General features: G+C 34.2%; 8 protein-coding genes and 1 non-coding gene across 12 annotated transcripts; 4 read left to right on the top strand and 5 right to left on the bottom strand.

Moving 5' to 3' along the window:
* Nucleotides 84-2327, top strand: LOC18609788 (WUSCHEL-related homeobox 6). Of its 2 annotated transcripts, XM_018114755.1 has the most exons (5): nt 84-559; nt 689-985; nt 1204-1280; nt 1663-2090; nt 2189-2327. In XM_018114755.1, exons 1-4 carry the CDS (start codon nt 361-363, stop codon nt 2080-2082), a joined length of 993 nt encoding a protein of 330 aa, XP_017970244.1. In that variant the 5' UTR covers nt 84-360; the 3' UTR covers nt 2083-2090; nt 2189-2327. The 2 variants fall into 2 exon arrangements, with proteins under 2 accessions (XP_017970244.1, XP_007045158.1); XM_007045096.2 differs by having other exon boundaries at nt 1663-2327.
* On the bottom strand, nt 4879-9046 carry LOC18609786 (phytanoyl-CoA dioxygenase). Its single transcript, XM_007045091.2, has 9 exons — nt 8846-9046; nt 8599-8723; nt 8442-8502; nt 7928-7996; nt 7653-7771; nt 6410-6557; nt 6180-6324; nt 6001-6087; nt 4879-5181 (listed from the first exon to the last, which is right to left on the bottom strand). Exons 1-9 carry the CDS (start codon nt 8898-8900, stop codon nt 5139-5141), a joined length of 852 nt encoding a protein of 283 aa, XP_007045153.2. The 5' UTR covers nt 8901-9046; the 3' UTR covers nt 4879-5138.
* Nucleotides 10040-18932, bottom strand: LOC18609785 (uncharacterized protein At1g04910). Its single transcript, XM_007045090.2, has 10 exons — nt 18262-18932; nt 17201-17270; nt 16023-16090; nt 15808-15896; nt 13725-13922; nt 13311-13515; nt 12980-13147; nt 11570-11737; nt 11266-11456; nt 10040-10783 (listed from the first exon to the last, which is right to left on the bottom strand). Exons 1-10 carry the CDS (start codon nt 18625-18627, stop codon nt 10621-10623), a joined length of 1686 nt encoding a protein of 561 aa, XP_007045152.1. The 5' UTR covers nt 18628-18932; the 3' UTR covers nt 10040-10620.
* LOC18609784 (10 kDa chaperonin) lies at nt 20941-21893 on the bottom strand. Its single transcript, XM_007045089.2, has 3 exons — nt 21562-21893; nt 21322-21461; nt 20941-21218 (listed from the first exon to the last, which is right to left on the bottom strand). Exons 1-3 carry the CDS (start codon nt 21664-21666, stop codon nt 21170-21172), a joined length of 294 nt encoding a protein of 97 aa, XP_007045151.2. The 5' UTR covers nt 21667-21893; the 3' UTR covers nt 20941-21169.
* Nucleotides 26350-26431, top strand: TRNAS-AGA. Its single transcript has one exon. It is a non-coding gene; the product is annotated as a tRNA-Ser (tRNA).
* On the top strand, nt 30078-35375 carry LOC18609783 (probable sulfate transporter 3.3). Its single transcript, XM_007045088.2, has 13 exons — nt 30078-30508; nt 30602-30650; nt 30753-30960; nt 31054-31225; nt 31484-31549; nt 32432-32545; nt 32640-32756; nt 33671-33797; nt 33884-34170; nt 34286-34476; nt 34583-34668; nt 34765-34841; nt 34945-35375. The coding sequence occupies exons 1-13, from the start codon at nt 30206-30208 to the stop codon at nt 35104-35106; spliced, it is 1959 nt and encodes a 652-aa protein (XP_007045150.1). The 5' UTR covers nt 30078-30205; the 3' UTR covers nt 35107-35375.
* On the bottom strand, nt 35702-38562 carry LOC18609782 (F-box/FBD/LRR-repeat protein At4g26340). Of its 2 annotated transcripts, none has more exons than XM_018115321.1 (4): nt 38346-38562; nt 36764-37648; nt 36540-36683; nt 35702-36191 (listed from the first exon to the last, which is right to left on the bottom strand). In XM_018115321.1, the coding sequence occupies exons 1-4, from the start codon at nt 38538-38540 to the stop codon at nt 35883-35885; spliced, it is 1533 nt and encodes a 510-aa protein (XP_017970810.1). In that variant the 5' UTR covers nt 38541-38562; the 3' UTR covers nt 35702-35882. The 2 variants fall into 2 exon arrangements, with proteins under 2 accessions (XP_017970810.1, XP_007045149.2); XM_007045087.2 differs by having other exon boundaries at nt 38293-38484.
* LOC18609781 (SEC12-like protein 2) lies at nt 39636-44660 on the top strand. The gene is made up of 10 exons (XM_007045086.2): nt 39636-40010; nt 40244-40338; nt 41282-41432; nt 42071-42162; nt 42324-42420; nt 42801-42876; nt 42980-43100; nt 43513-43629; nt 43746-43813; nt 44279-44660. The coding sequence occupies exons 1-10, from the start codon at nt 39720-39722 to the stop codon at nt 44362-44364; spliced, it is 1194 nt and encodes a 397-aa protein (XP_007045148.2). The 5' UTR covers nt 39636-39719; the 3' UTR covers nt 44365-44660.
* LOC18609780 lies at nt 44801-60356 on the bottom strand. Of its 2 annotated transcripts, none has more exons than XM_018115319.1 (26): nt 59941-60356; nt 58635-58747; nt 58331-58457; nt 57480-57578; nt 57337-57405; nt 57096-57230; nt 56935-57003; nt 55648-55703; nt 55367-55526; nt 54700-54864; nt 52647-52731; nt 52340-52570; nt 52132-52232; nt 51984-52026; nt 51153-51310; nt 49564-49674; nt 49171-49239; nt 48912-49055; nt 48571-48645; nt 48310-48486; nt 48113-48198; nt 47283-47337; nt 46222-46347; nt 46005-46118; nt 45524-45640; nt 44801-45274 (listed from the first exon to the last, which is right to left on the bottom strand). In XM_018115319.1, exons 1-26 carry the CDS (start codon nt 60055-60057, stop codon nt 45209-45211), a joined length of 2868 nt encoding a protein of 955 aa, XP_017970808.1. In that variant the 5' UTR covers nt 60058-60356; the 3' UTR covers nt 44801-45208. The 2 variants fall into 2 exon arrangements, with proteins under 2 accessions (XP_017970808.1, XP_017970809.1); XM_018115320.1 differs by having other exon boundaries at nt 52132-52226.

The raw sequence follows: 69605 nt of genomic DNA, 5'->3' as shown, positions 1-69605 counted from the left end.
TTGAATAAGAACACAAATTAAGACGAAATATTCAGGCATGCATATATATTTGTGCGTAGATGTTATAGCATATTAGCAACACAGACACAGTCAACATGCCGTTTGTCTTCCTCAGTTTCCTCTCACTCTGCTTTATCTTTTCACTTTGTTGCTGCTGCCCCTTTTGAAAGTAGAAACCATATCTACTTTTTATTCACATTTTTCTTCTTCTCTGATGCGACTATGTGCGCGCGCTAGGGAAGCAAAAGAGATGATATTTGGGAAGTAGCCTTTCTATTTAAACCCAATGCTTGCTTTTTCTCTCCCACCCTTTACCAACTTTGAGTTTTAAACTCCTCTCTTTAATCTTATCGTGTGTGTATGTATATATATCATCGTATATTCTTTGCAAATAGCCTGCTTCGTTGCTTCTTCAACATGGGATATCCCCATAATACTGACCTCAACTTGTCTCATCATTCATTCAACAATGCAAAGCCTTCACCCTTGATTCCAAAGCCTAACCCTGCCTGCCCCAGAAACACTACTATTATCTCTTCTGCACCCTCTCCTTGCCATGGTGATTTGGCTACTTTTTGTTTTTTTTTTTTTTGCACTTTACTCTGCCTTACTCTTCACTCATCTTTCTTCATTTAGTTTAATAACTGATCTCTTTTCAACACTGATATTTTCTTCTTGTCGGTAGCAGCTATAAGAAAGGCAGAACTGAGTGAGCATCCCTTAGGGACTTCACGTTGGAATCCAACGCCAGAGCAGTTACTGGCCCTGGAGGAACTCTATCGACGTGGGACACGAACGCCTTCGGCTGCACAAATCCAACAAATAGCTACGCGGCTTCGGAGGTTTGGTAAGATTGAAGGGAAGAATGTCTTTTACTGGTTCCAAAACCATAAGGCAAGAGAACGTCAAAAACGCCGCCGCGAACTGGAGACTGAACAAGAACTAAAACAATGTGACACTGAGAGGTTTGAAAAGAAGGAACCAGGTAAGCTATATAGAATTTGAGTGTCAACCTCCAACACCATTTTCCTTAAATCCTTCATATTTTGAGTACAGTTACAACTTCTGCCAAGCCATGTTTTAAAAGAGAGTGATGAGAGAGAAGCTTCATTTTCTTTTCCTTTTTTTTTTCTTTGATTGTTTTAGATGCAAGACAAACAAAAAAGAAAGTTGTTTGATTTGTTTTGTCTTCATTGCCAACAGGGTCTGCAACCACGGGCTGTGAAATTGAACAGACAAAGAACAAGGGTCCTCCTTCAAACTTCAGTAAACGTTCAGAGGTCTGTATATCAGCGTTTTTTCTTTGTTCATGGAATAATGCTCTTTAACGGGGATTAGCTAAGCAGAGCCAAAGACTCAGAAGAAAATTAGAAGGCATATATAATAATAGGGGCTAATTATTATTAGATGGAAAAGGTCAAAGGTTCAAAAGAAAGTCAAGAAAAAAAGAAGCAAAAAGACAATTGAGCAAGCTACGAAAAAGCTGTTGTTAATATGTTGGGAAAAGAAGAGGTGCAAAAGCTGCATTGCCTTACTTTCTGTTGGGGCTGTTGTAATGAAAGGGCTCAGAATTTTTTCGGACTTGGTGTGAGCTTGTGTGCTCAGCTTTAATTCATTTCTATTTTACCTCAAACTAATTATAACTCTTGTCTATTTTCGTAGGAGCTCATTTTAACGCATGGAGTAGCAGCAGCAGAGAGTGGACCAAATAAGTGGATGCAAATTCAGGAGAAGGAATTGCAACAGACAAAGAGTACAGCTGGGAGAGTTTCAACGTGGCAAGCTATGGAATTGTCCTGTTCACCAATTTACCTCATAAACAGCATGACCGCAACTTCATTGGCCACTGCGAGGGCTTCCAACACTCAAAATTTATGCTCACTCAAACCCCACCAAGAAAATATTACCACTCTTGAAGATGAAAACAGAGAAGATAAGACCCTTGAGCTGTTTCCCCTTGGAAGCAACGATCGCAACGGCATTAATATCAGCAAGAAAGACACCACCCAAGTGCCCATCACAGCCTTAAATACAACCTTCACCCCAAACCAGTATTTTGAGTTTCTTCCTCTGAAGAACTGAAGAAGAAGGTAGCTTTAGCATGTGGCTACAAATTAATGCTGCAATTAGATACTAGTTTGCTATTTAAGTAAAGATAGATAAGCTGTATTAGTTTGTTTTTTTGTAGGAAACTAGGACTGTTTCATCTGTGTCTGTCACGCATGGAGCAACTGTAAGATAAGGACATGTAGTTATTTTGGGTTGCCTTAAACCGCATTTGGACCATGTTGGCTAAACCAAGGTAGAGCTCCTTCATTTTCTTTAAACGATGCAATTGCAGAATTTTCTTTGTTTTGCCCATTTCCTACAACTCATTGAACGGTACAAAAGGAAAGACAGAAGGGAAGGCAAGGGAGACATAGAACAGGAGAAGGTCGTGAAAGAGTTTGATGTTGAAGTGACCTAAAATTTGGACTGGACATATCTGGGGTTTTCAGGTATATGTCAGTAAAATTTTGTTTTTCTCATGCATGTTCAATTCCATATATTCCTAGGGAAGTAAATTTGTACTACTGGATAACGGTACAGTAGTGCAATATGATTATCTCCTTTCCTCTGGAGACAAAATGCATTGGAACTAATTAATAAAATGAAGAAGATCAAAAGCACATCAAAGGTTCCAAGTGCGAATATATACATTGTGCCAAAACATCCAGCAAATCCTGCTTGGATTCAACGAAATGGTAAATGAGAAACCCAGTACTCCATTTATCGAAAATGCAATGCATGGTACAAACAGAAAAATGCATATATTTAATCATTCGTTTCAGGATTAAAAAGAATAAATAAAAAGAAACATCTTTCAATGACGTTTTGTACTTTGGTTAATAATTCATATGGTTTAAACGTCGAGGAATTCACATGATTTCAGGGAAATCTGGGGCATTTAGGCCTATGTCCATAAAGCATGATTGGATTTCTAGCTGCCAAACTCAAAAGAATACTCTTCCATGAGTGTTTCCTGAATCCCTGTCAAACAACAAGAACCAGATAAACAAAGGGTACAGAAATGTCATAGCTAGGGAACTCGGGGTTGGAAGAAGACTTGCATTCATGTATCAAATTCAAAGGAAAAAACTTAGTACGTTAATTAAATTCGAAGGAAATTCTTGTCAGCTTTTCAACATTAAGCTCTTGAATATTCCCACCAGTTGTTAACTTTAATCAGAAGAAAAGGACATTGCTCGATTGTCAATGGTTGCTCAACAACATTGATAATTTTCACTGAACGACAGAATGATCTATAAGATTGAATAAGTAAATGTTCTTCTCATGTGTGCAATGTTATATCCATTGGATGTTACTAGACGGTAATTATGTTCTCTTCTCAACTATATATATTCTGGCAATGTTACCTTAATGCATACACATATATATTAGAACAATGCTTATTAACTATACGCTTTCCACAAATATTTAGTCTTTCATACATATGGCAGTGTGGTAGAGTTGTAGAGGATTTAATTAACCCTATGGTCTAAGTTTCTTGCATAATCTAACTTGGCAGTGGTTGTACATGTGCAACATCTGTAATTATAGCTCATTACTGTTCTTTTACCCATAAAAGGTCAAAAACAGCTAAAAGCCTTAAACCCCTTTCACCCAGGGTTGACGCCACCTGTTTGAATCTTGTCCTTTCACCTCTTCAAAAAAGCCAGACATCCACCATAAAAAAAGCATTTATAATTAGCGCATGAAAAATGTAAAACATTTGCCTGTGATAATAAATATAATGCATAAAAACCAAAGCCATGCAATATTACCAGAACTTTCACAATGAGGGGAAGAGAGAGAGAGATGAGGAAGATGCCTCTCAGTTGTCACTGAAACTTTTGCAGGGCTTTCATCACTGAATGTCTGGTGCATAATGAAAAAGCAGGCAGCAGAGAGAGAAAGGGCGAGAAACAGTGTTGGAATTAAAAGTGATGAAGAAATGAACAAAATACAAAGAAAGCGCGTATTGCCAAGAAAACCGACCGTGATCTAGTGAAAATCCAACTCCTAGTCTGGAAGCAGCCAGCATTAATTGCCTTTGGCCAAAAATAGAGAGGCTGGGGATTGTCCTTGCTTTCCTTTTACCCTGTATCCTGCTCTGCCTCAATAAAGACAAATATGGTCTCACAGCTGAAACCACAAATAACGTAGTAACAGTTGGTTCCTTCAAATCTCTTTGCTGTACGACATGCGACACTGTAGCCCCATCCTTCAATAAAGAAACACACCTCCCTCCAATGTTTCAAAAATTCAAGCCAATAGCTCAAACCATAGCCTGTGTTCTTTGTTATCGTAAAGTCCATACACTCTTCACAATTATTAGTCTTGTTGCGTCTAACATTCAAAAGAAATTATGCCATGTTCACGTGCAGTTATATTACTTTTCCATAACACTGAAATCAAGTTTCTGTCATATTGCACCTGCACACCACGCTTTCAATTTCACTTCCCTCCCTTTTGCATTCTTCATGGCTCCTTTCCTTCCCTTTCACCTTCCCAACCACACAACAGGGAACAAGAGTCGACTAACAGAAGAAATGATTATTCCCACAAATCTTGGTTGCCGGGTATCTCATCCATATCCACGCGTCATATGGCAGGAAAAAGTCTTAGTAAATTTTCTATGCAGAAGATCACACATCCCATAAGTGAATTCTATCTTTTGATACATGTGAAATGCCATTGATGTTTTATTTTAACTTGGTAACACGATAAGATCGTTTGCTGGAAATGATTTGTAAATGGCCAATCAACTCTTCACAGCAAGAAAAAGCCTTTCATCTAATAAAGAATACATAAGGCCTATAGCATCATGCAAAACCAAACACCAAAAAGCATTCAAGCTAGGCTTCTGGCTATTTAATTTTTGTGAAGTGTATTATTATTTTGTCGAGATGTCAATAAACATCGAAATGTAGCTGAAGGAACATTAAAAGGGCCCGGCCATTTTGGTTTTTCAGTAGCAAGTGTGTGGCGAGCACGATCTTATAATACACAAACTGGAACTTAGTATAAACAATTTTGCTTAGAGACATGCATTAACGCCCCACGCAACAACCAGAGATAAAAACTCTCGAGTCTGATCAAGATGCGTAGAGGGGCTCTGGCTCCACTTTTCTTTTGATCCTGCAAAGGAGGAAATATCAAATTCAAAAATGATCTCTATATAGACCAAAGCCAGATAGAGGGCTCAAAGCCCAGGAATTAAGTCAATCAGAGAAACAATCTACCCGTTGATATCTACAGCAGATTTCTACTGCAACAGTAACAGATCAACTCATGCCTATCTCCTTTCAATAACTGAAGATTACCGATTAGATCTTCACTTAACTATGTTAAAGAATAAATTAAGGGCATTTCCATCATTATGCATCAATGGCATCACAATTATTGCCAATATAACAAAAATAGTGCAAAATTTCAACGATTACTAGAAATTACGGGTTTCTTAACCATTAGACCAAAACATTAATGAATCCTTTCTGCATCTCCCCCATGCATGTCAGATGGTAACAAGTGTATTTTTATAGACTTTTTTGGAAAGGAAAATCATAGATTCTCCACCAACAGGAGGTGACTAATTCAATTTCCATTTGTAAATCGAAATATTGATTCCATGTGAGGTTATAAACTCTATATAAATACCAAGCAAAAGGTCTTTATAGGTTCCCATAGCATGTCAATATGACAAGGGAAATATTGTTGCTGATGGTAGCAGAAGAATTCAGGTAACAATGAGACATTAGAATTGCCTGTTGACCACACATCATACATATAAAATGGGATTCATAAACAAAAAAAAAAAAGTCCATTATCAACAAGTTCAAGATAATATAGTACTAATATGTTGTCCTATGAAGAATAAAAGAAGGAAATTGTGTAGCACAAAAAGATGTACCATCTCATCATTAAGGAGAAGATACACGTAAATGCTCATGTACTTACCAATTATCTTCTGCCCACTTGCAGCCATCAGTATCTACCACATGCAAGCTGTATGCATGCCTTGATTTTGGAGATTGATTTTCAAAACTACAGTACCAGCATAAGAAATGAAACAAATAAATAGTTGGTTATCAGACCATTGAACTAAATGAGCTCTGAATAAAATTCTTTAAACTAACCTTTGATGAATAAGATCACCATGAATTACAACCAAAGACCCAGCTTTCACTTCAATAGGCACAAAATCCTTCTGGTCATAGGAAGGGGAAGGCTGATCAAAGTACACTCCATCTTCACCCCTAATGAACCTTCTAACAAGGCCATCTGGATAAAAACAGAGCAACATCAAATTAAGCCATCATCTATCTATTTTAAAAGTTCACAGATGGGAAAAAAGTACAAAAGCTACTTTTTTGAGATTCAGGAATGGCCCAAAGGCAGCCGTTTACAATTGTTGCATCTTCTAGAGCAAGCCACAGCCCGGTGCAACTTTTAGGTTCAGTATAAAGAAAAGAGTTATCCTGGTGTGGAGTTACTTCACCTCCTATACCTGGTTGCTGTCAAAATGACTCACATTTTAGCAGAACGAAGAGAAGTTAAATATTCAACAAAATCCAAATCAGCTTCTTTCTAATTTCCTCTTTCCCTCTTCTCTTGTCTAAGGCAATGTGAGGGGGAATACATCTCCCATACCGCACAAATTATCAAAAAGATAGAAAGAAAGAAAGCAAGTCCTTCTAAAGGCAGGACAAAGGATTTGAACTCCACTACAAATTACATTGGGTTCAAATCTTCATTTGTGAACAGGATTCATAATGTGTGTGTTTCTGTTTTGGAGGAGAAACAAAGTGTTTGCTCCCTTTTTAGAGAAAAAACAGAAGTATTGAAACAATTTGCCATCACATCCTATGAAGTAGGGTATAATTCAGACCAACTGTTAATAATTCAGACTAACTATTATAATCCCAGAACCTCATTACTCTAAATTTCAGATAAATAAATCATTCACATGAAATAGAAAATTTTCATACCATCCTAAATGTTACCAAAAGTGCAGCAATAGCAAGGTCTAGTAGGGTACACACTCAGGGTAGCAGGAGAAACGAAAAACCTGAATACTTAAGCATGAACATAGCATGTAACTAGAAACAAATCAAGAGACACTAGAGAAAAAATCAAGAAACTCCAGGGTTATAAAAAGGTGCAATTCAATCAGCATTCATCTCACTCTTAATGCTTTGTATGTACAATCTTCCACACCTTGAAAGGGCCAGTTAGTTGTATGGTGAGATATGAGCTAATATTACAAGCCAAATGAAATTTCCTTTACAAGGAAACATTAATGCAAAATGTCCACAGGCTTAAAAAAAAGATATAACCCAAACACCAAGCAATAACATTGCAAATCTTACACAATCACTCTCACAACACCACAACCAACCCCCCGCTCCCCCCCAAGAAAAAAAAAAAAGAGTATCAACCTTAGCACATATTACAAAATGCACCATTTCCTTCTACTGTAACATGTTCAAGTTACTGAAATCAGAATCTCTCAAAAACTTGGACTGGAAATTCTCAGAATTTGTAGCAAAGGATGCTGTACTAGAGAAACAAAGCCTACAATATAAGGGGCAAAAAAAAAAGTTTAATACCTTAAAAATATACATTGACTGAATGATCACTGGCCTCTTGTAACCTAAGGAGAATAGCAAACTAGAAACTTTTTGTGAGCAAGAGATTTCTTTGAACACTGGGTCAATCTCATGTAATGCTGCACCAACAAATTCATTGAAGGATTAGCTTCGGTAAATTGTAAACTTAGAAATTTTTATCATAGTATTCACAAACCTATTTCTAACCTATTTACAAGAGCATGTTGAAATAATAAGAAAACAATAAACCATGCAATGCCTTTGAAATTGCATACCATGCCCAACTTTATTAATAGAAAGTTCCTTGGATTGCTTTAAGTTTCCATCATCATCAAATGCTTTTTCTGCCAAAAGAAAAAACAGAAAGAAAGTACCTACATTAGCAAAGAAAACTAACACCATCCTCTAGAAGGCACCTAAGTGATCAAAAGCAAACAGAAAAGTTAAATACAAAAAGAAAATAGTTGACTCTCCTGCGTAATCCGCATTAATAAACATTTTTAGCAAAATGCTAGTTTTTTTTATACAATAGCCAACATATAAAAGCAAGGAAAAAAAATCAAGCTTTAAAATGTAAAAAGGTAGATAAATTTAACTTATTCAACAACTTTAGTAAACAGTTCATTAACATTCAAACCTTTCAATTTCAATCGTAACAAGAAGTTCATATACACAAAAGGCCCAATTCTCGATATTTTCTCAAAGAAAATTAAGGGCAAAGAAAAAAGTAATCGAAGAAACAATGAAAAAGTGAAGAAAAGCAGAAAGCACAAATAATTATAAATATACCTTCAAAGAAAAAGGAAATCTTTTCAGCACTTTCGTAGAAGTATTCACTGGTCAACTTTAGCTGCAAAATAAACAAATTGAGAAATTATCAAAATCTAAGCTTTACAATCAAATAAAGGCAAATTATTTACAATTATGCTAGGAAAGAAAAAAGAACCTGATTTTTGGTGGAGAAAATAGAAGCGGTGGTGGAGGGGTCGAAGTCTTGAAGCAATTCGTCCATTCTCTTTCTCATAGCTCCAATTTCTTCAGGGCTCGCAAATGATTCCATCACAAAAAAACCTGCAAAAAAAAAAAAAAGACAGTTTTGAACTTGATCTGCTAGAAGAACGGAGTAAAAAAGAACCAGCTCTATTGCTTTTGTAGAAGAAAATAGTTATGGTTAAAGCGGCGGTGGCGGTGACCTTGAGAGTTGAAAGAGTGGAGCTGCTCTGGAGAGAGATTTCCGACGATTCCCATGGCGGTTGCTTTTGGCTATGCTACTGAGACAGAAAGGATTCTAAAATGCCTGTTTTTTTTTTTTTTGGAATATTTATGTCTAATAAATAAAATTTAAGAGTCAGTCCAAGAAATCAATCTTGGTCACTGGTGAAAAATGTTTTATTTTCTTCTTATATACTTGCTCAACTTAGAAAGCAGATTGGGTCGATTTCTAAGTGTCAAAAAAAGGAGGAGGTTGGTAAATTATTTAAATATATATCAAAATTATAATATTTAACTATAATATTTAAATAAATTTTTATATTTTTATTAAATTTACCTTTATATTTTTATTTTAAATTAAATAAATTTTTATATTTTTATTTTAAATCAAATAAATTTTTATAACCAATAATTGATTAACTAAAATATCATTTATCGTTTTACATCTAGTGCTAATAAGATTTATTAATACATTATAACTGATGGTGATATGACATATTAATATATTAAAATTAATAATAATATGATATATTAATTTATCATGATAACATAATCATATAATATTTTTTTTTCTTCACTTATATTATTATCATATAAATATAAAATATAATAAATATTTTAATTAATAAAAATTAATTAACTATTAATTAGAACATTTTATTTATTTTAAAATAAAAATAAAAAAATTAATTAAATGTAATAAAAAAATTTAAATTTTTTAAAATAATTTAAAAACATTTTTAAAGATTATTCTTAACTTTTATGAGCATCCCCGTCTGTTTACGTCCCCAATGTGAAATGAGTTCTGGTTGGGGTTTGCTTTGGGTTATCCGTCCTTCATGGTCCTCGTGAGTTGCCACCTATGGAGGATACCCAATATGTCATGTCATGTGTTTGGTCGCTGAGAAGAAAACTTAAACAGGCAAGTGGGTGATTAGATGCCGCATCATTGGCAAACAAGACTAAGCAAAACCCATTCCGAAACAGCCATGAACAAAGAACAGTACCAATCCCCGTAGTTCGGGGCCGCGCTCTCCGACTACCGTCTTGAATTTTATCAAGTCGAAGAGCTGTCACGTCCCAAAGTTTTGTTGCTGCGAAGGAGAAATGCTCCTTGTTTCTGCAATGATATGCATAATGCAAAACAAACAGAGAAACGCAGAGATAGGACAATGTCTGTGTAACTAGCATGCATGCCCAAAACTAAAATGATTAAAAGGAATATACAATCCAGCAAGAGTTGCTAACAAAGAAATTCCTGAAATTGGAAAACGTAAAGAGCGTGAACAAAAATTGTACAGTAAAAATCAATACCCTGATTTCTGCGAAATGTACACCAACTTTCTTCCTGCCTTACAATTCCAACTGCAACTAATTTACAAAAATCATAAAACCAGGGTGCAAAAGAATCCGACGTGTTATATCCACAGCTTGTTAGGTACAGCAGCAGCTGCAGCAATCGTGAAACAATCTCCCGTTAATGTTGGGGTAATCCCTCCAATGGCAAAATTGTCAAATTCCGTGTTCTCTGGCGTCATATACAAAGAGATGCAACTCCTCATCAACTCAATCCCGGTGAAATAATTAGATCAATAGATCAATGTGACCTCTGAAATAATCCTCAAAGCTCCCAAAATTGAGGAGGATAAAAAAAATGAAAGAATTAGACACACAAATAAAACAGGGGTCAGCAGCAAGATTTGCTCCCTACATTACAGGAACAAGAAACACCCATCAAAATCCCTCTCCAAGCAGATCACGTAGCTGATGATGATCTTGAATCTTCTGATTTGTTTGTACGACACATGCAATCGGGGCATGGGAAGGTATATATTGAATCATTTGGCCTTTTCAGTTCAAATCCCTTCGAGTCACTATGAGACCGCATATTCAGCATTTGACGCTTGAAACTTTTCCATCTGGAATAAAAAGGAAGGTAAATTGAATCCAGCAGTTCTTCTTTCCAATTATCACAAACAAGAGCATTCTAAAACAACACACAAAGATATGTGTTTCATTGTAGAACATAGCAACTCTCCCTAGATTTTCCCCAAGGACACTTCCAAAATGAAAAATTGCAAACCACCCCATAAAGTATGTACTTCACAAAAGAAGAAAACTAAAATATAAAATCTGAAGTAAAGTGTTTAGTTTAGCTGTTTCAAGATGTATTTCTTCATGTTTATCACCACCAATGTGTCTTTCTACCTACTACAGCCAATAAACAAGGGGAGGAACCAATCCCTTGTTAGCCTGAATCCTGATAGAAATCACCTAATGTCAATCATTTTGGTCCTCCTTTTTCTTTTTTCGCTTCTGTTAAATCAATCATTTTTTATCCTTCAAGGAAAAACAGGCAACCTAAAGTATAGTTTAGGTTTAGCATAAGATAAATCCATACCCGATATTAGGATTATCAAACAGCAATGCTAACTTTCGCTTGTCTGGTCGAATTGTCTTGGAGTGTCCTCCATACAAGTATCTCCTGTGGCCCATCAGAAAATGAGGAAAATTTCCACCTTGAGTTGTGACAAATACCTCACTATGAAGGCAAACAGTATAGTCTATGGCAGCCATCCTGGAAGAAAAGTTCTGAAACCAGTAATCAAGTCAAAAACATGACACAAAATCAAAAAATCTCGAACAATATTATCGAAGGACTACAAGAAATAACAGAGTTGTGAAATCTTGTATATGCTTCCAACCTTATATGGAGCAAGTTCTTCCTCTGATGCCAGCATCTCTTTTGTTTGCAAGTTTGGAAACATTTCCAATAACGGAGCCATTGTTTTCTCAGCATTGTATATTTTTCCAGATGCCAAAAATATATATGTATTGTTATCAAATCCCATTCCCCTAAGCATCAATCCAACCTAACAGGTGCAAGAAAATATTAAATGAATTATCATTGATACAAATGGTGTATATCTTGTGTACATATATATGAACTACCTTGAGAATACTTAAATTAACAACGAACACCATAGCTATAGCAGTTGCAAACTCACCTATGTTGTGTGAATTTTTGTTTTAATCTATCATTTAAATACCAACTTGCACCGGAGCATTTGGCTCATTGGTTGGTGCATTATCCCCCTGCCTAAAGAGCAGGGTTCGAATCCCCCGTACCCCAATTATATAAAAGAAAAAAATACCAACTTTTGATCAAGGTCAGGTAACAGACATATGAAACTGTCAAATAGCCAAGGAAATTCTATAAGCCAGTACAAGAGCAACAATAAGTTATATTTTTTAAGATTCCACAACTTCAAGCAGCACCACAATTCAATAAAGGAGCAAATTCATCCACTTCATGATCTTTAGTACATAAAGAAGCTATTACGCAAATTCACTCTTAAATGTGGAAAGCTATACCAAGCCACCACATCATGCATTTGACAATTACATCAGTTCAGCATAATACTAGTCCACAATGCTTGACACTGGACAACAAAGTACTAGGATATTATATATTATGAACAGGTAAAGGAAGAAAAGAACAAATAACCACTGAACCAGAAAAACAAAAAAGTTCCATAATTACGACATAATAAATGTTTTTGTCAGGGACACATGCTAGACCCTTAAATGCCTGATTTGAAAATTCTAGTTTTCATTCTATTTTAAATTAGTTAATAAAAAATTGGGAATGTTCTTGGCTTAGAGTAGAAATATAAAATATTCATGCTATGACATTTAAATAATGCAATGGTGACTTCTAATAAATTTTGATATTAATCATTTTTATGCCATATATTTATTATTTTTATTCCATTTCTATTTTATCCTTTTCCATTTTATTAATACCCTTTTTATTAATATTTTAAAAACATTCGACGCCAAATAACAACACATTTAAAATATGAACAGAGAAATTTCATTATGTATTAGAGCAATTTGAGAGCCTCTGACTACCATCAGCAAATAAGACCTTAACTTATCAATGAACTAATCAAGAAAACCTATAAACCCATTCCTGAAGCTGTTCTTTACCAACCCTAATCTACCATGTATCATCCCAATCTAACAATAGTAAAATTATCACCAGGCAGAGATTGCTCAAGTTCAATTTTCAATGAAAGCAAATTTATTAACCAACAAAAGTGCAAACACACCTCTAAAGGAGTGAGTGGGCATTTCCCATTAATCCTGATTGCTCCAGGGCGTATAACTCGGCCAGGTTTTGTAAATTTTCCTTTCCAGCCTCTTTCCCTTGCTTTTTTCATGTCTTCTTTTTCTTGCTGCCCACCATCAAATACACAACAAGAGAAAGCAACCATGTCCTGCACATGAAAGAGTATATTATACACTTCTTACACAAATGGAACTGATAATAATGCTATTAGTTTCTACCAGGGAAATTTTACCACCACTAACCGTCATAACAGTAATTTTTTTATATTAAAAGATATCATCATAATACATTTCTATTTAAAAAATACTAACCTCCTCAAAGCGAAGATGTACAGAAACATACTTGCCGCCACTGTTTGCACTGAGCTCTTTCATTCTTGTGACCAAAGTTTCTCCAAGACTTAGTATTGGACTTGAAAACCGTAAAGCTTCATAATTTGCCAGGCATCTGAGTCTTTGGACAGCTGGAGGAGCATCAAATGATAAGCGGTTTGCAAAAGGAGAAATCCTTATAATCCTGAGTCATTCAATCAGAAACCAATTACCTTAAATTAAGACAACAACAAACAGTGAAGATCTCAACAAAACCAAACAACAAAAAAAAATAAACAGTGCACTTTATGATCCTAAGTGATTCAATTATGCATAGAGTCACCATATGTCACTCAAGTAAACAAGCTAAACTTAAAACGAAACAATTATGCAACTGACAATGTTCAAACTCACCTTTCTTCAAGGAGCTTGGGTAGAACTACATCCCTATAATATTGAATGGATGACCAAGCTTTAATTCTGAAGTTGTAAACATTGGTCAGATTATGGTCAAATCGTTCCATTATATACTCAGGAATCTTATTAACAACCCGTACATCATTCTTCAAGGCATTGATGAAAGAATCTTCATCATAGATGTCTTTGAATTTGCTGGAAAAGTAAAAACTTCAGTCAATATAATAACAAAATGACTTGCAAAACATGATATCACATAATGTTTACAAGGTAAATTTTACCTACAGCCCTTGTGGTTTCAACTTTTCCCACATAGCACCCTCTGATTTTTTTTTTTTTTTCTTAAATAGCACCTTGTGGTCAAGTTCCATTCCCATAAGAGGTTATGCCATTAATATTATCTAGTAATATTATGAAAATACCCTTAAAAGTGAACAAACAAGATACTTTTTGAATTGAGGGTATTTTGATAATTTTACTTCATGATATTAACAATGCATCAATCTCTAAGAATAGAACTTAATCACATGGTGCTAATTGAGAAAAATATCACAAGGTGCTATGGTGGCAGTTGGTATTTTACTGAGAATGATTGCTCTGAATGTTCTTGTTAGGAAGATAGCATTGCATCGTGAAATTGTTGATTAAAATCCTAAGAAGATCACATTGCATTGTTTGGTTTGGAAGCACTTTACTGGAAATGTAGTATTAATTTACAGAATTACCCTTGTGTATGGAAAAATAAAGTTGAATAAACTTACATTCTTTTTAATGTAAATTTTTAAGTTTTCAAACTTTATCTCTTAAAATAATAAATAATAACATGATAAAAATAACATAATATTTGAATACTAATTACTTAAATATTAAAATATGTGAAGTTACTAAATTTTTATTTTTTATAATAATGCCTATAACTATTAAAAATAATTATTTTTTGTAATAATGCCTAGAATATTACAAGAATAATAAAAATTGTTATCTAAAGAGTTTTCTAATTTTTTTTTATCATTGAACTTCTTTGGGTAATGATTTTTTGCTTTTATTTATTAAAAGTTAGTAGCAATTGCTTTTAATTATGTGAACTTCTTAGGCAACATGGGCAGCACTAAAGACATTCACGACAACTATACTGACCTCGAACGATTTTCCTTGTATCACCAAAGAAAACAAAGATTTTCCTTTTTCATCTGCTTGTTTTGTTTTCTTGAGTTTTTTCTTTAATTTCTCATGAACCAAACAAAGCCAAAGGATTTAAAATAAAGAATTAAGGAGGGGAAATTTTAGAGGTATAGCAAAAGTTAAAAAAAGGTTCATTGCAGAATATGTGGAAAATCCACTTTGCTCTAATTTTTAGCCATACATGCCACCATAATGGTTTAGAACGTTTAAGGATTGAGCTAGGTTTCCCATAGCAATGGGAAAGTTACACTCCCTCCATGAGCAATGGGAATCACATTCCCATTGGTCATTGGAAGGACATTCCCATGGGTATTTTTTACACCAAGCATCGGAATGTCCTTACACCCTATTAAAATACAAGGAAAGTGCCCCACTTCCACTATACCAAATGACTCCTATGTGGGAAAAGCTGAAGCCATGGGTTATAGGTTGAATTTACCCATGCTTATAAGGAACAAAGAGGTGTAATGCATAAAAGAAAGAAATGATGTGTAAAACTACAAAAATGAGGTAAATGGACCTAAAAATTTGAAATCAGGGCTACGTTTGGTTTTAAATTCTTTAAATGCATATTCTTTTCTTTTCTTTTTTCATTTTAACACTTCCCTTGAAAATTTCCTTTCCCTCATACAGCTAATTTCAGTAATATTTTAATAAAAGAGGCTTCACAGCCTAATGCTGCCAATACAGAAAATTTGTATAAGTAGATAAAATCAAGATATCAGGGCACAAATTAGAAGTAGGTAACGTACCACTCCATACCAGAATCAGGTCATATGATATTTATGAGATTAAGCTTCCCAATAAATATTTATTTGTCAGAGAACTGATTACTAGGACTTTTATCACTTAACCTTAATGGTACACAACCAACATGACACAACATATGATCACAAACCTGGGATCCCGCCATATGCTATGATAATGGAAATTAGGGATTAGAAGTGTTGCATTAAGATAGCCTGCCACAGCAACTGCATTGCATATCTACAAAGTATCCAAAACAGCCATGTAGAGAAAATATAATTAACGAGATCATAAAATAGGCAAGCTATTATAAAAACAAGGTAAATCATAAATATGTAATAGAAACTAATAATGAATAAAACCAACCGATGTCCTCTGCTGATTTAAGCCTCCATTTGCCTCAACATATATGTAACCATTCGATTCAGGTAAGTCTATAGTAGTCAAAAGAAAAACAGCTGAATTAGAAAATTTTGAAGGAAATAGTCAACATCCAAAAACCATACTCAGTGCATATAAACATGAAGCATGCATGTACACATGCACGTAGAGAAGACAAGCATGGCAAATACTTCAAATGTGCAAAGCGCCAGAAATGACACCTACAACTCTAAATGTGTGAACTTTACACTAACATGTTAGTGGGGCTCCTGAGGCCCTCACTCGTATTAGGATTCTGGAAAAATTTTAATGAGTTGCTCTCTCCCATAGCCAGACTTCCACATCTTCTCTCCTCCCTCCCTCTCTCACTCTATTCCTTGAAATAGCACTCTCAAACCCTGTTACTCAGGCTCAACAGTTTAAGCGAAAGAAATCATATCAACCAAACATGACACAGGTGTTGGTATGGAACATGCTTTTAACGCAGCTTTAACAGAAGGATAGTTAGCTTCTAATGCTATAAATTCTCCTAGACATAATGGCAAAATGTTATGGCAAAACTTAACCAAATTGCATGTGACAATAAAAGACATACTCTTTAAACTGTCATTAGAATAAAAACCCAATTGCAATGCTTATCACCCCAAGATCATTGACCTCACCAGCCTGACAACCTAGTCAATCAACTTACTGAGTAGTGTGAATTTTTAAACAAACGATGTCTACATGTAATCTAGAAATATAGAGTTGAATATTTATGATTTGTATGAATGGGGAAGGGCCAGGAAGCTGTGCAAATGATTTTAACTCCCTTCAGATGTAACAACAAAAGATGCAAGTGTCTGATTCCAATTCCTTTGTGGTTAGATTCGAGACCTATGCCTGGCAGCCTACCAGCAATTAATACTCAGTTGTGCGCACATATTGGTTTCCCTTATTATTTACACGCCCAAGTCATCACTTAGAAAATGAATAATCTTCCAATTTTTTTATAGTCAACTATTGATGCTTGCAAAAAGTTACCATCAACAACAAACAGAGTACATACAAAATAAAAAGAAGCAAACTTGTTCTCATTTGCCAAAAGTAATGCTAATATCAATGAAGTAATAGAAGCATTATCATGAACTGCTTAAAATAAAATAAAGGGAATAAATTCCTACCTTCAAAAGACTTGTTTACACATGGTCTCCACTCTCCTCCTTTATAGGAATTTCTCCAAATAGTCGAAATCTACAAGAAATTCATTAAAGTTTAGGGTGGATATAATCACAAATCATAAATCAGCATCAGAGGAGTTAACCATTGGATAAAATAAATTCACATAATATAATCAGATTTTATTATAATTCATATTGCTCTTAACAATCACAATGAGAGAAGCTGGAAAAGAAAAAGAGCATATAAGGCACCTAATCAACTAAACATATTATGAAATGATACCATGGCAACTGCTTACCATCCTAGAATTCTTGTAACAAAGTGATTATGTTAATCTTATACCTATACTGTACAAGACCCTATTATCAAATTATCAAGTTAGTGTGGAGGAAGAAACTCATCAATAAATCACCAGTAATGTACAGCCTTAAGATTTAATCATTCAAAGTAAGCTTCTGATCTCAATTAACTGTACTACCAACGGAACCCAGTACAATTATCTTTATCAAGATATCTTTGAAAAAAAAATAAAGACAGCTGGCTAGACGATGCAATTTCCCATGTTATTCAGATCCAGATACAACCCCAAAGATTGATACAGCTGGAAATGAAGCATGTACAACAAGACACAAGGGTCTACTTCCTCAGGAAACAATAGTGAAAATTAAAAAAAAAAGAATAATGCTAAAAGTGATTCCTTGATTCAGCATTCTATTTTTCTTCGTTCTTCAAATTTAGATAAAAGATAAAAATCGTTACTTTATTTTAAAATTTCAAGAATTTGGAGAATTATTCAAATTTACTTGAGTCTAATTCAAACAAATAACATAACATAAAATCATCAGCAAAGAAAACAACTAACTACATTGTCCAAATTCCTCAAAATTCTACCAAGATCCAAACCCAGAAGAAAAATATGAAAATTAAACTCAAAATTTGGAATGATTCAACAAACAAATCCGACCCAAAACAGACAACCATAAAAAGTCCGACCCGCATTCATAAAATCCAAGAACCCATCTAAATTGACTAAAAAGGAACAAATCAAAAACCAGTAACTCACCGCATCAGCGGAGGAATTATCGCCACACATATCGATTTTAAGCTTTTCATAAACCTGGGGACTCCGGTAAACAGAGCCGGGTGCGGGTCGATGCTTAACAATGGGAACCACATCAAACGAAACGGTGCCCATGTACAGAAGCATCCCAGAGATGTAAATGAGAGGAGCAAAGAGGAAAATCCCTTGTCGACGAAGAAGAACAGAGAGAAGTAACCATGCAAGTCGATGGGCTATGGTCCGCCCAGGTTGGAACGGACCAAACCGACCCGACTTCCTTCCGTGGCGGTACCTCGGTGACCGTAATGGTGATGCCGGAGGTGATGGGGTGCTGTGGCCGCTACTAGGAATCCTATTTTTCGCGTGCATTTGAAAAAAAAACAAACAAATATTTCTTCGGGGTTTTTTTATTCCGTTGAGTTTCTTTCTTTTTTTTTTTTTCTTGTTGGCTACGTCATAGAGGAAGATGAAAGCTCCGCAAGTGTTTTTCCTTTTTTGTTCTCTTTTCTCTCCTGCGAATGGGGGAGAGAGAAAGGAGATGTTTTTTGTTCGTAGTGATTGAAACAGAGGGGAGAGAAAGAGGAGAGAGCACGTGCACGTGCACGTGCTGTTTGGGAGAGAAGGAGGGAAAGAGAGGAGGGATTAGGAGGTGTGTTTGGAAGGGAAAGTATTTGTCTTGTTGGTTCAACTTATAAATATCACGCGTATGTTTTTCTTCATTTTATTTATGATGGATTGTTCTATTCTTTCTTTTTATTGACCTTTTGAATTAATTGGTCTTTTTGGTCAATATGGTGATTCACGCATCCTTGGATTGCTCTTTTATTTTTTTATTATATATGGGAAAAATTAGTATTACAAATGCTAAGGTAAATATGGTTTAGGATCATCTTGATATTTTTGTTTCATTATATCAACCAGACTAGTAATTGGAGTGAACTTATCTCTACTAAATTTTTCAAGTTATCACCTTACTTCAAACTCAATAATCTTTAGTATATGCGAGTAATATTTCAATTCATGAGAACGATCATACAAATAATCAATGATAAAAATTTTCGTCTGAAGAGATTTGATTAGTTTTGGTAGACAAATTTTGATCATGTCATTAAAAGAGTGGCCTTGGAAAACTAAGAGAAGGCGCAATCACCTCATGAAAAATCCCAAAGAAAATTAATATCAACTATAATTATCATTCTTATCCAAAAAAGTGATGGTGGCGTCATAATAAGAGCAAATAAGACGGTATATTATCCTATATAATTTTTGTAGGATAAAGATGATGAAATAGGAGGTCGCAGTCGCTTTGTAGGTTAGTGATTCTCTTCTCTTCATATTTGCCAATGGGAAAATGTGGGGCCACGTGCGCTGGCCACAGAGAATAAACCCGGCGTGTACCGGTTGGCGCTTTCGTGCCCAGGATTGGGGGCGTGTTTGGCGACGCCATTGAGTTGGGTCGTAACACCTTATTATTGCCCAGCCACGAGTTGGCGACTCGTTGCAACTTGTGCTCGCCGCCTACTTTTATAATATAAATATTTCCACGAGTATCGAGTAAATAAAATTTTATGTATTTTGTTTTTCAGAAAATATTTTAATTTTTTAAAAAAACTTTTAAATTTGATTTTATGATATATATAATAAACATTATAAATCTCATCTACCTACATATCTTAATATTTAGATACGAAACTTTGAATTTAAAATTTAAAATTCTAAATTCTAATCAATATGATTTTTCCTTTCAAACAACTTCTTTTTCCATAAATTATATATGCATATCAAAAAGATGAAAAGAATCACATGTTTTAGAACTCTTGGTTCGGTACTCATCTCTTAAAGGAAGAAGAGTTAGAACCGAAAGTTGATGATATCCTCTGCACTTGCATCTCGCCATCAGAAAATAAAATAAAAAAGGAAAGAGCCAAAGCAGTTGTCTCTCATAATACCATGTGGTGTAGTGCATTTCATTATCTAATCATGGCACTCGTTGGCAAATCATGTGAGACTGAAATCGTGTCGAAATTTTAATTTATTTTTTATATCATCTGTTTAATATAATAATTTAGTGGAGCGCCCAACTTCCACGGGGATACTGAGAAAAGAAGCAGCCCAAAGATATGATTTTAAGAGCATGGACTTCCCTCAAAGCATGTCACCCATCCTTGGCTTCCCACATAAAAAAGCTTCCCTTCCTTGGATTTAACTAGATCCATAACAACAAAACTCAATTAGGAACATTAATAGTATATATACATACATTATTACATTCGTTTAATTTGTTGTGTCTTAGGACATAAAAGCATATATAAAAACCTAGTAAGAATTTCCCTCATTTTGCTATCATGGACAAGTTGAAACTTCATTTGAATGATTTCCAAAACTAAACAAAAACAAAGGATTTTAGAGTGAGAGTTGCCATCAATTGTTTGATATGAAAAGTATGGCCGTTTGCATCTTTGTCATTGCACTGTTCATTTGAAGAATTATGGTCCTAAATTAAATTCGGCACATGATTGGACAAATCATCCCCAATTCCATCCAATTGGCTGCTCTACTTAAATTGACAGCAACTACACACAGCAGAATAACAATAATACTAACAATTGGTAAATCACTTCCTTAATCAACATCCAAATCAAGTTAACATCCACCAGAGAGCAAGCCGATGACTACCAAGTCTTCATCAAAAACAAGGTAGCACCACAGTAACCATCTTATAATTCAATTAAGAAAACGACGTATTATCAATCAAGCAAGAATACAGTGGAGCAGAAAAGGATAGTGTTTCCATTAGCAAATTCCAATTCTAATGATTAATCAGTTCCATCCAATTCAATTAAAACCCCCAGACCCAAAGCTAACCCCCTCCAACACTGACAAAGCTCATAAACTTAAATCATTGAACCAATTATTCATGGAGAGTGCCTAAAATATCCTCATCTCTATACAAGTGAAACCTGCAAACAAAAAACAAAACCCAAAAACAGTTCATTTTATCAAACCAACCAAAAATTTCAACAAGGAAAAAAAAAAACCAAAAACAGAGTTTTGTGAGCATACTCTTTCTCGCCAAGCTTGACTTGAGAACCCCCAAACTCAGGCAAAAGAACAGTGTCACCTTCTTTAAAAGGCACTGGGATCGTTTTCCCTTCCCTGTCTCTTGTTCCTGGGCCCACGGCCACCACTCTCCCGGAGTTCAGCTGTTTTGTTATTTTTAATAATCAAATCAACCAAAACCGTTTAATCACAAAAAAATGAAAAGCAAAAATAGAGTAAGAAAATTTGAAGTGAAAAAATTACCTTGGTGGATTTCTCAGGGAGGAGAATGCCAGCGGTGGTTTTGGAAGGAGGAAGGATTTTCTCAACCAGAACTCTGTTAAAGGTTGGAATCAAACGCTTCGCCATTTGAAGCTTAATTTGGGTGTACTCTCTTCTTTCACTGGTGTAAGTGAAATGAAGATGGGATTGCTAGTATTATAGGAGAAATGAGACGAGGAGGAGGGATCGCTTATTGGCTTGGGGTTCAAGATCTGGAGGATGATAGAACCTTCTAGGCGTTAGGGTTTTAGGAGTCCACTTCTCTCAGGGTTTAAGAAATCGAGGGGAATGGACCGCATCGTGTTTTTCTTCTTGTTATGATATGTAGTCCGGAGCAATTTGAGTTGAGCCCAATCTCATATCCAATTTAAACAACTAAAGCCCACGTTTACAGTTAGGAGACTGGACTCGAGGTTTCAATTAGGCCTTGATCTCAAAGCCCTTATCAATCACCACTACAAGACTTCCAATGTCTCTTTTTAATGGTGGCTTGGTGGGCTACTTCGTGGGGATGACCTTGCGTCATTCCTTCGACCCCCTTGAAACGACGCAAGGTCATCCCCTCTTACCTTATTTGTTTGTTCTTGTTATGGGAGTTCTTTCTTGTATGTTAAATTCCGCTAGAACAAGGCCTCATTGCTTATTATCCATGCTGTAGTAGAATCAAGCTTAATCATCTTTATTTTTGTTGATGATATGATGATTTTATGAAATGATGTAAGCATTCAATGGTACAAGTCTTTAATGTTTTGCAATCTTTCTATCAGTTATTAGTTGGCCTTTAACTGAACCTGCTAAGAGTGAGCTCTTTCATACAAACATGTCTAGTAGTGAGCTGTTGGAAATTCAACAATTGCAAGATATTTGGGTGTGCCCCTTTCTTTTAGATAGCTAAGTGACAAGGATTGCCAGCCTTTGATTTAAATAATCACCGTGTTAGGATCAATTGCTGGGCAGCTCAGAGACTATCCTATAATGGAAGGCTACAGTTGATTTAGTCTCTTGTGTTTAACCTTCATATTACTATTGCGGCATGTTCCTTCTTCCTAAGAAAGTTAGAAAAAGAGTTGTTCAACTATGTTCTTATCTCTTATGGAAGGGTCAAGAAGTAGATGCAAGGGGAGCTAAAGTTAGTTGGACAGCAAGCAATCTATTATCCAAAAAAAAGTGGCCTACACCTAAACATATTTTCATATGGAATGTTGCCCTATGTTTTGGAGCAAATTGGGGCTTTATTTACTCTAGCTGGCTCCCCTTGGGTTGCTAGGATCACAGCCTATCTCTTAAAAACCAGAAGTTTTATTGCAAATTAGCTGTCCTCAACATTGCAGTTGGGTTTCGAGGAAGCTTTGGCACTGAGGGGTACTGCCAGAGCTTTTATTAAGCATAAGGTTGGACATAGTAAAAATATTTTCTTCTAGTTTGATGATTGCCTCTCTTCTGGCGCTTTCCTAACTAAGTTTGGCAGAAGGAACTTCACAACTCATTCCTATTCCTGAAGATGCTACAGTGGCTTTTTGTGTATAAGAATGGTGAGTGGATGTGGCCTCTTACCAATACTCTGGAGTTGCAGCAAATCAAGATGATGTGTTGTCAGAAAATTGAGAATAAATTCTTATTTCTTAAATTGTATTTAAATTTTAATTACCATACAAAAATAAATAAACAGGTGATGCTTTTTCAGATGCGATATCAGCTAAAGAAATCATAAGTATGCACCATAAACTTCAACGTTTAGACATATTGCACCTGTCTTTTGGTTCTCTGGGTACAGTTAATGTATGCCTTTCTATCTGGAACAATAGTCCACCACGTCCATTATCAATATCTTTTATACCTATTTTTTGATGCTTTAAGATATAATGTATGTAGACACACTGAGGATGAGCATCTAAATCATCAATTCCGACCGGCTAAGGGAGGGATCTATATCGTGATTTAATATATTTATACTGGGTGATATGGGCAGGAAAGTGGTAGAATTATTGGCTAAATTAGATGTCCAACCCATACCTCTATCACATCAGGACTGCCATGTTCATTGTGCTGTTGCGGAAATTATTTCTTTTTTCTACTCTTTATCATTACAAAAATATCGAAGTGTTGGACACTCAAAACATTCAGATACTTGTAAGAAATACATATTCATGAATTTATTATTTAATATTCATGCCATTTATAAGAATTTTAGGCTTAGCAATATTATCCTGGTGAAAAGATTTTTGAAGGTAATCCCAAGTATATATATTTCTTTTTCCTCATAAAACGAGGGTGTCAAGTCTAATAACCTATATAATTTTGAATTAAAAAGTGTGTATCTCACCCGAAGGAACCAACTTTTCCCATCATACTAAATCTATACTGATTTTTGTAATATAATTTCAATACAATTCCTTCTCGTCCCTGATTTACAGGCACTTGACTTCTTTTATAAGTAAATTTTGATTTTCCTTTTGCTAATTTCCTCAAAAGAAAAGAAATATGCGTTGAACATATCCAATGCATGTAGATTACCAAAAATAAAGTGGACAGGCACTGAGAGGTTCACCTTAACCAGGCCGACATTATCATGCATGCAGTTTTCTTTGATATAAAGAGAAAATTCCAGACCATGTGTGATGGAACCAACTTGTTGGAACCCAAAGCAAAGCCATGTTGAACATGATCTCTCCCACCAGTTGTTTGTTTTATAGAAGAAAAAGGGGTCGTGTTACAATCCAACTCCAATTACCTTTTGAAGTATGGTTGACATTGCTAGGGCCACATTTACGTGTCAACAATATTCCATCACCAGCACCAGCTTTGCCTTCGCCATCCAAATTGTGGATGGGCTAATGCCTGTCTGTGGTTCAAAATGTTTCCAATAAAACGGAAAAACTGCATTTTCCTTCAGCCTTCAGGATCATCACAAAACTGTTCTTGCAGAACCCTGTTAGTGTTATCTAGAAAAGAAACCTTTTAAAAGTGGGGTGGCGCCTACCTTTTGTAGCGTTTACTTTTGTTGCTAGCTTTTACAAAATTCTCTTTCAAGAATTAGTCCTTCAGGGGAAGTTACATCCAGGACCCAACATTTCTAACACACATATATATCTTTTCTTTAAAAGAAACAGTGAGAACCATAGGCTTTGAATGTTAAATCATGCAGCAAAGTAACCAGTCAGCTTTAGGTGTTGCAAGCAATTCAAGCCAGGAGTTTGCTGAAAGTGGCTGCAGATTCAATCAGAGTGATAAAGCATGGAACAGTGAGTCAGAATCGGTGTCACTGTCTCATTCACATGGCTGATAAAGATGTGTTTATAGCATCAAACACCTTTATGATCACATCAACAGTTTGATATCAGTGTTAATTTAATTGCACTTAACTAACTCAACTGTCTCCAAATGCTGCGTTATTCTCTATAACAGAAACTCAGCTTTGGGCTTAACTCCTAGCATTTTAAGTTATCGCAATGAAAAAGAAACAAAGTTATCCTCATACACAAGGCATATCATCTATACATCTTTCCTATATTCCCTATTTATCCTATTGAAAAATAAAAAAGCTTCTCGTGTCAAATAAGAGACGGTGATATTGATCAGTGGGTCTCCTTGGTAATCATACTGCAATTAACCCAACATCCAACTTAAGGTCTTACTGTAACTAATATTATCAACAAGCAATGTTACATCTCTTGTAGTACTAGTAATTTATCTTTTATCAAGCAATCGACCAAATGTTTTATGGGGGACAGTTAATAACATGTATTGTTTCGTAACAGCATTTCCTGCCTGTCCTGTCTTACCGATTGCTTCCTTCAGCGCGCACATGCCGTAATATTGATAGCATTTACAAATCTATCTTTGTAACAGCTTTACCCACCATAAATCTAAGATATTTGTAACTGTTTTTGCTTTTGGATGCTGCTGCACAAGTTGTTCAATTACGTATTCATCTGTTTTTCTAATTCCTGAGCTCAAATCCTTTAGGATATCAAGCCTAAATCATGCCCATAAGTTTGAGTTTGGGACGGGTATGTTTCAAGTAGGAGTTTTCTTTCTTGTCTAAATATAACGGCGTTTTGTAAGTAACCTTTGCTTTTTAACAAAGCCCTTTAGACTCTTGAGGGTTTTGAGGGGAAATCTCCTAGTCCCAAATGGAAAGTCGCTTTAGTGCTTTTTTGCTTCTTTGTTCATGATGAGTTATGTAAAGTGGGTCCAGTCTGAGATACGAAGGACCTCTTGAAGGTGGTCTCTGGTCCTGTTTCAACTTTTAGGTAATAGCCGTGGATGCTGGAGTGGAGAGCGATAATGAATTGGCATTCGTGCGCTTTTTCACCCAATGCCTTGAATTCTAGTCCCTCCTCCTAACCCATCATGGCAATAACTGCTCTCAGTGCTTGTTTTGGGCAGCTTCTGTACCCCAAAATACAAGCAGGGCTAATCAGTTTCCAGCTTCCATAAACGTTGAGATTGACCTTCTAGCAGCTAAAAGCCGAAGTTTCAGAATTGAGCTTTCGAAAAAAAAAGCTGATATATGGACAAGTTTTATACATTTCCTTGACCAACAACAGTCCTAGTAATTTACAATAATTTCAATTTGACTTCACTACTTTATACAGTTCCAATTGAGGTAATCAATTTCTTATATACAAACAATTCATTTATTTACTCTATATATTAATGGTATGGGATCAATCAGCTCTCTGGTACCTTCTTTTTCCTTTATAGGAAGAGAGGGAAAAAATGATTAATGAAGTCAGAACTTTTAAATTACGAGGAAGTTACCGCAGGGTGGGCGTGCCGGAGTGGTTATCGGGCATGACTAGAAATCATGTGGGCTCTGCCCGCGCAGGTTCGAATCCTGCCGCCCACGCCTATTTCCTTTTTACCTTCTTGAAAGATCAAGCCTAACACCAACGTTCTTTTTTCTTATTATTTTTAGACCTTTTTGTTTGGTTGGGAATCTTTCTTTTGGTTTTTTTTTTTTAATTCCCTTTTTACCTTCTGGGAAGATGAAGCCTATCAAAAACGGTTCACCCATTCCCTTTTGCCCAATTGGAAATAATTATTTTCTCAGAGAAAGTAGATAAATATGATTACCGCATAACTTTAGAATCTATGCTTCCTTCCCCTGCAGAAAGAAGAGAAGCGATCACAAAGTTGAACACAACCTACTTACAACATCATCAGCTTTTCAATCAAGCTGCTGTTTAATCAATTTGATTGATTTCGCATGTTAGAAGCCCGTCGACAGATGAGGATTGAATTCATGTTAAACCATCCAAACCTTTTTGCACTTATCAATTTCGGTATGTAAAATATATACTATTTTATTTCGATAGTCAAAAAGTATGATTACTTCAAAAAAGAGTATACTGAGAAAATAATTTAACGTATTCATAAATTTCTTATTTATTTTTAAGTAATCAAATACTTTATGATTTCTCTAATTATCATAAACTATATAGTAATACCAATCATGACTGTTGGTTGGTATGGTGTTAAAGGCAAAGAATCTTAACCTCCACAACATTTCACATTGACTAATTCCTTTTGTTTTCTTGATCCCTACGTAGTTAAGTCTTACGGGATTCAAAGTACTTGAATTTGACGGACAATGATAGTGATTGCAATCTAACTCAATTTTAAACATACTTTTTATGTGTGTATGTCTTGTCTGATTAATTCGGACTATCCATCAAATTTATACGACTATGGGGTTTCAAAGCTGGAGAGCATTTTCACATTGAATTAGCTTTTACCAGATTCCCTGCGTTCCCTTATAAATTTGGGGGAAAACAACATATAAAATGAAAAGGAAAACACCAAACTGTCACGTGGGGGGTTAGTTTAAGTGGTGGAATGAAGCAGAAGACGAGCAACTAGCTTCTTTCACATACTGTAACCTTGTGACCAACCCCATTCATAGAATGCTTGGCCGCAATCATACACAAGGCAACAAAAAGCAACCGACTGCAACCAAAATTTCGCGGTTGCCACTCAAGATTAGAGGGCGGTGGACCAATTAAATAAAGTTTGATGTGTTTGATCTCGAGTAATGAAGATAAGAACCTCCAAAAATTAATCATCACTCCCTTCACACTCTCTTTTTATCTTTTCTTCCTACCTTTGACGATATGGCTTCTTGTCTTTATGTCAAAACATTCCTTTTCTCCTTTACCAAATGATTATCTACCTTTCATTCTTGGACCAATCTCTTTCTCTACACGTATTCTTCCATTCATAAATTCTAAATGCAAAGGAAAATGAAAAGGAAATGGAAAATTGCAACCCTTTGTTTTTTTTTTTTTTTTTCCTTTGGAGAATCTTGATGAGGGAAAAATTAAAAAGGTATATATATATAGCTTTAAAGATTCTTCAAAATTAGAAGAGCAAATGCCCACTTAGATGATACGAATTAGGCCATTTAAAAGGCTATCATTAGAGTCTTGAAAAAGACACAGTTCTTTGGGGACCGGTTTTGCCTTTTAGTCATATTCTCAACCACTACAATTTTTCAATGCATTGATTAGACCTACTTACACACGTTTGATGCTAATGATTTACGAATGGAATTTGTGTGTGAATGATATTAAAAATATGTTTAAGGAATCAAGATTCCGCAAGGTTTTTTGAGAGGTTGGTATTAGATTGGAATAATACAATTTCACAAAGCCGATTATTGAGTAAGCTTTTTGTCTAGATTTTCGATTGAAATAAATTATCCAACATGGTGATAAAATACTCTAGAAAGTGCTTTAGCACAATTGATGATGAATTATTGGAGTTCAAAAAGTCCGGTGTGGTATAAGGTTAATTTGATTCAACCGCCCTCTGCACAACCGTGAACAAGTAATCTCTAATTGTTTGTAAGTCATCACTGAGAGGGCACGGCACTGATTAACATTTGACCATGCAAGTCATCTAACACTGTATCTGTGGGGTCCAAGAAAGAAAGATTTATCTTGACTAAGTGCAGGAGCAGTTCGAAGGTGGTGGGGTGGTAGTGATTTAATTCATAATTTTATATGATTAACTTTTAATCATTCCTCCTATAAAATCCTGAACAAATATTAGGCAATATGTAAGCAGGAAGAATAAAAAAGGCACCAAAACTAGATATAGGTTTTTGCTTCACCAGCTAGTTATATAATGCTGTGCAAAATTTCCATATACTCCTTTTCCTCAAGAGCTAATAAGACTGCAATTGTAGCCATACTCTACCCATCAGATTCATAAACAAGCAGTTCTGGAAAGTGACTGCAGGCCGCCATGGCCACCATCCCTAGCTCTCTCTATATACAAATATATCAGAAATTAAGAAGTGGAAATGGAGAGATCAGGTGCATGTATAGCTCAGAACATATATTCCATATTCTGCATTCGAAACATGCAATATATGCATGACATTGGCACACCCCTTTATGTAACTAATTAGCTTAATCCAACTGGCAGCTGAAAATATATTAGTTGCCTCATCACTTTTGCACACAAACTATTTGCATGCTTAATTTACTTGACGTACTTGATTAATACTTTCGTAAATAGCCACCTCCTCCCACGCTTCGCTCATGAATTTATTCCATGCCCATTGTCCTATTAAATATTACAACTAGACGTGGAGGGCAAAAAAACAAACTACTTATGTCCGGTCTCTTTTTTATTGCCTCTATTGAACTTTTACCCAAATTATATATTTTCAAAAAGTTTGATTAATTTATTATATTTCATGTTAAAATTTAAAAATTTTATTCTGTAAAATTGGTGTTCATGGTTTTTAGTATAAAAAATAATTTTAGAATATAGGTACTTACGAAAATATGACAATTTAATTGAAACATTCCAAAATAAGATGGACAAAGACTATGAGACAGAGGGAGCAATTAATAGTGCAAAATGCATTATTGCTTACGTCTCTCCTTATTTCGGTCATATATATACATATATATATATATATGTCACTATTTTAATTATTGTAGTTCAAAAAATCTAATGTGCAATTCAAACAAAAAAACTTTTTAAATGTTAGACCTTATAATTAATTAACCCATTAATCAAAATGCAATTGACCTTTTCTCTATAAATCTACTTTACAGCTTACAAGCTCTACTTCATTGAAATGGCATTCCTTTTTTGTTTTTGTTTCTCTAGATGGGTACTCAAGATAGATAATGGTGCTCCTTTTTTGGTGCTGAAAATGAACAAATATTTAATATTCTTCATGTAATTTTAATTTTTAATTACAAGCACTTTCATACTATTTAATATTCTTCATGTCATTTTATCCCTAAAATTTTGTTGATAGTTTGAGCAAAATTGCTAAAATTGTTATTCCTTTTTTATAAGGAGAGATATTAGACTGTGTCTCTCCCACCACTGGCTGCATGTAGATTCATGTGCGCATTTTTGTGCAAGACGCAGAAGAAAAGAGGTAGGTGGGCTCACCAACAATGCCATATTGATAAGGCTCGCCTCTCTCTATCACTCTTCCTCTTTAGGCACTGTTGTTCTCTATTAGACAAGTACTAGTTTGTTTGTTAGCGGTCTCTCTGGAGAAGTTGATTTGATGGGGGAAGGGACGCTCATAAATTAGAGCATTCCTCAACCAAAACAAGCTACACCAAATTCAGTTTATTTTTCCACCACCATGGAGCTTAATGCTACCACCATGCAGCACCCTCAAACCTGCCTAGAAATAACCATGGAGGTTCATCAAGTTGTCCCACCACCCCATAAGAGCACCATTCACAAGCTTAAATCAAGGCTCAAAGAAACTTTCTTCCCTGATGACCCTTTGCGCCAATTCAAAGGACAGCCAACGAGGAAGAAATGGATTCTTGCAGCTCAATACATCTTCCCTATTCTCCAATGGGGTCCGAATTATAGCTTCAAACTCTTCAAATCGGATATTGTTGCCGGACTTACCATTGCCAGCTTAGCCATCCCACAGGTCACTCCAAAAAAAATCTTGTTTTTTTTCCTCTTTATCTGATGGTAATTAGAATGGTTATCCATTCATTTGATCTCAAATTTTTTACCTCAGGGTATCAGTTATGCTAAGCTTGCTAGTCTACAACCAATTGTTGGTCTCTGTGAGTGACTCTGCTCTTTTAGTAAGCTTATTTGCAACTTTGAAATTTCCTGTTTGATTGGATTTTCATTTGGTAAAGCTTGTTTATTCCTTGTTGGTCTAGATTCCAGCTTTGTGCCTCCTCTTGTATATGCTGTACTTGGAAGCTCCAGGGACCTTGCAGTAGGGCCTGTTTCCATAGCTTCACTTATACTTGGATCCATGCTTCGGCAAGAAGTATCCCCTGCCAATGATCCTGTCTTGTTTCTGCAACTAGCCTTTACTACAACTTTCTTTGCTGGTTTTTTCCAAGCTTCTTTGGGATTTTTAAGGTGAACTTGTCCTTTCGTTTTAAACACATCTTTGCTTTTTTTAAAAAAAAAATTAAATAACCTTTCTGATGATTTCTGGTGAAATGTGAGCAGGCTTGGATTTATCATTGATTTTCTCTCAAAGGCTACTCTTATCGGGTTCATGGCTGGGGCTGCTATCATTGTTTCTTTGCAGCAGCTGAAAAGCCTTCTTGGAATCACTCATTTTACTAAACAAATGGGTTTGGTACCTGTTTTGAGCTCCGTTTTCCACAATACAAAGGAGGTATTGTATTTTACTCTGTAGTCTGAACTAATCTTTTCTGTATATGTAAATGTCACTTACATGGTAATTGCCTGTAGCCAACTACTGCTTGCCATAACCTCTGCTTTTTTCGGTAACTTGATAACTCTTACTAAAACTTCTTATCTCTTAGCAGTTAGCAGCCAACTCATTCATGTGTGGCTTGCCATAACCTCTGCTCATATTTGTTCTTATCATAAATTTATGTGTGGTGTTTCTTTTTTCTTGCTTCTCATGCAGTGGTCATGGCAAACAATACTGATGGGGTTCTGCTTTCTAGTGTTCCTGCTAGTGGCAAGACATGTTGTACGTCTTATTACTCCTCCTCTCTTTGTCTTCAAGTCCCATATGGAATCTGCTATCTTTATCGCTCAAAAGGACGCTCTTAACCGCCTAACAATCGAACCTATCACTCACTCAAAAACAAACCCCCCGTTAATTTCATTGTGGACGGTTTCAATCATCTACATTCACTATTTTCTTACATCTGGTCCCCGGTGCTATATTTTACCAACCAGAAAGCCTAATGTTGATGATTTGACTCCTTTCTGGCCTGCATGGATAACATGTGTCATGTATTTCCATGGTCTGGGTGGTCATAGTTTCTCCAAATGATTACTATATTACGTTTTTTTTTTCTTTTTAGTTCTTCTATGTGGACACCCTGCCAATCCTGAGTCCTGAGAGCGATATTAAATGGATTATTGACCATTTGCAACTTGAGGAAAAGAAGCCGAGATTTGAAAAAAACCTTGTCTGGGAGGCTTAAACTTTCAGCTTGGACATATCAGCATAACATGTATGGGCTCTATTAGCCCTTTAGTCCTTTAGCCCTCATAAGATTAATAGCTGGTTTGGATGTGCGGGGCAGTACGGTGGGATCCCTCCCGACTACACTGACCCCCTAAACAGCATTAGACTTGTCGTGATAGCACTGTCCCGCACATCCAAACAGACTCTAAGCGGGTGACTTTTGCACACAAAAGGGCCTTGGTTCTTAATTTGAGCCACAGGCTCATATGATAACGATCCAATCATAGGTTAAATCCTTGATACCCTGCAGAGTTGACTCAGATGCAATGCAAGCCACATCAGATAGTTGGTCCCACATGAAAGTCTAATAGAATACTCTCTGACAACAGTTTGGTTATTGCATTGACTATCAAACTTGGGGTGTGTGCCATGCAGAGCATGAGAAGACCAAATCTGTTTTGGATCTCAGCTGGGGCTCCTCTTGTTTCTGTGATCCTCTCTACACTCGTGGTTTTTGCATTCAAAGCTGAGCATCATGGCATCAGTATAGTAAGTATCCTGGGTCCCTCACTTAGTAACTCCTAGTATATATTGCTCCCCTTTTTTGTTTCTTACAGTTAATTGGTGTGCTCCACTCACTTAGATTGGAAAATTGCAACAAGGATTAAATCCTCCTTCATGGAATATGCTGCAATTTCATGGAAGCCACCTTGGACTGTCAATTAAAGCTGGCCTTGTTACTGGAATTATTTCCCTCACTGTAAGTTGTCTTAATTCCTTTTTATCCGAATCTTTTCAATAATTAACTTGACACCTCATTGAAAAGAAAAAACAAATGAGTCCGCCAATCACAATTAAACTAAATGGAGAAGTTCTTTACAAAATTTCCATGTTACCTTCGTATCAAACGCTATCAGGAGAGGGTTTCGCCCGTGCTTATACCTTGATTTGTATGGAGTTGCACAACAAGTTGTTAAACTGATGCTTTAAGCTTTGCATATCAGTAAGTAGGCACAGCTTTATTAAACCTAAACAGATTTCAAGCCAATTGGCAGATCGAAGACAAACCGTTTAAAGCTTGACGTACAGTGGAAACATGCATACAATAATTAAATGGCCGGTTGGCCACGGCAAATTTATTTTGAAGTCGGAGCTGAAGAAAATTTCGCAGACCACGATACATCCTTACGGTAATATACATTGATGAGCCAATAGCTGGCTTGTCAGATTGTTGAACAAGTTAACAAAGGAGGTAAAGTTAAAAGGACCGACTTCTTCGAGTGAAATGAACACCCCTTGGCGGCCTGGCAACTTTCACAGTGAAGTAAAAGATAAGATACTGGTTCAACCTGCAGATGATGAAAATTTAGTGAAATTTATTGAAGGAAAAGCTAAAGGGGGTAGAATAAGAGCATGGACTTCTTAGCCAAAATGAACCAGTTCATATTTTGAAAACAGATTAAAGATCGTTCCAAAACCTCTAATCAAAATGGTATGCTTTTTTTTTTTTTTTTTGCATAAAACTTCATATAATCAAGTTCAGTATTTTTTAAAACAAGACAACACCATGCCTGCATCTATACTTAAAATGAAAGATAAATTACTTGTAAGAATATTTCGGAAAGAACAGAAATCTGTTTAGCCATTGCTTTAATTCAACCTGGTATTAAACAGGAAGGCATTGCAGTAGGAAGGACTTTTGCTGCTCTTAAGAATTACAAAGTGGATGGCAACAAGGAAATGATGGCAATTGGGCTGATGAACATGGTTGGCTCCTCCACTTCCTGCTATGTCACAACAGGTAGACACCTACTCCAGCAGGCTATTAATCTTACAAAAAGCTTCTTCTTAAGCAGCTAATTAACCTCTACATAATTTTCCTATCAGGTGCTTTCTCCCGATCAGCTGTTAATCACAATGCAGGAGCCAAAACTGCGGTCTCTAACATAGTAATGTCAATTACGGTTATGGTGACCCTCCTCTTCCTCATGCCTTTATTCCAGTACACACCAAACGTCGTGCTGGGAGCTATCATTGTGTCAGCAGTAGTTGGCCTTATAGACATTCCAGCAGCCTATCAAATTTGGAAGATTGACAAATTTGATTTCATTGTGATGTTATGTGCGTTCTTTGGTGTTATCTTTATCTCTGTCCAAGATGGTCTTGCCATTGCAGTAAGTTCTCTTCTCACACCTTCAGATGGTCTATATGCAATTCCATAAGTCATGCCTGAATGAATTTCTTTAGTCGTGATTAAGCTAAAGTTATGGGAGTATGAATAATGGCCAGGTTGGAATCTCCATTTTCAAGATCCTCCTGCAAATTACTAGGCCAAAGACAGTGATGCTAGGGAACATTCCTGGGACAGATATTTACCGTAATCTTCACCATTACAAGGAATCCATGAAGATCCCTGGTTTCCTCATTCTAAGCGTCGAAGCTCCAATCAACTTTGCTAATTCAACATATCTGAATGAGAGGTTGGTTATCACTTCACAGACTTCGTTTGTAGAGAATGCCTTACTGTCTTCAGATTGTTTATTCTGTGTACCTCTTTCGCTTTATGATTGGGCTTCCCTTCCAAAGGATTTTGAGATGGGTTGAAGATTATGAAGCAGAAGAAGATCTTAAAAAGCAGTCAAGCCTTCGATTTGTGATTTTAGAGATGTCAGGTAAGTCTTGTCTCAATCTGCTTATTGGTTCCATATTGTTCCCTACTATTCAACATACTCTGTAACCAACATGCTTTTTGTCCGTGTTTTGTCCAGCGGTGAGTGCCATAGACACGAGTGGTGTATCACTCATTAAAGAACTGAAGAAAGCAATGGAAAAGAAGGGCGTTGAGGTAATTAAGTCTCCAATCTGAACAAACATTTTCATCACTAGTTCTTTTGCTGCATGTATGTCTTTATATATTCAAAATTCTAATGCTCTCATTGACATCACAGCTTGTGCTGGTGAATCCTCTGGGTGAGGTGATGGAAAAATTGCAAAAATCGGACGAAGCTGGTGATTTCATGGGACCAGACAGCTTATTCTTGACAGTAGGGGAGGCTGTCACTACGCTTTCATCAACAATAAAAGGCCAATCATCAAATCATGTAGTATGAAGAATGTTACCTGACATATATAGCTATCGGTTCCGGGTTTTACAGTGGGAATATCGAAGTATTTGATAATATTAAAAATCAAGCCAAATCTGATTTTCCACATTCTCCTTGTTGACTATCTTCCTCTGCTTACCATAGTCCATAGCTGCTCTCCTGCTTCAGATACACTGGTTTGTGCTTGCAAAGACATTAAAACTTACTAGTAGTGCTTGCAATGTCCTTGCATTTGGCCATACTCTCCAATAAAACGTTAGTACTATGTTTGGTAAGAGGATAGAAGGAAAATGGATCCATTTGTACTTTGTTTTCTCCTCCAAATCTAATCCTTTCAAAATGAGAGGAACCTGATTATAGGTTAACCTAATCTTACTTAATAGAGTTAAGTAATGCAGAATATTAGATAACAAAGTACCCATTCCATCCCTAAATTGAGCCCCAAGCTCCTTGACTTTTTCCCCTCGTTGTGAAAGGAGAAACAGAAGAGAAAGAAAAGTCACCCAAGAAACCACGGGAAAGAAAGAAACCTTGATTAAAGACCTTGTTATCTTATTTGTGGTAACAAAATGTTTGCAGTGGGGAGTTTACCAATTGGAGCTTCTCGGAAAATGACTGATATGTTGATTCTTAACTGCTTGAGCTCTAAAGAAAACCACAAATCAAATGGAAAAATGCCACAGCACTACATTCCACAAAACTAGTAACTTGTACAGGACTTAAACATTCAACAGATGGTTCATGCTTAAGGATCTAAATGAAAAATATCATTAGACTTGACTTTACACGACTACAAATTCTGTTATTGCAGGTGCTTTTGATTTCAGTTGTAAAGCATGCATTCTTGCCTTCTCTCTTTCTTTAATTGACTCGCACTCCCATATTTGCCCAATCCAACTTGGATGGCAACAATTAATTGTAATCTTCTCAATCATTTTGCCATGCTCAAGTAAGTATGTAACAAAATCCACATCAATTTTAAAACCTCTAAATCCTACCACCTCCACCACTTTAAGACTCAGGATGGGTTTTCCCGTAGCATTACTAGCACTATGAGCATGATTGTATGTAGAGGATCTCCAAATTTTTAACTGCAAAATGTTAAAGATAACACAATAAGATAACCATGAGAAAACAAGAGGGACAACAAGTAGTGCCAAAAATTAAAAAGATAACTGATAAAAACAACAAAGAAAGGAAAAGAAGAACAATTAGTTCATACATCCAGAATTTTCACCAGTTTCATGGAAAATGAAAACCAAACTGTCAATAAATAGAACAAATGATGTGATACTAAAATAACATAACCAGCCTCTTATAAAAGACTGTGCTATGCATGCAAAGGCTGATGAAAATTTCTGTCATCCATACAGTCAATAACAAATATGAAGAAATCAGCAACATTCTTAATCAAGAAGAATATACATAATTAACATTACCTCCAATGAGAGTTTGTTCAAGGAAGGAGATGCATCAATCAAAGAAGTCAAGACAAGAAGATTGTCATCATATCCACCATACACACTTACTACTAAGTGTCTAAGATTTGTCAATTGGGGGAAATTTGGAAACATCATATTATACTGCAAAACAAATTACAATGAGAAACCCAATAGCAAAAAATTTGGAACCTAAGAACATAAAAAATGTAGCAAACACTTACAGCACTCATCTCTAACGTAAGAGTCTCTAGCTGACAAAGATAGCTTGAAAGAGGGTAAAAAGCAAAAGCTGGTTGATCATCTAAGTTCCCACCTATAAGCACATCAGCAAGATGCGGAGCATTTTCAATGTGCAATGCCATCTTTTGTCCATAATACCTAAAGGACCATAAATTTGGTGCAGAAATCTCAAGATTTTCCAAAGCAAGGCAAGAGTGTATTTCCAAGTATCTCAACCGCAAAGCTGATGAATTACTAGCAACTTTAAGTCTCACTAAATTTTTTGACCACTCCACAACTAACTTCTCAAGAAGAGGACAATGTGAAAGGAAGTGCTCCAGAACCTCACCACTTACTTTTACAAATCTCAAACATAAAGAAGTCAACAACGTAATACAGGATAAACCGTGAGGAGTTCTAATGTAGTCATAACAACTTTTTGTTAAAGAATAGGATCTTAAACCTGGTGGCCAAGTTTTTTCTGCCACTTCTTCGAAGTCCAACTCAAGCTTCCGAACCCTCTTTGATATTGCAAAATGAAACCAACTATCAATATCATGCCTACAAGTCCAATCCAAGTCAAAACAAACTCTAAATTCATTTAAAGTAGAACCTTTATGCAACTCCAAGATGTGGTTCACCCAGCTTATGTACCAAGACCTCTTCTTTTTCCTCAAACTGCCATTCCTCCGAAGTTCACATAATGCATATGAAGCATCAAAGTTCAAAGTAACAATGTTTGGCCACAAGCTTTTTAACCTCTTGGAAAGAAAGCATATGCTTGCTACCTCCTTAAGGGTCAAAAAGGAAAGAATTGTAAATAGAATTTCATCAGGTAACTCACTAATCCGATCCCTAGAATACTCTTCCCTTTGATCATCCTCCATCTAGTAAGTCAAAAAAAAAAAAAAAATTAACATACGAATTGCCAAAAGTATCAAAAATGAAGATCAACCATGGTTCAGATTACAAAATATCAAGTTAAAGACTTTTAGGCAAAAGAAAAACAAAAAAAACTGAACTTTGGGTTTCTTTTTTCTTTTTAAATAATCAAAGAAAAGAAAATTAACTTTGAATGGATTTCTAGTCACAGTAATCAAAATGAATCAAGATTTGATCTGACAGAATTTATCAAAGAAGTTAAGATATATGGTTCGAAACCCTTCTCCATTGGACCTTCTCGTATGTACCGAGAAAGTAAATGAAAATGAAACGCGAAAATTCTATACTCTGAAAGAAGTGATTTGTTAATTCAAAAAAAAAAAAACAAATTATGGACACACAAAAGAACTACACAAAAATTAATGAAAATTCATTCTCACTCTTTAGCAAGATTTCATAATAAGGAGAACAGAATTTTAATCCTATGGACTAGGCATTCAAGATTCGTAACCAAATTAAAAATATAAAATCATCTCTTTTGAAGATAAAACGCAAATTTTCACAATTAGAAACTTGACATCATAAAACAACAACTATAATATACATGCATATACACGTAATAACAGATAAAAACATTACGGGATTTTACCTAAAATCAGGGATGAGAGAATTGCAGAAGAAGACGGGAATATAGAAAAACACCTCTAAATTTAATTGATTTGAGGTCCCGGCTTCTTTCGATGGGGAAGAGAAATACAGATTAAAAATAGAAAGAATATTAAAAATGGTGAAAATCCTAAATTTACAGGTCCCAGATATTTTGGCAGATAAGTGAAATGTCAAAAATAAAAATGCTGTAATGAACAAGAGCAAAAGGCGGGTATCGAATAACACCATGTTTGGCCCGAGGTCAGCAGGAGTGCAAGGGGATAATAGTAAAAGCGGTAATTAGAAGAATGAGAATAATAATACACTTACAACTCGTTTGGTGCGCCCGCTCTACTACTCCCAATTACCGTTGGCTTTTTTGTTTGATCAAGTTTTATCTATTTTCTCGAAATTACTATTTGCTTTTTTGTATGACATGGAATAACTTTAAGAATTATTAAGATGAAATTATTCTTTATAAATTTAAAAAATTACAATTTTGTTCATATAAAATCATTTTTTTCTCTTTTTCTTCCTCTCCCTCTTCTTCCCATGGCATTGTTTTTTTCTACCGTCTTCCGCTCTGCCTGTGATTAGGTACTTATCTAATGGAAAAGAAAATGAGTTAAACTGAATATGCTCAACTCAAGTATCTTATTTTGTTTGTTCATATGATGTTTTGGGCTTAATTTGTTGTTACTTTTTTTTTTGTTCTTTGTTTAATGTTTTGGGCTTGCAAATCTTTTTATTGAGCTGATCAAAATTATTAAAAGGTGCATAACATTATGTTTGATGGGTAAAAACTTTTGAGTTTTTTTTTATCAAATATTGTATATTAATATTATTTAAAAAAATATTATTTAGATAAATCTCTACAAACCTCAAGAATTTTTTTCCTTTTTATTAATATATACATTATATTATTTTGATGAAAATAATATAATATATTATTTTAATAATAATAAATATTTTTATTTTTTAAAATCTCATTTTTTTTTACTCTAAAGTTATTTTTATGAATCAAACATTACAATAAATAATAATAATAATTTTTACTTTATCCTTTTTATCATATTAAATTAAATAATAATTATTTTATTTTCATAAAATAATTATTTTTTTCTTATTTCACGAACAAAACGTCCTTTACCATCACGCGTAATAAATATAATACTTTTGGAGAGTTGAATTGCATTTTTTAATAAAGTTTTGAGAACAAAATGAATACTATCCAAAGCTTTGTTTTTTCTCTCAACGTGGCACCCAATCACTGGCTTGACATCGTAAGCCTAAGTAAAAATTTGTAAACACGACAGAGTTATATATACCCTATATGACCGAGAGCGAGCAGCACATACGCAAGGCATAAGCGTGACTCGCTGCCTGTTTCGGCTCAGTCACCAGACCAGAAGCACAAATTTCAGAATCATGACAAATAGCAACAGCTCAGACACCTCCTCCGATCTCCAAAAATACGGCGTGCCGTTTTACGGAGCCGGCTGGGTTCCTTACGACCACATCAGATCCAAGCTCGCGTCACAAGAAAAAAATGAAGAAAATGAAGACAAAGAACCAACTCAATCCAAAGATGATGAGATTAGCACCTCCCAAAACTACGTCGTATTTTCTGGCGGTGGTGGTGAAGGCCGTAGCGGCATCCCCAATGCAATCGTCGTCTCGCATGTCGATTTCGCCTCTAATTCTCTATCTGAACAGCCTGTATGTAGATTTCAAGAATTTCAATTTAAAATTTTTTTAATTTTATAGATTCTATGTTGACGATTCTTAAAAGTATGAAATCTAAATCTTTTAGATCAGCGATTTTGAATTAAGGAAATGTTCTCAAATTTGTGATTGTAAGTGCTGTAAGCAACTGCTTTTTTCAAAAATAAAATAAAATTCACATGGAATATGATATGATAATTTATTGTATTTTCTTGTTATCATTAAAGGTGTTTAAGCTGGGAACTGATTCTGATTTGCCTTACCGAATGACTGTTCATCCGCGTGGAGATGGCATTATCTGTGCATTGCAACAGAGTTGCAGGTTTTTTCTTTTTTGTCTCTTTAGTTACTTTTTTTTTTGTTTCTATCATTTGCTTTTCGAATCTGAAATTGGAAAATTTTAATGGCTTAAAGCATTGATATTGACATAATTTAGCACAGGCAACGTAATTTGATAGGTGAAATGTGAATTTGAATATTCCTTGGTGGATTTCTAAGCTGCCTGCTGTTGTTTACTAATTAGATTGATAGAGGCAAGCATGAGTGTATAACCAATGATTCTCTCTATTGACAAAAGATGCTGTTCTTTCTCTATGATGCTTTTGTCTGAATCATCTCAAAGCCATCACTGCTACAAAGCTTTTTGGAAAATGGAGTGTTTGGTAGAAGAGAATGAAAATTTTCTGGTTCTAAATCAGCCAGACAAAATGCGTGATACAGTTTGTTCCTTTCTATATGCCCAAAAGAAAGTGTTTCAAATCAATTTCTTCATCAAATTTTCTTTTCTTGATACGAATTTGTTCATCATAATTTCAACCACTCTATTTATATAAAGAGTGTGCAACTCCTCAATACATTTTTCTATGAATTAGATACGACCTCTCTTGGAGGTAATAAAAATGCCCTGGCTTTAGTGTGAAACTCTAGACACTGAAGGGAAGAGTAATAGCATAGAAGTTGTACCATAATATAAAGGTGTACCTGAAGTTATGCTAGCATATAGTCAAGGAGCTTGTGCAGCTGTTTATTGTGAAATATAATTTTCAAAGATGTAACCACATGTGCACCAAGGATCATGTTTTAATGGTCAGGTATCCTGTATAATTTGTGCGGCAGCACCTTGGTTCTGATTCTGTTTCCCTCCTGTGCTCCTTTTTGACTCACTCAATTCTAATATACATCCAGATTAGTATTATGTTGCACAATTAGTTTTGTCATTGTTTCTAGTTTAAGGAGTACCATATTCCATTGTTTTTCTTCTTCAGGTTGTTTGAGTGGGAAGAACCACAGGATAATGAAGTACAAAACCTGGGTGTCAAGGTGTCAGAGAAAGTTCTGACCCAGTTAGAAGATGTTGGACAACAATTAGCACTGAGATTTAACAGTGAGGGTTCCATACTGGCTGTTGGTGGTGAGGTAGAGCATCCCTTTCATTTTTTCCATTTGTGGAAAAAGTCTGTTGCATGATTCATTACAACACCAGTGGGAAAAACTATTGTCTCACTATGTGCTCAAATTATCTGAAAGTGATGCTCAAGTCAAGCTGTACATGTTCCTGTAAATTTAAGAAGTATATGCTGGTTGTTTTTCACATGATAGATCACTTTATGCAGTGTGGTTGTCTTTTTGGTTCGACTTGGATTTCAGAGATATATTATCATGATGGAATACCAATGTGATTTTCTTGACATAGAGAGGGAGAAAAAAGAAAAAAAAAAGCCAAAGATATTAAAAGGCACCCATTGTTCAACAATGTACAATGTTATGACCTTTATTTTGTACCCTTTAATACCGTAGATTCTACTCTTGTCTTTGTTGGGTGCCACCGTGGAAGTAATAGTTTCTGCATAGGGGTTTTCAAATTTCAAAAGGCAGATAGTAGCAAGTTATAGGATCTTCCATTGAAGCTCATCTTTGGATTGAAGAGCCAACTTTTCCATTTCTGTATGTTATGTTTCACTTGTTCAATTTCTCCATTTTGTGCCTCATGCATTATACCTTTTTCATTTCAGCAGCAATATGCCATATGATGCTCTGATTTTGTTGCAGTACAGGATGGCAGTTTAAGGGTTTTCAAGTGGCCTAGCATGGAAATAATTCTCAATGAAGCCCAAGCTCATTCTTCTGTTAAGGACTTGGATTTTAGGTCTGTGGCACTGGGATTAACAATAATATCTATTCCTGAACCTGCAAACTTTTTCTCCCCTGCTTATTCTTATACTTTCAAGGGAGGAGGTTGTCAAACAGGAGGAAACTTTATCTCCTTAGTAATCATTTTTGCTGACATCTTTATTGTTTGTATTGCAGCTGTGATGGAAAATTTCTCGTCTCATTGGGAAGTGGCCTTTGTAGGATTTGGGATGTAGAGTCATCAAAAGTTGTAGCTTCTCTGGCAAAGGGAAATGTGAGTGAGTGAATCAAAATTTTTTAACAGAGCCTTTTCTATAGGTTTTACAACTTTTGGTGCTTTTAACGCTAGCTTTTCAAGCTATACCATTGAGGAGAGTTGTCCAGAATCCAGATTATTAGCTTTATGTGTTACCTCCCTCCCTCTCTCTCTCTCTCTCTCTCTCTCTCTTTTTATATGATGTCGTCAAACAAATAACAAAGTGTTAACTAAATTTGTGGCCATCAATTAATTTATTGAATTAGTCAGTCTTATTTGCCATTTGTCTGGCAGATATGAAACAATAAGGGAATTGTCAGGTTTTTCTGGTGATTTGAGTTGACCATTCTTCTATGTATTGGGTTTGAGCTGATTTATTTTGCTTATGTACACTCCAGGATGAGGTTTTTGCCTTCTGCAGATTTTCTCAAATTAATGATAAGGATCCAGTTCTGTATATTGCTGCAGTCACAGGTAAATATTTTATATTTAGCATTGGATCCTGAACTTTTCTATGTACTAAAAGAGAAACCCTGATTTAGCTTGTAAATTTACCATCATAACTTCATTTTGACAGACCATGGTGGGAGTGTTTTAACATGGAACACAACCACGTGGAAGAGAATGCGCTCAAATCGAGTAGTCCGGGAAGCTATCTCTGCATTCAATGTCTCAGCTGATGGGAAGTTCCTTGCAGTGTAAGAATTATTACTTTGTTCGCTTCAATTTATTACCTTCACTTAAAAATACTTAAAACTTTAGTATAGGTGTAATTAAGACCCATTGTGAGCTTTTCTCCTAAGACCTCTCTGACACTGACTGTATCAAATGATTATATCTGAATTCTCAAGAGAGTTAGGGCTACAATAAATTTCATTCCTCCAAAGACCTCTCTGTTGCTGACTGTATCATATGATTATCCTGCCTGTTTCCCCTTCTAATTTTTTTACTTTATGGTAGATTGTTTCTTGCCTCTTGGATTATTAGATGGAGTTTCAATGCATTTGCTAGATCCCTTTTGTCAGTAAATAGATCTATTGAAGTCTTGAAACTCCACAAGCCTTTGCATTTAGAAAATGAGTAATCTTTCTTCACCTGGTTGACATGCAGTGGAACGGTTGGAGGAGACCTTTTTATCATAAATTCTTCCAATATGCGAGCTCAAATGATGGTGAAAAAAGCTCACCTTGGTTTGGTTACAGCATTGACATTCTCCCATGATTCAAGGTTTTATGACAATATATCTGCATTGTATCTTGATTTCTGCAAATTGTTTATGCTGCAGTACCCCTTATAAGAATAAGTATGATGTATGATATTAAGGAATGCAATTTTGAATACAGGGCTTTGATCTCTGCATCACTGGACTCAAGTGCTAGGGTGACACTAATCAAGGACAAGACAAAAACTGGTATGTGCCTTTCAGAATTTTCTGTTTTGTTATCTAAAAAGGTGCATATGAACCTTGTTGGATTGAAAATGGCTGGTTCACTGCAGCCTGTGCACTCATGTGTCCTGCTTGTCAGGTGTGGGGTTCGAGCCGCACCAAGGACACTTGGTGGGGCTAAACCTACTGTTCTTTGTATAACTAGTTATTCTTTTGTATGATAAATAAATCTCACTTGATATAGGATTGAACTATGGTTGGTCATGGATGACAAGATAAATAAAACATAATGTTAGTCTGTCTTAGGCATAGCAGGGGAATAACCATTATATAATACATGTAAATAACAGCCAAAGAGAATTCCAAACTCCAAGCTTAAATGCGGCATGATGGCTTTGGCCAAATTTGTTATTTTATAATCTAGACTTTGGATATTCATTTGGTACATAAAAGGTCTTAACTTTTTTTTTTTTCTCTTTAATATTACAGGTGGAATGAGCTGGATGATCATATTTATTGTACTACTACTCGCTATTGCTGTGTATTTTATGAAGGAGAAAGGAATCATACCATAAAGCAGGCTACTAAATTTTGGAATCTAAAATGTGAGACTACTTGTGTCTTAAACTTTTGAAATTGGTAGAGTAACTTAAATAGATTCTTATTAATGTGATATGATATGGAGTTGTGATTCGGATGGTGGCTGGGTCGCACGCAACCCCTGGCCCTGCCTAATGAGTAACCCGTAGCGCATGATACTCACTTTGAATTTGCATTTATAGGCATTTTGTGCATACAAATTGGAAACCAGCGCATATTTTCGTTTCCATTTAATCATTTGTTTCTAGTATAAGTTCTCATTTGACCTTAACCTGCTATGTAAATTTCTGCATTCTCATTTTCCAGTCATCATTCACATGACAAGAACTCGGTAGCACGATCTTACGGACAAGAATATTAAGATCATTTATGCACCCGCCATACACTGCAATTTGCCATGCTAGGGAAAGATTTACAACAAAGTTGTGGATCATTTTAATATATCACTTAAGCGTATGACAGAAATGGATAAGGAAATTGCAATAATCCCAAGTGAAAATAAATATGGGAGAAAGAGAAAGGAAGCTTCAACTCTTCTCCGTATCTTCTGATTTCCTCCAAACGCAAGTATTTACAAAATCAAAATGGGGGAACTAGAACAATAGACTTTCAAGTGTAATTTGTGTAGTAAACCTATGAGTTGATTGCTAGACACGCATTTGACTTTTGTATGAAGTTTTGGTTAGTCAGTTTCTAGCACTTGGCGCTGTAGCAAAAAGGGGGAGAAAATCTGCAGGAAGCCATGTCATGTCATTGGCAATTTCAAGATAATGAAAAAACAAGCCCCCAAATGTCAGTCATGACCAGTAAAAGGCCATGTCATTGGCGCTTTCTTTGGTAAAGGGAATACCCAACAAGGGCAGACATCAGAAACGTCCATAGCACCTGCCACAAAACAAGTACATAAACTAAGGTGCCCAAAACAAGTAATGACATCGTTCAAGTTAAAAAGTAAAAACAACATTTGAGATGTGATATTTGCATGGATTGGAATGGGAGTTCCATCTGCTTATCTAAAAACTCTATTACTATTCCAGAGTAATCCAATTCCACCTTCTAAAAAAATACTAAATTTTCCAAAAGAAGGAAGAAATCAAACCAGCTAAGATTAAAAGGAAACAGTAGGGAAAGTACCGTATTAATGGTATGCCACCGTTCAAGCCTTCTAATCCTGGACTGCATGTCTTCTATTATGCCTTCCATTGGAGAAGCCTCTCTACTCTGTGAAGATTCTGATGGTGTACTGCCACCCTGTTTGGTCCACCAAAACATTATTAAGTGTTAAAAACTGTGTTCTAAACCTTGATTACATCCAATTCTATAGCACAAAAACTAAGAACTTCATTAAAATGTGGACTCTAAATTATCAAGAATATAAAATTGGCATGTCTAGTTTGATTTTTGCATTTCATCCTCCCAATTCTATTTCATAAAAAGGTGAAATTTTTTTAAGATGCAGACTCTTAATCACCATAAATATGCAGACACTAGCACCATGATTATAATCTGATTTTCATCCAACATAGACATTATATTAAACATCTTACATTAAAAGCGACCTAGCATATCAATATGTTCAAAGGTTTATTGCCTAATTTTATTTAACAGTGAACACCTGGGATTGTATATAGTCCACAAGTTCCTGCAACCTTGCAGCTTGATGAGTGTGAATTCCACTGTAACTTCTTTCCACCAGTGGTAGTCTTTCCAAAATTATTTGGAGGTAACTCTACAAGATGAATAGAAGTCACATAAATTTAAATTAACAGACAAAAGTGGCAATGACACTGAATTATCTCACACTATCATAAGCACACAATCGAAGGCCAAACCTTTGTCGTGTATGACCCATCCAGTTTCAATGCTGAACCAGCAGCTGCCACAGCCTCTTTATTGACCCCTTTGATCTGTAGGTAAGGGCTAGAGACATCTTGTAGATGATCTACCTCAATGAGAATCTAACAGACAGCACCAAAATCAATCGTTAATAGCCAAGCAGAAGATCGACAATGCATCAATTCCAAAAGTTTTCACATTCCAATATATTACAGTGCAACCCCCCCCCCCCCCCCCCCCCTCCCCAAGAGTATATGTTTAGGTGATTGACTCAAGTTGAACAGCAGTCTTTATCCAAAACAGTTAATAACAGTTTGGTTACCAATTGAATAATAGTATAGCCGTTAAATCCTTCACTCTTTCCAAGTGAACCAATAAGATCTACTCACAAGAAAGACATACTGAGATTAGTATCTAATGGAACCTTAACTGCCACATCCTTAACTTGGAAACAAATATCAAATCACGTTATTACCCAGCATAAAGTACGTAACAAGTAGCAAAATTAACACCACAGCAACAGGCTTTTGCAGTAAGTTTTACCAAATGATCCACTACTTCCTTGTCTAATCCAGAAATGAAGCACCTAATTTAGAAATATCTCTTGATCAATTTAACACAAGTAGAAGTCAAAGCTCAGAATAACGTCACTTCAATTTAAGAAGCACCTAAACTGTCCTGTCACTGAACTGTAGTGCAATTCTGCTTTAAACTTCTTGCTACAGTATGATGTAGCATCATAAATCTTTGCCTACCCCAAAGCCAACCTTAAAGACAAGAGCTTAACATTCCAAGCCTCTTCTGCACCAAAGATCCAATGGGAGAACCCTAGTCTATCTCAGAACAAAGAAAACCTAACAGAACCACCCCAAATCTAGATCCTTCCAGCAACCCCCCTCTCAAAATCTAATGACCAAAATATACCACTAATTGCCATCCTCAACTCCTGTAGTTCATTCCCACTACCAATCTTCATAAAATCACTTTTCAGAAGCAAACACCCAAAAGCCAGTAGCCTCAAAACAAAAACAAGTATTAAGACCCAAACTAATGTTACCTTGCCATCTTGGTAGATGAGTGCAGATGCTTCAATGTAGGCTACAGCTTGATACCTGACACCATGAAAAGGAATATAAAACTCATGAACGGAATATAAAACTGATACCAATCAGTTGAACATTAACTTATCACTGAGTAACGCATGAAGGGAAAAAATTTAAAACAGCAGAATATGGCCGATAGACTAATTCTTCAAATATGTAGGCTCTCAAAAATCAAGACTACCAACTATATCAGCACAGCTGACATATATGTTTGAGCCCCATAACAAACAAGGCAGAGCTAATGGCAAAGGTCCCTCGAGTTGCATATTTTTATGTGCTTTTTAAGAAGTAATCGCCCATGAAAGGACATGTTAAAACCAGGTTTTGAGTTTTATGAAACTCAGATAAGAATATCATCTTAACTTTCCCTCCCTTAAAACATTCACAAAGCAATTATTTAAATTAATTAACTACATTGATGTCCTGCAGTTTATAACAATTCTTAACAGAAAAAGTTTTTTTTCAACAGTACCTCTCAATCCCTTCGCCCTTTTTCCCACTCCTGTTCTTCTGGACGAAAAAAAGGAGAAAATAAAAAAGGAAAAAAGAAAGAAAACTTGAAGGCTTTTGGATTCATCCTGGAAAATGGCTGCTCAAACCTCGAATGTATACATTTGCAATTGACAATGTGAGGCTTTAACATCACACAAGAGATTAACTAGTGACCCTTTTTTTTTTTTGAAAAAAAAAATGACCATTTTTAATTAAATACCTACAACAAAATGACATTCCACAATAGCAAAACTCTAGTGAACAATATATCAACATTAAATATGTCACTTACCCAAGGTTAAGAAGGCCAGCAACTGTACTAATGCTAATGTCAAAATCCACTTTGGGCTGAATGATGAAATTCCCTTCCCTTATTGGCTAACAGACATAATTGACAAGAAATCAAAATAACAGCTATTTACTACAGTTTCAGAAAAAGCAACAGTATTGCATGGATATAAGATATTTTACATAAATTTCTCTACTAACCTCTCGTATCAGTAGCGCAAATCTGCCCTCACATATTCTGACACGTATGCAGTCACTTTCTGTTAACTGCCCATTTGTAGGAGTTCCAGGAAGCCTTAAATATATATCAATGAAATTCTGAACAGAACTACAGAACTTTGCAGAGTCAAGGATTTTTAAAATATCTTGATAGGCCACCTGATACCAACAACAAATAAGAATGGTTTGTCATAATCAAGACATGGCAGGTAAGTTCTAGGGTAGAAACATTATGATACTTACTTGCTTATTACTCTTCAAAACGAATAGTGAACTCTCAGGAGAAAGAACAGGATCAAAATCATTTCTAATTTTCAGCTGCAATAATATAAGAAAGCATTGAAACACAAAGTTAGCCTTGTGATCAGAGTTACTGCTGAATAATGGTCAGAATATCTCAAAGAACCATACCTAACCTAAATAGGAAATCTACTGTCGTGCATAGGTTAAACACACACAAAAAGTACAATAGGTATCAACACGTGTGCCTACACAAAATCTAAACAGAAAGAGTATCAAAAGTATTCTGATACTTATAAGCACATCCGTGTCCTAAAAGTTTGAGATATTCAAAGACTACTGACATGTGCGTGAACAAGATGCGGTTCAATATGCTGCTGAAATATTGGGAACACTGTCATCATGATCTCATTTTGGGACATAAAACAGCCCACTCTACTTTTGTCTCTTTGAACTCGAGAAATCAGGTGTGAATGAACACCTCCAACCTGGTTTTACAGAAAAGAACCAAAATAAAAGCCTATATTTCTCAAAGAAAACAAGATAATACATATATAATACAAGAAAATCAAGACCCAAAGATAATTTAGAGAATCAACTTACAACAGCAATCCACAAATCAAGGGATTTTCTGATTTCAGGATGCAAAGCATAAACCCCCTCAAAAATTATCTGGTCAGAATAAACAAATTAAATTCTAAAATGTTACAAGTATTTAATCCAAATGAACTAGCACCACTGAGCAAGGATTTCATTGCAGATATATCAGGTGACATTTATGATTGGAAAAAAAAATCCTTCTTTAAAACAACTATCAGGTCAGTTAAATCTAGAAAGAACCAATAGTTCACCTTAGCAATCCAATCCATCTTTCATTTTCTAAACCTTTTGTCTTTAACTCTTTAATTTACCTTGTTGCATTTCAGTGAAGAAAAATATAATAAATAACTTAAAAAAAGCAAGCTTTAACAGCAATGAAATGAATATGTAACAGACCACACCACAATCATCAGACACTTCAAGCTCTTTCAACCCATTACGAGAACCAGTCTCCAAGTCGAATAAAGGTATTTTTGTCCTTCGGCCATTCCTTATGTCACCAATATTCTGCAAAAGAAAAAATTGAAACAGCAAGGCATTATTGATAGGATTAAATTTCCAATCAACATCAAACATAAACTACAAGGTATGAAAATATATAATCTGCATTTCTTTTATATATAACATATAGTACCAAAATTAAATACAATCAAGCTACCCTTAATGAATGAGTTCATTTCTTTTCTTTTATTTTGGTTTTTCTTCTATTTTTAAGATGCAATAAAAACACTTTCCTGGTTTTTGTTTTCAAAAAGGCAAAAGTAAACACAAAGTTTTCACAAATGTTATAAACAAGAAATTATTGCTTCCAGTGATTTTGTAAACAATGTTTCCTCTCCTGTTGATACTTATAAAAGGAATTATATTAATATAACACTATTTATACAATAAAAGTACAATGAATATTTCAAAGTTGTAAAAACTTACAATTACAATTTATAAATATACTACAAGGAATATATATAGTAGAATTAAAATATAGATGACATAAATATAATAAATCAATTTTCTAAATAGAAATATAGGGTGTCATATAAAATTATATAATTTCTACAATTATAACCATTAAATTATTCAATTTAATCTGAAATATCAAATAAAAACCTATCAATATTGAAACTAATATATTTTATAAAACATATAACATAGACTTTTATATTGTTATCTGTTGTTTGTACTACAAAATCCACAATCTACTATAGTAAATAAAGCAATATAACTGAAGTATTCCTCAAAATAAATTTTTAATTACTATTTTAATATGTAAATGTAAGTCTTATTTAATTACATTATTACTTTATTATTCTTACGATTTACTATATTTTTCCATATGGTAAAAGTATATATTTACAAATATTATTTTCTATATAAAACATTTTTTTATTGTCCTAAAATTAAGCAATACATATCCATTATTTACCGAGCAAATTAATATTGTCAAAACAGAAAATTGGTGTTAACAAATGACCCTTAAGCTCTATAAAATATTTTTCAAAACTTACAATGATTAGCCATCATATTCCTCAGGTGGTGAGGCTCAAAACAGTCCTTAGAGAATCCAATAAAATTTCAGAGAACTTGATAAAATTTTAGAGAACTATGAGAGTTGGTTAAAATTGTTCAAGAAACATATGAAAGAACAATATTCAAATAATTGACATTTGAAAAAATGAAAACATGGAATTTGCAGCATTCAGGGAATTTGTTCACCATGTTTCCTGCACTACTATTGTATGAAAATAAAGTGCGGTTGGTAGAGGAATTAAGTTGACCACTTAATCATAACCCTTACAAACCTTTAGTTTCTGCTTAGTTTTCGAGGTGCATTCTTTACCAGCACTATGTTTCAACTAAAGTTAAAATGCCTCATTCAGCCCCAATCCTATCATCAGAGATTAACACATAAAACACCTTTTCTTTTCTTTTCTTTTCTTTTCTTTTTTAAATGCACATAAACCAACTTTATAGATAAAATTGACACTTACCTTTGAAAGCAAAGGCAAATCAAGAGAGTTGAAGTCATCATATTTGAAATCCTTAACTTGCTCAGACTTAAAGTATCTTTCAAGGGAAACTACTTCACAACCAACAATATTTGCCATTTTATGTGCCAAACTAGTCTTTCCAGATCCACTAGGACCACCTGCAAAAGCAGGTGCAACATCAACAGCATATGAGTTTCGCAATCAGAAGGGTGAAATAGTAACAAATTCGATAATAAATTATGAAAAATTACATGAAGTTATTTCTTTCTTGTTTTATAAGACAATGACCTAAGAGTCATTTATGTAACTTCATAATCCACCAGGTAAACCAAGAAAGAGGAAGGAGGGTGGATTAGAAGCTTCAAACTCTGATTAACACATTTGACTTAGCCACTTGAACACAGAAATAGGAAAAAAAAAATTGGACTTCAAAATTGTTTCCTAGACCAATAGAGCAGCGTTCTCAACATGTGACAGAGGCAAGTAGAATTTCACAATCATGGTAAAGGCATATTAATATTGCTTTCCATGTTTTATTTAAAGCTAATAACAATTAAAGAATTTATTGTAATGCAGTACTCCAAAAAAAAGCTAACCAAACTGTTTGACCAGCAACAAATAGACCACACACTTTCACAAGTCAATAGCAGCCAGACATTAAATTTATGCATAAAAGAATATCCTATTAGGGCTAGTTTCAAGCACTCAAAATGATTATTAACAAACTTGAATAGAAGTCCACATTTCCACGTAGTTAAACTTGAGAGACATGGCAAACGAATAACAGACCAACCAAGCAAGAAAGAGAGAGTTGTATGCTTTTGATATTACCAATTCCAACTACAACGGGAACACCTTTATTCTCCAACAAAGCCTGGAAAAAGAGAGAAAAAGCATCAGCTTTGGACATGACTGAATATTCTGATAAACTATTTACCATTACAGGCCTTCTCAGTATAAGAGTTCTTCCTTTCATTACCTGTATTGCTTGAACAGCAAGAAGCAAGCCCCGATCCAAGTCATATGAATCAGGCATTGGGGCAAGTTTCATTGTATCCCTGAAAGCAGAAGAATCTGTTGCTGCTTCATGAGAAAGTCTATGCATGAAATTAATTACAACCTCCATGATATAGTTGAGAAAAGAAGTGCTTGAAAAGTTTATAAGTGTCCAAATAGAGGAGACATACCTATAATGGCATCACCATGTGAAGGATCTGATGAGATAAAATGCCATGTTGCTAATACAGGTTCCATTTGAGATTTTGTCGGAGACCGAGTCCAAGGCTGAGATAAATCCTCAAGTCGAGTTACAAGGTTTGGAGTGGTACGGATAGGCTTTGGTGCTGCAATCACTTTTTCTTGATTACTAGGCACAGACGAAGTAGAAACAAGTGGAGGAGTATTGAGGCGTGGTACACCTGAAAGTGGAATTAACTTAAGCAATAAGAAAAACAACAATAGTTGCTTAGACAGAAATCATGTCAAGTGGACAACCTTTTCTTTCGAGTATCATTTCCAGATATGATTTAGTAAGCCATGGTCCAGTGATACCCATCCGCAACGCTTCTGCTCCAACTGTCTATGCAACAGTATAGCAACCAACATGAACATAAGTTTTTCATCAACTGTTTTTCCATGGAATGGTGAAGACAAGAGTTTAATCTTAGACTCACTAATCCAAATTCTTACCACAAAGAACCAAAAATGATGGATAAAAGATTGAAAATGTGCAAGGAAAAAACAAGAGTTATATATTTGGCTTCGATAACATCAAAATGTTTACAATAAAACAGAAGAGAAATCTAGTTTGTATCAGAACTGAAGCTAAAAGAATTGAAATCAAAGAAACAGAGTTGAAGAACATGAATAAGGGCATACAGCAAAGAATGAGACCCTCATTAGAAGTAATGTACAGTAGTACAAAAATAAACTAGTGGCAAAGCAGAAAGCAAAATTTTAGTTCAAACAAAAAAAGAAACATGTAAGTAAATTATAGATGGATTCACTGATCATATTTCGGCATGTGAAAAAGCATTCAACATCCTTGTCTTGAGAGATGAGATAACAGAATAATGAACCCAAGGTATACATGCAAGTACCCCCAGCTTAGCAGGAACCTTCTAAACTCTACCCCAGCTTACAAGTGGAAAGATTGTTTGATGTTTAATCAAATGTTGTCATTTTTATTTCAAGAAATATCAGTGTCCCAAGTTCAAGCAACCTATATTCCACAATATGCATCATCCAAATAAGTCCATTTAAAAGAGTGCAAGCAAGAAATTTTGAGACCATCTAAATTTCTTCCAGTTTTCTTATTGATCTTGTTTTCTTGATTAATTACACAGGAGATTCAACACACAAGATGAAAACGAATTAAAATAAAGGATGAAAACAGAAAGAAAACTTTTGGGGAAGCAAGGACAATGGCAATAACATATAGTAGAAGACAAGAACAGCTGCAGCAGAAAAAAAAGAAAAAAGTACGTACAAGGCAGCCCAGGCACATGTCAACACTGGTTCCCATTTTAAATTTTCTTTATGATACTTAAGCAATTGCATCTGATTGCTCTCACTAAATGCAGAACCAAACCAGAGCAACAACCTTTTAACCGGTCGCAGCAGGTCCTATAACAATCCTTTCCTTTCACCTATCTTAGTTTATTTTAAACTCAGCTCTCAATGAAAAGCCACTAGGTGATAAGTGATAATTCCACTCATTAAGCTTGCCTAATGGATACAAAATAATCTGAATAGCTCCAAGTTAAACATATTCATTGTCGAAAGATAATTGTATGATTATCTAACATTTGTCAGTGACTTCCCTAAATTAAATGCAAAAATCACATTACTCAATGTTCTGAGACACATATTATTTAGCAATGCAATCTAACAGGTCCCTGTCTCTTTACGCTTCTGATATGAATCAACTTGTTTATCAAGCAAATCATCAAGCTCTTGTTTAGTATCCTTTCTAGGAAGAACCTATCCTAATTCCTAACATATAACGGGAAAGCCTGAGTTGGTCCTTCACCATCTCAGTGTCTCTTTTAATTTTTTTTTCTGAGTTGACATTCTCATTCAACTCGGACATCTCCTCCCCACTCTCCCTACTTTCTCTCAACTTCAAACTTAATCATTAAAAGCTACCATCCTCCTATTTTCTCTCCCTGTCTTCCCATTCTCTTAAATATCAATTTTTTATATGAAATTTCACCTAAAAATTCTCCTATTTTCTCTCCTCTTTATCTTCACAATTATCTCCATGATTATTTTTTGCAGAACTTTTCCTAAAAGCAAATATCAATGACATGAAAACATGCACACATGTGAGTGTTAGTCATAATCTATGAATAACCGACAGATATGCAACATACATCAAGCCAGGCATCTTATACTTGAGTTTCTGCCAATCACTGCAATATATATTAATATTTTCTAATGGTAAACCTGGACAAATGCCTAGTCCTGAATTAGCATCAAACTTTGAAGAAAATATAAGACATTCAAGAAAATCTTAGATCTTTCTTTCAGGAAGAAAAGTGCATACTTTCCTATCAGTGCCCCTCAGCACCAAGAACGTTTCTCCAAGAGTATCAATTGTTTCAAATGACAGGGAAAGACTGCCAACACTAACTGCTGTTGATGCCCTTTTATAACTAACTACAACATTGTATCCCAAAGCCAGCAATCCACCTAGTGTCATCCGTCCAACCTGTTCAAGATTAGGTGACAAAACAGGTAAAGAAAACCATCTTAAGTTATTTCTAATATTTAGAAACAATTTTACTACACATGACATAAATGGCCAGACTTTGTTGAAATAGAGATACCAAAGTGGGGAACTGGGGATAAAAGGCACAGGATAACTACAGTTCGATAAAAAATTGTGGTTTTAACTTTTCCAGAAGCCAATAAACACTTAAAGTGCATTTTTCAACATGTTGAATTCTGGATTAGTCTCAAGCATGTTACATCTGAATGAGGTACTATCACATTATACAAATATGACAGGAGTCCAACCTTCATCATCTATTAAAAAAAGAATCACACAGTTTATTTCCTAAAAAGCTCATAAATAGTTGTATGTAAAAACATTTTGACAGCACACAGGTAAAACTGAGAATGAAAACCCCTATGACACAATCACAGAGTATTAATTTCAGCTTGACAACAATGGCCGCACTAGAATAGTTAACAAGGACAAAAAGACTAACCTCAAATTCAGCTTTTGGTCTGATGATGAAATTTTTGTCCACAATTCTCTGGTCCCCAAGTGAAAGATAATATCTAATACCAGATTGCCGCACTTTAATCCAATCATTTATCCGTGCTTCCTCACTAGCTGATGGGGGCCTAAGGTACATCTCAATAAAACTGAAACCAAGATGAAGATTTTCATTTCAGTTCCAAAAAATTAAAAGGAAAAAGCTCTGAGAGACAGATGTAACTAACACTCTGCACATAGATATATGTAGTAATAGTCAGAACCACTTACTTATCAGTTTGTGCTTCATTTTCTTTAAGGAAAAAGGTAGAATGTCCTTCAGGTGACTGCTTCAACATTACAATGTTCAATGAGATTTTGAAGGTATAGCTGATTGATAATACACAAATAATTAACTGCAAAATTTACGCATAAAAGACAAGGAATATCTAGTGGTTCAAAAAACAACAGGATCTTCACTCAAGGCAGGCCCAGGTACTTAATTAATCATTTTCTTTTTCTTTTTTTTTTAAAGGGGGGTGGTGGGGCGCAACATATTTAAGAGTTTTCTACATTTTTGTGTCCACTCTTCCAAATTTCTTTCAGTGTGTGTGTCCGTCATCAACTTAATAAAGCAAGCCAGTTACACCTTTTGCTTCAGTCCTTTCACATTGTCTCATGTTTTTATGACAATTTGTCAAACCAATAGTTATATCACAATGGCTACAAAAGCTTATTGCCATATGCAACTCAATTTTAAAGCTGTATTCCAAGATCAAGAAAACTTTAGCAGGCTCAGATATTCACCACTTAAACTGCACTTGTTACCATTCAAAGTACAAAACTTCACAAAGAGAAGATACCCAAGCTGCATGGCTATATATATATATATATATATATAGAGAGAGAGAGAGAGANAACGACTGCATGGCGTATATATATATATATATATATATAGAGAGAGAGAGAGAGAGAACTTTAGACACTCTATCAACCTTTATTTGAACTAAAACATACACTTTTAACATAAGATGCCCTTTTCTGGATCTTGGAAAGAGATCATAATTTTGAAAGTAAAACATTAGGTTCAATTGGTCTTCTAATGGGACATTGTTCCAACTTGGAAACAGTGGGCACTAAAAAAACTTTCGATATTTGATAGTTACAGTGTAAACTATTATGCCTGCCAAATTATTTCCACTAGTGGAATGTCATTTAGTATAGTATGAGTTGACAAACAATACGTTCTCCTACAAACGTGACCCAATATTAAGTCCAAGTAACTATACCTAGATGCATCATCATTGTCCTCACCAAGTGAACACAAATAGCAGAGAGAGAGAGAGCAATTTTGGCTACATTTGAGATTAAATGATCAAATAAGTCCAAAGTCAAGTACGCAAAATAATAACAAAAACATATATTATCAAAATAATTTGATAGTATTTATGACAATGAACCATATAATACACTATCTTTGTTGGCTCTAAACAGACCCACAAGCTCTCTATGCATTTTCTATGTATGAAAATATGCCTAGAATTTTATGTGACAATAAGATAAGAAGTAATCACATGCCTCACTTCTGCATTTCAGCTTGTAGATTGCTTCTCTAAATGATGATACAAAGCTGTTATTAATTCTAATCTGCATAATAAACCCAATTAATGAGGAACTGGCAGTTAAATTTCAATAAGTGAGAACATAAAAAAGGAAAAAAAAAACAGAAACCAAAAAACCTGCGCATGATGAAGGTCTGGCTCAATGTGCTTTCTAAACAAAGGGAATATGCTATCAATAAGGTAATCCAGTGAGCAAGAATCTCCTATATCATATCGAACTTTAGAAAGAAGACTAAAATGAACACCACCAACCTGATACACCACAACATATTCAGAAGCACTATGTCAATATCTGATGAAAAGCTGATAACTCCACCAAGCCTTACTCAAACCTAGCTCTTAGGGAAAAAGATATTACCACTGCAACCCGGATATCAAGCAGAGAGCGCAATTTTGCATGCAGAGCATAAGTACCATCAACTATTACCTAAAAATGTATAAGCATATTAACTCCAAAAAGCAGCCATAATTAAAAACATATCCTAGTTTGTACTTGCTTACCACACTGGATGAAGTACTCTTTATAGCTTTGGGACCAACACGTTTCTTCTGTTGAAAATCAAACACTGGTATCATAGTATCTTTACCTTTTGTCAAATCCTGCACTCAACCAAAAAGCAAAGGGCTCATTTATGATGTATACATGTTAGAACAACCCCAAACACATTGAGATGTAGAAACAATTTCCATAAGCAATAATTAAATGAATGTGTCACTCAAACAACAATTTGGTTACATGTTAACTTGAACAAGTTCACAAACACAGACTATTTTCACTGAAAATTGCATTTACCAGAAACTAGCCGACATCAATATTAAAAACCACAAATCTAAAGATATAGACGTTGAGAAAAAACTAATGAAATTTTATTTTTAATTCATAAATAATATATTAGAATTTGGGTTACGAAACAAAAATAAACTGGCTTACTGCTTTTAGAAAACAATCCTAAGACCAATCAAAGTTAATTTTCAATAACACTTGGACACCACTCAAATATGGTACAATGTATAAGTCATTCAATGTTGTTAAAATGAGGAAACACAAATTGACTAATATTAGGAAACATATAATCAAATAAAACGGTTTTTACCAATAGAATCGATGAATAATGATTATAAAATGATAATTTAGGAATTCATGTCAGTGTCTAAAAGTTTTGCCAAAGCCCTACTTTGATATGTATACATCATAGATTATAGAACACTTTCCAAACCACCCTTTTTTTTTTCTACCACATCTTAAAACACCAAAACAATATTGAAGGAACTGTACAATTTCTGAGATGGTTCAATCTAACCTAATAAATAAAGATTGAGCCATAATAAAGAAATGAGTGCCAGATACAAACCTCTAGATTTCGAACTAATGAATCAAAATCTATCGAGTCCAAATCATTCCCTTCATCAAACCCGTCACGGTAGTTCTCCATCGGTATAACAGTGCAGCCAATAACAGATGCTACCTTCTCTGCTAAGCTTTTGGGGTCACCAAATAAATCCAAAAATTTTAGAATGATAAAACAAAGAAAGCATGCAGCACGATTTATCCTAATTCCCACAAAATTTCTTTTGAAACACAAATAGATAGATAGATAGATAGTACAGAGGGAGAGACATCGGAAGACAAAACAAAAATCTTAATAGCATATATACCTTGTTTTTCCTGACCCACAGGGACCACCAATGCCAACTGTGACAATACCCTCCTTTTTCTCTCTGAGTTCTTGTATCGATTTTACAAGCAAATAATATCCATGATCAAATGACTGTATCATTTCAACCCAAACAATCATCAGGCTCAATGTAAAACTTGGAACAGTCATTAGCTTATAAACTCAAAGGATCAACAGAGTGCAACATAGAAATTAAAAACAGGCCAAACATTACTAGCTAGACCATATAGTTTGAAATTGAAACAGAAAAAATTGGTAAACTGGGAAATCAAGCAGCAGAATGGAAAACATAAGCAACCAATAAAACAACTGCATATGCTGACCCAAATTCATTAAGCAAGTTATCAAACTACAAATTTGGCACCAACAATAGAAATGAAGAAAAAGAAAAAGAAGGAAGCTGACAACTTTTAAAACTTGCAATATGAAATTTGAAGAACTATTAGAGGTTAAGAAAAGAAACAAAGGGAGAGTTTGACGCAATTTGGACGAGACCATTTCTTGCTTAAGCCACTTATTCAACCCTAATTACCATAAATTTTGGATAGTATTTATTCAGTATATTTAGAGAGTCCCACAATTAAGTCAGGAGTTGAATTCAGGGAAGACCAGCCCAGTTATTAGCTTAACATATCATTTAGAGATAATAGTCACTTTTAATAACAGAAACAACCATCAATTATATCAATCAGCAAACTTGGGCAAATATCAATGACCAAATGGCAGCATCAAAAACTGCAATGCTAGTTTGACATACCAACAGCTCAAAATGACATCAAGTAATCAAGTAAAATGAGAGAACTGTGAACAATAACAAATTCAACTCACATATAAAACAGAAAAACAGTTAAGAAAAAAATATAACAAATAATAAATGATAAATCACCAAGAATGCAAATATTCATCATGATTCAAGAATATATGTAGCAAAAAAAATTAAAAAGCATTTGTTTCCGAATTTCTTGCTTACCCAAGTTTCAGAATTGTTTTCAGAACCTAATAAACCATGATCATAACAAATGCAATGAAAAAATGGGCAACTTCAAATAAAAAAGTAAAATGGGGGCAAATTTAGACAAATGCAAATCATGCAAGCATAGCCCAATTCGTCTGAGAAGCAAAAATAAACAAAAAAGAAATGTCCATTAATAAAAGAAATTCTTCATAACCCAAATTTCATTAAAGAAATAAAAAGGACCCAATAACCCAGAATCCAGATAATCACAACAAATAAAACCATTTTTTACTCTCAAAAATTTTTTTAAAAAAAAAGAGGGGAGACTGACCACATGGAGAGGGAGAGATTGGAGAATAGAAGAAGAAGAAGTTGAAGTTGAAGGTTGTTGTTGGAAATAGTCTCTTCCTCCTTCTTGGAATACTCTTTGTACTACTTCATCGTCCATTTCTGTTTCAATTTTTGCTCAAAAATAATCAAAAATGACAGGATTTTCTCTTCCCCCAACACCGGCTTTCCACTTTTGTTCTTTACTTCGCTTGGAGGAATCAATTATCAATCAAAATCTTATTAAAGAAGAGAGAGAACAATAAAAAAAATTATTGAAAAATGAAAATTGTGGGTTGCTCTCTTCTTTTCCCTTTTATGTTTCTTTCTACGTACGCTTTTCTTTGTTCGCCACTATTTGCTCCCGCTATTTTCCTTTCCCCTCCTCTTTTTCTCTTATTGCGGATTTTTTTTTCATTATTACCAGTCTTTAGATGTTTGTCAATAAACTGAATAATTATCCGGCCAAAAAAAAATAGAATGAATGATTATTTTTTAATTATGCATTTTTAGGTGAAAACGATAACTATTTTCAAATCCGGTTGAAAATTGAAGTAAATGAGATAAAACTTTACCATACTCGTAACTTCAACTCACACTAAAATGTACTTTACATAAAAATTGAAGTAAATGAGATAAACTTTACCATACTTGTAACTCAACTCACAGTGAAGTGGAAAGACAGTTGGAGAGAGTGGGTGGTTAATACGACTTTGAGCACTCTGTAACTGTATCTATCAAATCAATTCAACTTGAACACAAATTTCATTTTAGAGAACAGATTATCAACTAATTGCAAAACACTACTTTATTACTCAAATTAAGTAAAAAAATATTTTGTTTATGCTATTTGAGAAAATAAATTATCTCTTCTTAAATTTAGTAAAAAGTTAGAAGATAATATTGGTAAGAAAAAGCGTATAATTACTACGTTATTATCTGTTCTTAAATTTAGTAAAAATAGTATATTAAATAAAAATGATTTTTTAAAAAAAATAGTTATTATTTTAACTAACTTTTTCAGTGCCTATAAATACTTATTAGCTTGATTAAAAAATAAAGTTCATTGACAAAATATTTTTATTAGGATGAATTTATTTTGAGAAATGAGCAATTATTAGTATATATTATAATTTTTTTTTTGGCCAATTACAAAAGCAGTTCCATTAATAAGAAGCAACATGCAAACATACAAACTCAATAAAACTCAGTCTCAAAACAGGCTTCCAACATCCACAAGGGATTCTTGCGAACAATACAAAGAATGAATCTTCTGTCTAGGCATTCGTTTTGCCAAGTAACGATGACGCCATGCAACATTGATACCATTACTGTAATGTTTACTTTACATAAAGGGACTAAGTCCTAACTCAGATCATATATACGCATTAGCTTCATTTCATTTCATTTGAAACTACAATTTCCTATAGTTAAATTAAAAGTCAACACTTTTGACTTTCTTTTTAAAAGAAAAGGGGCAGCATTTATTTTAAGATTATCAAACATCACAGGGTTTAGACTTTATTTTCTAGTCTTATTCAATTGCACTTGTATTCTTTGTTGACAAATATTGCACCTTAAGAAGCGTGGGCATACAAAAGCAAAGACCAAGTGATATTCAACCCAATTCACGAGATGCTTCAAACTTTAAAGGTAAAGTGGTAAATGAGTAGGTAAAAATCCTAGGTTTGTTGAAAATTCATGCCACCAGCCGCCTGAATGGCTAAAGGTCGAAAGTAATTCAATTCTAGTCGTCAATTTTTTCCTTCTTGTCATCAAAAGCCACTATCATCACGACCCACCTCCATTAATTGGATGTAATTCAGTCGAGCCGACTTGACAGATTGGCAGCCTCCACCTCCATCAATAAACTCAATGCTCGAGCTTAGCTCAAGCTCGCTCCAACTTTAGTCAAAATATTTGGGAGATTTTTGTATTTATATATCTTGTTTAATTTAATTCTTCGAATATTTAAGTTAACCGATAAATAAGATAACATCAACACTGATGTGGTATTGAAGTGATACATTTTCGTTAATATAACAACGTGAGTAGATGACATGCTAACATGTTATGTTAGGATGCTATCACGTCATTCTCTTCTTTTTCAAAATATAATGTGTACTTATCATCATGTTCAAATCTTTACTTTTAATAATTTATTATCTTTTTTTAAAAAAAACTATATTATTTTGGAGTTTTTTTACACTCTCAAAAATCTCAACTATAAAAGTATCTTTTTCTCATTTTTTCTTTCCATTCTCTCTCTACCTCCTTTTTTTCTCTCTTTCATATAGCTAGGGTTTTATAACTAGAGTTTTTGAGGGTGTAAGAGTGCTTCAAAATGATGTAGTTTTAAGAAAAAAAATGAGAAAGAAAAAGAGAGAAAAAAAAACAAAAGTAAAAAAATTATTAAAAGCAACAGCTTAAGTGTGATGATAAGAACTGATAACTCTCAAATATAGAGTTATTTGTACTTAATTTAGATAATAATTTAGCGTAATTCTTGTAGTAATACATAAAAATTAATAAGTTTTATTTAATTATTTTAAATTAGATATTTTAGGTGAGTCAATCTAATCTTAGTTAATTTTATACTTAATTTAGTGTTAATGTAATTAAAATAAATTGTTACTGATTTATTTGTACTTTTGTAAGTGTTTGATGAAAGAAGAATTTTAATGAAAAAATGAGAGCAATTTCAAGATGTAGACTTACACTGCACATATTTCGGTATTTTAGCTATAACTCTCTCTATAGAACTCTAAATGAGATGATTCTTAAACCATTGGAAAGATAAAAGAAAACTCTACAACTTTTATGTTTACCACTTTGCTTAGTTCAGCTTGGAAGGAAATCAAAAATCTTGTTGAATTTGACATACTATATTAGTCTTAAAGCAATTACGATTTTTGTTAATTAATTGGGTAAGACTATGACCTACATAGTCTGATAAGAAAATCTTAATTGGAATTGACTCCTTTCTTCACCCAACTTAACCTAACTTCAAAGTCCTATAAAAATAACCTTTTGAGGACTTTTAAAAGAGATAAAAAAGAACAAAAATACTATATTAACATCTGAGAGTCAAGCCACAAAGTTATTAAAGCTAAGAAGAATTCGAAGGATCGAAGGAGATTTGGAAATCAAGAATACAATCATTGATTTTTTCTATCTTTTTGTTATTCTCTTATTCTCTTGATTTTGTTTTTAATATTTACGCTTTATTCAATGATGATGCGTGACTTAATAAGTAACTAATTCATTAATCTAAGATTATAATTGAACTCAATATGTAGTTTGAATTATTTATCTCTCTTTTACTTATGTTTGATGGATTTAAGTTGTTTATTTTATTTTTTTTCTTAATGCTTCTAATTGTCTGATCACCAATTAGATTGAATTGGAAACCTAGGTTAAACCTTGACGAAGGAGATTTAGATAGACCTTAAATAAAATAGCGTATGATTGAATACACTTAGTTGATTAGGTGATCTAATTTGCATATAGGGTAGATATATACTTATAAGCCATACGTAGCAAAAATTAGAGCATGAACTTAATGAATTTTTCTTTGATTTAATTTGCATAGACATATAGTAAATTAATTGGAAAATGTATTTTTATGAGAAACTCGACAGAGACTTGTAAATAATTTAGGATTTTAGATTAGCAACTTAATCCATTAAACTAAGTTAAGAGAGAGAAAGACAATAATTAGATGAAGTATTGAGGGACATCATAATCTTAGGTCTAATAGTTAAGTGAGTTTTATAAAACAAATTTACTATTTAATTTTAGTTTCAGTTTGTTAGTTTAATTTTTCTTTTTAATAATTTTAAATTTAATTATTTGGATAAGATTAAGGTGTTACAATTTTAGTAGTTAACAGGAAAAAGTAATTCAATTCTCTCTGGGATCAACACTCTACCTATTACTATATTTTCTTTGCGATACGTACATTTACGTGGGTAAAAAATTGAACAAGTACCTTGGTATACTTGCTACAGATCTTGGATTCCTAGCAAAAACAAGTCATATTTTGGAGAAAAAGAGACTGACATGATGTGGCAGCATCGTGACATGCCACGTGGCAGCATCATGACATGCCACATGGTAACCTCTTAACATGCCACATCACTCTAACATGCTAGCTTAATACTGTCACATCACTCTTAACATGACGTTAGCATGTCATCTACTCACCACATCAGTGAAAATGTACCACGTCAGCTCCACGTTAACCCTAACATCATCTTATTTAACAATTAAGGAATAAATTGCTTCAAATTGGAATACGGTGACTAAATTAAACAAAATGTATGTACATAAAAAGCTCCAAAGTATTTTGACCCATAAAGTCCATTTCAAAAAATGATGGAATTACTCCAATTTTATTGGATTCTTTCAATTTTTATTAATTTAAGTTAATAGTTCAATCACTTGTTTTGGCACTTGATCGGATTAAAATTCATACATACAAGCAAATGATCAAAATCATACCTTTCGTAGTGATTTCAATAAATCACAAGTCATTTCCCCTTTTTCTTGATTGCATACCAAAGCTCAATTGTCGCAAACCAAAGCTGTCCATGTGTCCAGCCTATAACAGTGATTCACACAAGTGATAGATGAAAGCCTTCTTTAAGGTAGGGATTATGTATATACCGTGAACCGATACTAATGGCCAAGATTTCATAAATCTTACCTTTCAAAGAATCGGTTTTGGTAGAAAAGATGACAAAGAAAAACGATTTTTGGAATCCTCTTAAAATAAAGTTTCTTAGGCTTATGGAGGCTTTTTCATTTTCTGTCAAGTGTTTCTCATCGCTAATTCTTCTCATATGGTGCAGCATCCACATTCAAGTATTTTATAGTTAGGTTAAATTGCTGAGCCAACTTTTGGTTAACTACAATTTAACCGTTGTACTCAATTAAACCATTTAATTAAGTCCATATTGGAAATTTCAAATTTCTAATTGAGTACAAATCCCATTGTAATTTCACATTATCACCTTATTGTGTGTGACCCATTAAAGTAGTGTCTAACAATACATCATGACCACCCAAATGTTAGGAGAGTCACTATAGTTTGACTAGCCTTTTAGTGTACGGTATTTCATTGTAATTTGATCTTTTCATCAAATATATCGGATATGTCATAAAGCATCACACGGTGTTTACTTATGACATCCCATATTAGTCCTAAAGTTTCATATTGACCTATTAAGATCACCTCTGCCAAGGACTTTGTCAATATAAGCTAAGAGCAAGTGAGATATGTCCCCTTCAAATCATTTAGGGTGATGAATCCTCTATGCACTACTCATTCATCTTCACATGCTTTATATCATATCTAAAAGCACATTGTTTAGGCATCTGATCCTCTCTAAACCCGTAGGAATGAAATCAAAATATGACAATTCGCATACAATATGACATGGTATCACAAGTCTAAGGATTACTTACACTATTGACATGTGAGACTCTTTTCATACACACTTGAGTGAAATATCAAATGAAACTTTTATAGCGGGTCATATTTAGAGAACTTGGTCCTTAACAAGCACCCACATACTATCCCCAAGTATCTCGCATACTTCAACCTATGAGATTAGTTACTTACTTCCAAAATAAAGAGACTTAGTATGTACAAGTCCTTGAGCTTTGCCGATGTCCTTATTCTTAACAATACAATGATCAGGAACATATTTAAGAACAAGGCTTCGACGCATAAGAATCTCATAATTATAACCTTTATAATATCTTTAAAAAGTCATTATGTTCCAAGGACTTTATCTACATAAATCTCTCATAACTCTTTATAAATAAATTCATGGATAAAGAAATAACTCATACATTACATAAAATATCCATATTGTATTTAACATGAAATATAACTAATTAATATAATATTTTACAAGCACAAAACCTATTGGCTTGCAGAGCTTATACTAACAATATGTATGAAATTTATCAATCAATTTGTAGCATTCATTGGTATTAAGGATTAGGCAAGTATTCATGAGTAGAGCTGTTTTTGATTGATGGGTTGCCTTGGAAGATTTTCTACATGGAAGAAATTGTGCAAGATCAATTTCGCTATTATGTTAAGAAGAAGAGAAAAATTTATGTAACAGTTGGATACATATAGAGGATAGAAAAAAAATGTTCAATTACTAATGAAATCAAAGACCAATGTAAGAACAAAAGTGATTATGCAAAAATCAAAGTATAATACATGTATAATTAAATTTTGTTTGTCAAGTCTTGCGTTTACAGATATGGAAGATTTGTTAACATAAGATTGAAATTCAAATTTAGTGAGTATATGTTTTGTATGACAGCAAGCTGTATTGAAAAGTTTGCCATTTAGAATCTATATTCTAACATATCATAAGCATGTTATAAGAAAAAGAAGGGAAAGTATAATTCAGTTGCCATTTGAAGGCAAGGGCTATTGCTGAAAAGACTAAATGAAACTTGTGACAGTTCAAACAATCAAAACAAAAATGCAACAAATCTTTGAAAAACAACTAATTTCACAATCAACGATATTAGCGTATTGATTTTTGTAGACAAAGCAAATCAAATATTATTTATTTATAAAAAAAGCCTACACAAATAGTAAAAACCCATAATACAGAAGCAATCACAAAACAAATAATGAACATAACAATGAAACAAATGGCAAAAATACCTCAATGTCACAAACAAAAATAGCCAAGACAATAGAGAGAGAGGAAGAAAAAAAAAAAAGAGAACTAATCAAACATTAGAAAAGAGATACTTTGAAGATAATATTTAAATTGAACCAATCAAAATTTAGTTATTGATCATCCAGTTTCTAAATAAATCAAGGTAATTTAGAGATAATATTCATATTTATGACCAATCAAATTTAATTATTAGTCATTTAATTTATCTCTAATAATTATTTTAATTTAGAGATTAAAATCAAATTGGATTGTTTAATTTATCTCTAAATAAATTAAGATAATTTAGAGATAACACTTAACTTTGACCAATCAAAATTCAAGAATTCAAAATCCGACCAATCAAAAGACTTTCAATAAGTCATTATAATTTATCTTTAAATAAATTAAAATAATTTATAGATAATTCAAAGAGACTACATTTTCATCAAAGTCTCCCACCTAACATTATAAATAGGGGACTCCTCCAAGCTATTTTGATTCATTTGGAAGCATTCGAAGTTTAGGAGGCATTCGAAGATTGAGAGCATTTCGGAGATTGAGAAGAGTAAAAGATTTTTGAAGTCAAGATCAAGTGGTAGCAAAGTTCGTGATAAAGATTAAGTCGTGAAGATCCTTGAAGTGAAGATATCAAGTGTTCGTGATTAAGATTAAGTCGTCAAGATACTTCATCAAGATCAAGTCGTCAAAGCCCTTAAAGCAAAGATGTCAAGTGTTCGTGATTAAGATTAAGTCGTTAAGACATCTGAAGCGAAGATCAAGCGAAATTCTTGATCAAGATATCAAGTGTTTGCGATTAAGATCAAGTTGCCAAGACCCTAGAAGCAAAGATCAAGTGAAGTTCGTGATCAAAACTAAGTCCGAATTCGTGACTTTTGAAGACAAAGTGAAGAAATTAATCAGATAAATTTTCAGAGATTATAACTCATATCATGAAATATTTGTATTTGTCTCGTAATTTTCAAGTCAAGAATTTTCGACGAGAAATTTGTGTTTACAATATTGAAACCTTTTGTTTATTTCAAGATGAATGGAAAATCTTGAACCATTTATTTTCTTCCCTCTGCAACCAAAACTTGAAAACCGTTTTCTTCCCTGCAGTTCTTTTTCACTTTCTTTTTCCATCTCTTTTTTCATTTTCTCTTTATTTCAATTTTGCACCAAAATTAAAAAAAATTGAAAGCTTTTGTTTATTTCAAGCTGAATGGAAAATCTTGAATCATTCTTTTGCTTTCTCTTATTTAAATTTTTTTATTATTAAGATTTTTAGAAGGGAAGATGAGTTAACAAAAAACATTGTTCTGATTTTGAATGGTTTAAAGGGCATGAAAAAGCTAGATAGGTAGTGTTATGGATGGCATGAGAGAGAAATTACGAACATCTAATTTGTTTGAAATGGAGGTTTCGATTTTCTATGTTTATTTTTATTACACTATTTAATTTTAATTGTTAATTTTTGAATTTTGTTCTTTTCTCTGAGCATGGTCGAAATCTAGCATTGGTATCAAAGCCACCTTGCATTTGCTTTGGATTGAATGATGTTTAGTTGTTGCCAATATAAAAAAATAAAATTTTCCTTAAAACCTTAATTCAAATCGACATGTATGTTATAATTGTCAAAATTATTTTGATTAATTTTAACATTCAATTCCAGCAAGTTAATCATGATTTGAAACTTGATTTTAAGTATTTAGATCTTGATTTGAATCAAAAGTTGACTTTTGATATTTTCATTATCATCATCCTTACAATTGCTCAAATTCAATAATTAAACTTCTTAATTATCATAAATTAAATATGAGACAAAGCATTGGACATAAATAATTAAATTAAAAGAGGGTAAAGGGTATGTAGGTGCTGAAACAACGTTTTCTCTGGATCTTTATATTTCATTTTGGTAATCAAATCAAAGTAGAGAAGAGAGAAATGATGGGAGATCATGTACACAATTATGCTTTAACATGGACTTGTACAAAACAAATAGTAAAAAGGAAAATAAGAGAAAATTGTGATGAGAAAGCTGAAAAAGGAGGACAGTTGGCAACTCAATCAATCCAAACATCTTTGTAACGATTGACTTTTTCTAACATATTCCGAATCCCTATAGCTACCTCAAACTCGCTATTTCCCTGTTGCCCTTTTTTACTTATACTCAAGAGCTAGGTACAACTTTTACTATGTAATTGCATTGAATCAGAAACCAAGTATTTTTCATGAAAAATAAAGGACATTAAATAAAAATTTGTTTCTTAAAAAGACCAACTACAAAGCAACTGTTAACTGCATCCTAAATTATCATAAAATATTTATTAGCCCTTGTCAAATGTCAAATCATATACTATAACTCCACATGTTGAAGATAACTAAAGCTCCATTAACTTAGCCTTTGAAAAAAAATAAAGGGCTTCATTAGCTTAATGGATAATTCCCTCTATTTTTTTTATTTGATTTTAATGAAATTAAAAAATGATTTCACGTTTTTTACATTAATATTTTATTTTTAAAATTATATATATTCACTTAATATTAAAAAAACATGGAATATCAATTTTTATATATTTTTTACAATGAAAGAGATATAAATAAAATGGGACAAAAAATAATAAGTTATTAAATTGCTTTTGGAATGTCATGATTACCATATTGAAACGTGATTAGTGAGAAGACGACCTATGAATATCAAGTTATAAACATTCAAAACTTATTTGGAATTTCAAAAGTTTTGCGGTGAGGGAATAAAAACTCAAATTATATCATTTATTGGTATATATAATCATATAATTATTGAGATTTATGATATATATATATGTATTTGTATATATATAAGTGATGGCTTTGCTTAATTTATTTTAATTTCTCATGTTAATTTGTCTTATATTTAAAAATGAAAATCTCATAAGTTGTAAGAAGAATTTCTAATTTGGACGAAAAAGAAATTCATACCATATATATA

Source organism: Theobroma cacao, chromosome 2 (genome assembly GCF_000208745.1).
Source record: "Theobroma cacao cultivar B97-61/B2 chromosome 2, Criollo_cocoa_genome_V2, whole genome shotgun sequence".
Lineage (NCBI taxonomy): Eukaryota > Viridiplantae > Streptophyta > Magnoliopsida > Malvales > Malvaceae > Theobroma > Theobroma cacao.
This window is presented reverse-complemented; position numbering and strand designations above follow the sequence as displayed.

Excerpts from the sequence above, each read along its gene's own strand:
- LOC18609788 (XM_018114755.1), top strand. The coding sequence starts at position 361 with ATGTATATATATCATCGTATATTCTTTGCAAATAGCCTGCTTCGTTGC. Across the intron at positions 986-1,203 it reads GTTTGAAAAGAAGGAACCAG|GGTCTGCAACCACGGGCTGT; the intron begins GTAAGCTATATA and ends CATTGCCAACAG. Across the intron at positions 1,281-1,662 it reads ACTTCAGTAAACGTTCAGAG|GAGCTCATTTTAACGCATGG; the intron begins GTCTGTATATCA and ends CTATTTTCGTAG.
- LOC18609786 (XM_007045091.2), bottom strand. The coding sequence starts at position 8,900 with ATGGGAATCGTCGGAAATCTCTCTCCAGAGCAGCTCCACTCTTTCAAC. Across the intron at positions 6,558-7,652 it reads AGTCAATGTATATTTTTAAG|CAACCAGGTATAGGAGGTGA; the intron begins GTATTAAACTTT and ends TCATTTTGACAG. Across the intron at positions 6,088-6,179 it reads GGTGATCTTATTCATCAAAG|TTTTGAAAATCAATCTCCAA; the intron begins GTTAGTTTAAAG and ends CTGGTACTGTAG.
- LOC18609785 (XM_007045090.2), bottom strand. The coding sequence starts at position 18,627 with ATGCACGCGAAAAATAGGATTCCTAGTAGCGGCCACAGCACCCCATCA. Across the intron at positions 15,897-16,022 it reads TAAATCAGCAGAGGACATCG|ATATGCAATGCAGTTGCTGT; the intron begins GTTGGTTTTATT and ends GATACTTTGTAG. Across the intron at positions 13,923-15,807 it reads AGCATATGGCGGGATCCCAG|CAAATTCAAAGACATCTATG; the intron begins GTTTGTGATCAT and ends TTACTTTTCCAG.
- LOC18609784 (XM_007045089.2), bottom strand. The coding sequence starts at position 21,666 with ATGGCGAAGCGTTTGATTCCAACCTTTAACAGAGTTCTGGTTGAGAAA. Across the intron at positions 21,462-21,561 it reads TCCCTGAGAAATCCACCAAG|CTGAACTCCGGGAGAGTGGT; the intron begins GTAATTTTTTCA and ends ATAACAAAACAG. Across the intron at positions 21,219-21,321 it reads GTCAAGCTTGGCGAGAAAGA|GTTTCACTTGTATAGAGATG; the intron begins GTATGCTCACAA and ends TTTTGTTTGCAG.
- LOC18609783 (XM_007045088.2), top strand. The coding sequence starts at position 30,206 with ATGGAGCTTAATGCTACCACCATGCAGCACCCTCAAACCTGCCTAGAA. Across the intron at positions 31,226-31,483 it reads TTTTCCACAATACAAAGGAG|TGGTCATGGCAAACAATACT; the intron begins GTATTGTATTTT and ends CTTCTCATGCAG. Across the intron at positions 31,550-32,431 it reads TGCTAGTGGCAAGACATGTT|AGCATGAGAAGACCAAATCT; the intron begins GTACGTCTTATT and ends TGTGCCATGCAG.
- LOC18609782 (XM_018115321.1), bottom strand. The coding sequence starts at position 38,540 with ATGGTGTTATTCGATACCCGCCTTTTGCTCTTGTTCATTACAGCATTT. Across the intron at positions 36,684-36,763 it reads TTACGTTAGAGATGAGTGCT|TATAATATGATGTTTCCAAA; the intron begins GTAAGTGTTTGC and ends TTTGTTTTGCAG. Across the intron at positions 36,192-36,539 it reads TGAACAAACTCTCATTGGAG|TTAAAAATTTGGAGATCCTC; the intron begins GTAATGTTAATT and ends AACATTTTGCAG.
- LOC18609781 (XM_007045086.2), top strand. The coding sequence starts at position 39,720 with ATGACAAATAGCAACAGCTCAGACACCTCCTCCGATCTCCAAAAATAC. Across the intron at positions 40,011-40,243 it reads ATTCTCTATCTGAACAGCCT|GTGTTTAAGCTGGGAACTGA; the intron begins GTATGTAGATTT and ends TTATCATTAAAG. Across the intron at positions 43,101-43,512 it reads GATGGGAAGTTCCTTGCAGT|TGGAACGGTTGGAGGAGACC; the intron begins GTAAGAATTATT and ends GTTGACATGCAG.
- LOC18609780 (XM_018115319.1), bottom strand. The coding sequence starts at position 60,057 with ATGGACGATGAAGTAGTACAAAGAGTATTCCAAGAAGGAGGAAGAGAC. Across the intron at positions 48,487-48,570 it reads TTTTGAAGAGTAATAAGCAA|GTGGCCTATCAAGATATTTT; the intron begins GTAAGTATCATA and ends TGTTGGTATCAG. Across the intron at positions 47,338-48,112 it reads GCTGGCCTTCTTAACCTTGG|GTATCAAGCTGTAGCCTACA; the intron begins GTAAGTGACATA and ends TCATGGTGTCAG.